The following is a 72089-nucleotide window of genomic DNA, read 5'->3' on the forward strand; positions in this document are numbered from 1 at the left end:
CTGAATATCCTAGAGAGATCAGGTTTGTTTTAGAGTACTCCAATTAACAGCCCCCATTATCCCAAAAAGGAATGGAGTCATTAGCACTGATGGCTTTTAAATGGCACCCAGAATTATGTTGCACGAAGCACAATTTCACATCATTCTGGGTCCATTTGTGTGAAAACAAGGTCCAATCAGGCTGAAACGTTACAAGAAGGTAGAATCTATTGAGTTGTAAGTGATCTAAACATTTCATGATGATAGCACTTTCCTAAGGGGGTCAAACCATGTTCCAAAGGTCACCGGATCTGGTGTCAATTTAAATAAGTAGTCCAGTTACACCTTTGTGGGCTTATAACTTGGCTTCTGAATGTCCTAGAGAGGTCAGGTTTGTTTTAGTGTACTCCAATCAACAGCCCCTACAACCACAAAAAGGAATGGAGTCATTAGCACTTATGGTTTCTAAATGGCACCCAGAATTATGTTGCACGAAGTACAATTTCACATCATTCTGGGTCCATTTGTGTGAAAACAAGGTCCAATCAGGCTGAAACATTACAAGGAGGTAGAATCTATTGAGTTGTAAGTGATCTGAATGTTTCATGATGATCGCACATTCCTAAGGGGGTCAAACCATGTCCCAAAGGTCACCGGGCCTGGTGTCAATTTAAAGAAGTAGTCCAGTTACACATTTGTGGGCTTACAACTTGATTTCTGAATGTCCTAGAGAGATCAGGTTTGTTTCAGAGTATTCCAATCAACAGCCCCTACAACCAAAAAAGGAATGGAGTCATTAGCACTTATGGTTTGTAAATGGCACCCAGAATTATGTTGCACGAAGCACAATTTCACATCATTCTGGGTCCATTTGTGTGAAAACAAGGTCCAGTCAGGCTGAAACGTTACAGGAAGGTAGAATCTATTGAGTTTTAAGTGATCTGAACGTTTCATGATGATAGCACTTTCCTAAGGGGGTCAAACCATGTTCCAAAGGTCACCGGATCTGGTGTCAATTTAAATAAGTAGTCCAGTTACACATTTGTGGGCTTATAACTTGGCTTCTGAATGTCCTAGAGAGATCAGGTTTGTTTTAGTGTACTCCAGTCAACAGCCCCTACAACCACAAAAAGGAATGGAGTCATTAGCACTTGTGGTTTTTAAATGGCACCCAGAATTATGTTGCACGAAGCACAATTTCACATCATTCTGGGTTCATTTGTGTGAAAACAAGGTCCAATCAGGCTGAAACGTTACAGGAAGGTAGAATCTATTGAGTTGTAAGTGATCTGAACGTTTCATGATGATCGCACATTCCTATAGGGGGTCAAACCATGTCCCAAAGGTCACCGGGCCTGGTGTCACTTTAAAGAAGTAGTCCAGTTACACCTTTGTGGGCTTATAACTTGGCTTGTGAATATCCTAGAGAGGTCAGGTTTGTTTTAGAGTACTCCAATTAACAGCCCCCATTATCCCAAAAAGGAATGGAGTCATTAGCACTGATGGCTTTTAAATGGCACCCAGAATTATGTTGCACGAAGCACAATTTCACATCATTGTGGGTCCATTTGTGTGAAAACAAGGTCCAATCAGGCTGAAACGTTACAGGAAGGTAGAATCTATTGAGTTGTAAGTGATCTGAACGTTTCATGATGATCGCACATTCCTATAGGGGGTCAAACAATGTCCCAAAGGTCACCGGGCCTGGTGTCACTTTAAAGAAGTAGTCCAGTTACACATTTGTGGGCTTATAACTTGGCTTCTGAATATCCAAGAGAGGTCAGGTTTGTTTTAGAGTACTCCAATTAACAGCCCCCATTACCTCAAAAAGGAATGGAGTCATTAGCACTTATGGTTTTTAAATGGCACCCTGAATTATGTTGCACGAAGCACAATTTCACATCATTCTGGGTCCGATTGTGTGAAAACAAGGTCCAATCAGGCTGAAACGTTACAGGAAGGTAGAATATATTAAGTTGTAAGTGATCTGATCGTTTCATGATGATTGCAAATTCCTATAGGGGGTCAAACCATGTCCCAAAGGTCACCGGGCCTGGTGTCACTTTAAAGAAGCAGTCCAGTTACACCTTTGTGGGCTTATAACTTGGCTTCTGAATGTCCTAGAGAGGTCAGGTTTGTTTTAGTGTACTCCAATCAACAGCCCCTACAACCACAAAAAGGAATGGAGTCATTAGCACTTATGGTTTGTAAATGGCACCCAGAATTATGTTGCACGAAGCACAATTTCACATCATTCTGGGTCCATGTGTGTGAAAACAAGGTCCAGTCAGGCTGAAACGTTACAGGAAGGTAGAATCTATTGAGTTTTAAGTGATCGAAACGTTTCATGATGATAGCACTTTCCTAAGGGGGTCAAACCATGTCCCAAAGGTCACCGGATCTGGTGTCAATTTAAAGTAGTCCAGTTACACATTTGTGGGCTTATAACTTGGCTTCTGAATTTCGTAGAGAGATCAGGTTTGTTTTAGTGTTCTCCAATCAACAGCCCCTACAACCACAAAAAGGAATGGAGTCATTAGCACTTATGGTTTTTAAATGGCACCCAGAATTATGTTGCACCAAGCACAATTTCACATCATTCTGGGTTCATTTGTGTGAAAGCAAGGTCCAATCAGGCTGAAACGTTACAGGAAGGTAGAATCTATTGAGTTGTAAGTGATCTGAACGTTTCATGATGATAGCACTTTCCTAAGGGGGTCAAACCATGTCCCAGAGGTCACCGGATCTGGTGTCAATTTAAAGAAGTAGTCCAGTTACACATTTGTGGGGTTATAACTTGGCTTCTGAATGTCCTAGAGAGATCAGGTTTGTTTTAGAGTACTCCAATTAACAGCCCCCATTACCCCAAAAAGGAATGGAGTCATTAGCACTTATGGTTTTTAAATGGCACCCAGAATTATGTTGCACGAAGCACAATTTCACATCATTCTGGGTCCATTTGTGTGAAAACAAGGTCCAATCATACCGGAAACATTACAAGAAGTTAGAATCTATTGAGTTGTAAGTGATCTGAACGTTTCATGATGATCGCACATTCCTATAGGGGGTCAAACCATGTCCCAAAGGTCACCGGGCCTGGTGTCAATTTAAAGAAGTAGTCCAGTTACACATTTGTGGGCTTACAACTTGATTTCTGAATGTCCTAGAGAGATCAGGTTTGTTTCAGAGTATTCCAATCAACAGCCCCTACAACCACAAAAAGGAATGGAGTCATTAGCACTTATGGTTTGTAAATGGCACCCAGAATTATGTTGCACGAAGCACAATTTCACATCATTCTGGGTCCATTTGTGTGAAAACAAGGTCCAGTCAGGCTGAAACGTTACAGGAAGGTAGAATCTATTGAGTTTTAAGTGATCTGAACGTTTCATGATGATAGCACTTTCCTAAGGGGGTCAAACCATGTTCCAAAGGTCACCGGATCTGGTGTCAATTTAAATAAGTAGTCCAGTTACACCTTTGTGGGCTTATAACTTGGCTTCTGAATGTCCTAGAGAGGTCAGGTTTGTTTTAGTGTACTCCAATCAACAGCCCCTACAACCACAAAAAGGAATGGAGTCATTAGCACTTATGGTTTCTAAATGGCACCCAGAATTATGTTGCACGAAGTACAATTTCACATCATTCTGGGTCCATTTGTGTGAAAACAAGGTCCAATCAGGCTGAAACATTACAAGGAGGTAGAATCTATTGAGTTGTAAGTGATCTGAACGTTTCATGATGATCGCACATTCCTAAGGGGGTCAAACCATGTTCCAAAGGTCACCGGATCTGGTGTAGTCCAGTTACACCTTTGTGGGCTTATAACTTGGCTTCTGAATGTCCTAGAGAGGTCAGGTTTGTTTTAGTGTACTCCAATCAACAGCCCCTACAACCACAAAAAGGAATGGAGTCATTAGCACTTATGGTTTCTAAATGGCACCCAGAATTATGTTGCACGAAGTACAATTTCACATCATTCTGGGTAGATTTGTGTGAAAACAAGGTCCAATCAGCCTGAAACATTACAAGAAGTTAGAATCTATTGAGTTGTAAGTGATCTGAACGTTTCATGATGATCGCACATTCCTATAGGGGGTCAAACCATGTCCCAAAGGTCACCGGGCCTGGTGTCAATTTAAAGAAGTAGTCCAGTTACACATTTGTGGGCTTACAACTTGATTTCTGAATGTCCTAGAGAGATCAGGTTTGTTTCAGAGTATTCCAATCAACAGCCCCTACAACCACAAAAAGGAATGGAGTCATTAGCACTTATGGTTTGTAAATGGCACCCAGAATTATGTTGCACGAAGCACAATTTCACATCATTCTGGGTCCATTTGTGTGAAAACAAGGTCCAGTCAGGCTGAAACGTTACAGGAAGGTAGAATCTATTGAGTTTTAAGTGATCTGAACGTTTCAGGATGATAGCACTTTCCTAAGGGGGTCAAACCATGTTCCAAAGGTCACCGGATCTGGTGTCAATTTAAATAAGTAGTCCAGTTACACATTTGTGGGCTTATAACTTGGCTTCTGAATGTCCTAGAGAGATCAGGTTTGTTTTAGTGTACTCCAGTCAACAGCCCCTACAACCACAAAAAGGAATGGAGTCATTAGCACTTATGGTTTTTAAATGGCACCCAGAATTATGTTGCACGAAGCACAATTTCACATCATTCTGGGTTCATTTGTGTGAAAACAAGGTCCAATCAGCCTGAAACATTACAAGAAGTTATAATCTATTGAGTTGTATGTGATCTGAACGTTTCATGATGATCGCACATTCCTATAGGGGGTCAAACCATGTCCCAAAGGTCACCGGGCCTGGTGTCAATTTAAAGAAGTAGTCCAGTTACACATTTGTGGGCTTACAACTTGATTTCTGAATGTCCTAGAGAGATCAGGTTTGTTTTAGTGTACTCCAGTCAACAGCCCCTACAACCACAAAAAGGAATGGAGTCATTAGCACTTATGGTTTTTAAATGGCACCCAGAATTATGTTGCACGAAGCACAATTTCACATCATTCTGGGTTCATTTGTGTGAAAACAAGGTCCAATCAGGCTGAAACGTTACAGGAAGGTAGAATCTATTGAGTTGTAAGTGATCTGAACGTTTCATGATGATCGCACATTCCTATAGGGGGTCAAACCATGTCCCAAAGGTCACCGGGCCTGGTGTCACTTTAAAGAAGTAGTCCAGTTACACCTTTGTGGGCTTATAACTTGGCTTCTGAATATCCTAGAGAGGTCAGGTTTGTTTTAGAGTACTCCAATTAACAGCCCCAATTATCCCAAAAAGGAATGGAGTCATTAGCACTGATGGCTTTTAAATGGCACCCCGAATTATGTTGCACGAAGCACAATTTCACATCATTCTGGGTCCATTTGTGTGAAAACAAGGTCCAATCAGGCTGAAACGTTACAGGAAGGTAGAATCTATTGAGTTGTAAGTGATCTGAACGTTTCATGATGATCGCACATTCCTATAGGGGGTCAAACCATGTCCCAAAGGTCACCGGGCCTGGTGTCACTTTAAAGAAGTAGTCCAGTTACACATTTGTGGGCTTATAACTTGGCTTCTGAATATCCAAGAGAGGTCAGGTTTGTTTTAGAGTACTCCAATTAACAGCCCCCATTACCTCAAAAAGGAATGGAGTCATTAGCACTTATGGTTTTTTTTTTAACTCTTTATTTATGTTTCTTTTTCTTACATCCAAACAAATTACAAAGAAAGCCCCCATAAAACAATTTCTGAACAGGTGGGGGTCAACACCTTACTGTAGGAGTGCTCATCATGTTTATCTTTCTCTTCCGTGTGAGCGTGTCTATGCTTCACCTATTAGTCCATCTTATACTCAGTCATTTGGCGAGACTTATACGCAGTCCATTTCTTCCAGCGGATTATAAACTTTCCCATTTGCAGTCTCATATAGTGGGTCATTTTCTCCATGATAAAGATTTCCTCCATCAGCTTCCACCAGTGCTCGAGCCTCGGGGGGTCACTCTTCAACCAGTTCCTTGTTATCACCTTCTTACATGCCACTGTCATCACTTTGAACAGGTATGAGTCCCCGTCATGAATACATCCCGCCGGCCATAGCCCCAGATACAGCAATCGTGCGTCTGTAATGATTTTATAATTCAAAATGTCCTCAAATATTTTTACCATGTTTTCCCAAAATGGTTGAACCTTTCCACATTGCCAGAAGATGTGAGAGTGATTGGCGTTCATGTGGCCGCAAAGCCTCCAACATTGTTGAGGCTGCCCCGTCCATTTACTTTTAAGTTGCGGTGTGATAAAGAATCTCACGAGGTTCTTCCATCCATATTCCCTCCACTGTCGTGAACTAGTTGAAGTATGTTGTACTCGGCACATCGAGTGCCACTCATCCTGAGATATCTCTATCTGCAGTTCTGATTCCCACTTTTTTTTTATGTATTGAGAGTCATTTCCATTGCATCTTTGCAAACATTTGTATATCTTTGTGACGACCTTCGTGGGTAACGTTTTATGAGCACCTGTAATCAATCTTATTAACTCATTCCCCTCCTGAGATAATGAATTTCTAATCTCTGAATTGTAGAAATGTCTCAATTGTAAATATCTGAAGAAATCCCCGTTATCCAGATCAAATTCCCTTTTCAGTTTGTTAAATGTTTTAAATTCTCCCCCCTCTGTTAGCACGTGCACTGCTGTGATTCCCCTATCTCTCCACTTCTCAAAGGTGTTATCCAACTTGCCAGCTCCAAAACTTGGGGAGTATGATGGCCAAATCAATTCCTTATTATCTCCCATAATTTTGTATTTGATAATCATATCCCACCAAATCTTTAATGTTGTGGATATTATGTGATTATGACTGCTAGAATTTGTGGAGGTCTTCTCTCCTAGTTTTGTTTGTGGGGGTTGTGTGTCGTAATTGAGCTCTATTTTCTTCCATTTGGCCTGGTATTCTGTGGAGCACCAACATATTACATATCTGAGCTGTGCTGCTAAATAATATTCCCTTAGATTTGGGACAGCCAGCCCTCCCTCATCTTTCCTTAGCTGGAGCATTTTCAATTGTATCCTAGGTTTCGACCCTTTCCAGATAAAATTGCTCATTTGTTTTTCCCACTTGGTAAATTGGACATTTGGGACGGTTACCGGGAGAGAGAGAAATAAATACATTACCCTTGGAAGGACATTCGATTTTAGCACTTCAATTCGCGAGCTGATGTCTAACCCCAGGGTCTTCCATTCTCTTAGGTCTTTAAGTATCCTGTTATTTAAGTCCTTATAATTGATCTCATATAGTGCGTTGAGGTCTCGTGTTAGGTAAATCCCTAGGTATTTCATTTTGTCTGCATCCCAGTTGAGTTTGAATTCCTGTCTGCATGATTGTGAGGGCCTGAAGTGCAAAGTCAGTATTTGGGTTTTTGTGATATTGAGTTTGTATCCCGATTTACCGCCAAATACTTTTAGGGCCGCCATAAGTTTTGTGAAAGTGGTGTCCGGGTTTTGAAGATATATTATCACATCATCCGCATAGAGTCCTATTTTATGTTCATTCTGTGCTATTGTCACCCCCTTCAGCTCCTCATTCTCTCTTATGTGTTGCGCCAGCGGTTCAATGAACAGTGCAAAAAGGTAAGGGCTCAGACAGCAACCCTGCCGCGTTCCCCTGAAGAGTTCGAATCTATCCGAGAGATTTCCATTTATTTTGATTCTGGCCTTTGGCCTGTTATATAATGCTTTTATGCAATTTATAAAAATGTCGTTAAAGCCCATTCTTTTCAGGACCGCAAACAGGAAAGCCCAGCTGACCCTGTCAAAAGCCTTCTCCGCGTCTAAACTTATTAGCGCTGTGGGAGTTTTATGTTTATTGACTTCGCTGATTACATGTAATGTGCGTCTTATATTGTCCTGAGTCTGTCGCCCTTTTATAAACCCCGTCTGGTCTTCGTCTATCAGATCCGGGAGGAAGAGTTCCAATCTTCTGGAGATTATGGATGTGAATAATTTGTAGTCCACATTTAAAATCGAAATGGGGCGATAAGAGTTGCAATATTCCTTATTTTTCCCTTCTTTTGGCAGGACCGTAATTATAGCCTCTTCCCACGACATAGGGCTTTTAGCATTCTTTAGCGTCCAATTGAATGAGTCTAATAGCTGTGGGGAAAGTTCCTCTTTAAAAATCTTGTACCATTCATTTGGATAGCCATCGCTTCCTGGGCTTTTGTTTGATTTCAGCCTTTTAATAGCTCTATCTAGTTCATCCTTAGTAATTGGTGCATTTAAGATTCCATTCTGAAATGTTCCAATGGAGGGGAGATCGAGTTTTTCCAAATATTCTTCTATTTCTTTGTTTTTGGTCGTTTCGGGCTTCGAATATAGTGTCTTGTAGTAATCTAGAAATATATTTAATATATCGTTTGGGTCGTAGCTTAAGTTTTTAGTCTTTGAGTTCCGAATTTTATTGATTGTGTTCCTCATTCGTTGTGTTCTCAAGCGTTGTGCTAATATCCTACTTGCTTTTGGGCCCGATTCGTAAAAGATTTGCTTAGTGAATCTCATTTTCTTTTCTATCTCTTCCCTTGATAATTCTAATAATTGTTTTTTAATGTCTACAATGCTTTTTCTTAAATCCTCACTCTTATCTCTGTGCTGTAATTTTTCTAATTCCCTAAGTTGCTGCTCCAATTTATTTTGTGTTAACTTCTTCTCTTTTTTCCACCAAGACATCCTTGATATTAAATTACCTCGCATCACTGCTTTGACTGTGTCCCATATAATTGTTGGCTCTATTATCCCATCTTTATTGTTTTTTATACAGTCCTGTATTTCTTTTTTAATGTCTTGTACTGCGGATGCCTTATTGAGAATGCTGACATTCAATTTCCATTGTGTGCGTTTATTTTGTTGTTCTAATTTTATTATCATGCTCACCGCATTATGATCAGAAATTTCTGCTGTCCCAATTTTACAGGCCTGCACCCGGTAAACATCATAATTATTTATCAGGAAATAATCGATTCTCGAGTGTACTTTGTGAGCTGCTGAGTAATGAGTAAAATCCTTCTCTAAAGGGTGCATCTTCCTCCACACATCACATAGCCCAAATTCTTTAATCATATTATCAAGTTTTCTAGATCTATTATTTCTACTTTTTTTTGTGCTTGTGGTGTCTCTAGCTTTGTTTAATATTGTATTCCAATCCCCCCCGCTAATCAAGATCCCCTCACTGAAGGATATAATTCTATCCATTAATGTTTGCAGAAATTTCGGGTCCGCCTCTGGGGGAACATATACATTCACCAGTGCTACCACCGTTCCGTCAATTCTCCCTTTAGCTAAAACATATCTGCCATCCTTGTCTCTCACTTCTTCCATCAACTCAAAATTAACCTTATTAGATATAAGTGTTATTACACCTCTTCTCCTGCTATTTTTGCCTGAGCTGAAGAATGAGTTCTTATACCCCAAATTCTTAAATTTTTCATGTTCGTTCTTTGTCATGTGCGTCTCTTGTAAAAAAGTCACCTGCACCTCCTCTCTCTTCAGCTTTGTTAAGACTCTACTCCTCTTAATGGGGTTACCCAAACCGTTCACATTTAAAGTCATTACTTTCAAATTAGCCCGCCCACTCATTCCCTATGTACCGCATATCTGTAGATCCCTCAGTAAAAGCAACAACCACAGTAAGTTTAAATAACAAAAATGCTAGGGTCAGCAACCTTATAACCCTCTGACCCAGCTGTGCAACTTTAAAACCAAAACCAACAGTATGAACAAAAATTAATCCTGGAACTCCCACCTTGTGGAAGGGATGCTTCTCCCTCCCTTTCCCCGTTGGAGGGTATAGGGCTAGTCCTCCCCTAATGGGCCCTAGGTTTGGCACTTGCCTTCATCCTATCTGTCCAACTCATCTTCTCCTCCCGGTGCCGCTCTCCCCTTCCTCTCACCTTATGAGGATTTCTCCCTTCCCATTAGAAGATAATGAATTTCCTGCCTTTTTCCCAATTATTTGTCCCCTGGTCTCTGGTATCCTCTCAGCCTGTCCTTCGCCCTTTGTGCTGCCGATGATTCGCGTTGCCGTTTGGGGGGGGCTCGGCGCCAGCTAACGATCTCCTGCAGGCGGGCTGCGATCTCCTCCTCTTCCGTCGATGCTGCCGGTGTCTCCGCGCTTAAGCCTCTTTTTTGCAGCTCCCGCCCCGCCTCGTATGCGTTGCCGTATACTCGGGCTCCATCCTCCCAGTGGATCCGAATGCTTGTGAATGGGGTCTGGAATCGAATCCCTCTTTCCTTCAGCGCTTTCTTGATCCCTTGGTACTCTCTGCGCTTTTGGGCCACCTCTGTTGCGTAATCATGATCAAAATAGATGTTCTTATCCTTTACTTGAATCGGGCCTTTTTTCCAGGCTTCTTTTAGAATCCGTTCTTTAGTCGTGAACTCCTGGAAGTTTACGATGATTGGCCTCGGTTGCGCGCTGCGGAGAGTGGATGCAAAGACTCTGTGAGCTCGCTGAATCCGGAGATCCAGCTCAGCGGGTAGGGCCAGCTTGCTTTTCAGAAAGTCTGTTATGTATTGGTGCATCGATGTCCCTTCCTCTCCTTCAGCCACTCCAAAAATCCTAATATTATTCCTCCTCGATCTGGACTCCAGATCAGTCAGCTTATTTTGGATATTCCTTTGCCTTTTACTCCATGTGACCATCGCCTCCGTTAGCTCCACTGTGGCGTCCTCTACCAGCCCCACTCGGCTCTCCACCTCATCCACTCTCGATGTCAGTCCCTGCATCTCCTCCGCGATGTTATCGAGTTTGCTAGTCAACTCCTGACGCAGGGAAGTGATGTCCTTCCGCAGATGTTCATTGTCTTCTCTCAGGTCTTTTTTAAGTCCCTCCAGGGCTTTCAATAAATCACTCGAGGTCGCGCTAGCTCCGTAGCCGGTGCTAGCTAGCTCCGCAGTGCTACTAGCTTTTGTTGCCGCGTTGTGTTTGTCCTGTGTTTTAGGCATTTTTACTTCTTGTCCTCCTCTTTTGCTTCTGTCCCCTTTCAATCGCGTGTTTTGCTCTGTTTAGTCTATCTAAATGCGAGTTTCTTGGGGTTTTATCCTTTTTATTTCGGAGAGCAGCCACCAGGCACGTCTACCCTACTCCATTTTCCCGGAAGCCTCTCAGCACTTATGGTTTTTAAATGGCACCCTGAATTTTGTTGCACGAAGCACAATTTCACATCATTCTGGGTCCGATTGTGTGAAAACAAGGTCCAATCAGGCTGAAACGTTACAGGAAGGTAGAATATATTAAGTTGTAAGTGATCTGATCGTTTCATGATGATTGCAAATTCCTATAGGGGGTCAAACCATGTCCCAAAGGTCACCGGGCCTGGTGTCACTTTAAAGAAGCAGTCCAGTTACACCTTTGTGGGCTTATAACTTGGCTTCTGAATGTCCTAGAGAGGTCAGGTTTGTTTTAGTGTACTCCAATCAACAGCCCCTACAACCACAAAAAGGAATGGAGGCATTAGCACTTATGGTTTGTAAATGGCACCCAGAATTATGTTGCACGAAGCACAATTTCACATCATTCTGGGTCCATGTGTGTGAAAACAAGGTCCAGTCAGGCTGAAACGTTACAGGAAGGTAGAATATATTGAGTTTTAAGTGATCGAAACGTTTCATGATGATAGCACTTTCCTAAGGGGGTCAAACCATGTCCCAAAGGTCACCGGATCTGGTGTCAATTTAAAGAAGTAGTCCAGTTACACATTTGTGGGCTTATAACTTGGCTTCTGAATTTCCTAGAGAGATCAGGTTTGTTTTAGTGTTCTCCAATCAACAGCCCCTACAACCACAAAAAGGAATGGAGTCATTAGCCTTATGGTTTTTAAATGGCACCCAGAATTATGTTGCACGAAGCACAATTTCACATCATTCTGGGTTCATTTGTGTGAAAGCAAGGTCCAATCAGGCTGAAACGTTACAGGAAGGTAGAATCTATTGAGTTGTAAGTGATCTGAACGTTTCATGATGATAGCACTTTCCTAAGGGGGTCAAACCATGTCCCAGAGGTCACCGGATCTGGTGTCAATTTAAAGAAGTAGTCCAGTTACACATTTGTGGGGTTATAACTTGGCTTCTGAATGTCCTAGAGAGATCAGGTTTGTTTTAGAGTACTCCAATTAACAGCCCCCATTACCCCAAAAAGGAATGGAGTCATTAGCACTTATGGTTTTGTAAATGGCACCCAGAATTATGTTGCACGAAGCACAATTTCACATCATTCTGGGTCCATTTGTGTGAAAACAAGGTCCAATCAGGCTGAAACGTTACAGGAAGGTAGAATCTATTAAGTTGTAAGTGATCTGATCGTTTCATGATGATTGCACATTCCTATAGGGGGTCAAACCATGTCCCAAAGGTCACCGGGCCTGGTGTCACTTTAAAGAAGCAGTCCAGTTACACCTTTGTGGGCTTATAACTTGGCTTCTGAATGTCCTAGAGAGGTCAGGTTTGTTTTAGTGTACTCCAATCAACAGCCCCTACAACCACAAAAAGGAATGGAGTCATTAGCACTTATGGTTTGTAAATGGCACCCAGAATTATGTTGCACGAAGCACAATTTCACATCATTCTGGGTCCATTTGTGTGAAAACAAGGTCCAGTCAGGCTGAAACGTTACAGGAAGGTAGAATCTATTGAGTTTTAAGTGATCTGAACGTTTCATGATGGTAGCACTTTCCTAAGGGGGTCAAACCATGTTCCAAAGGTCACCGGATCTGGTGTCACTTTAAAGAAGCAGTCCAGTTACACCTTTGTGGGCTTATAACTTGGCTTCTGAATGACCTAGAGAGGTCAGGTTTGTTTTAGAGTACTCCAATTAACAGCCCCCATTATCCCAACAAGGAATGGAGTCATTAGCACTGATGGCTTTTAAATGGCACCCAGAATTATGTTGCACGAAGCACAATTTCACATCATTCTGGGTCCATTTGTGTGAAAACAAGGTCCAATCAGGCTGAAACGTTACAAGAAGGTAGAATCTATTGAGTTGTAAGTGATCTGATTTTTTCATGATGATCGCACATTCCTATAGGGGGTCAAACCATGTCCCAAAGGTAACCGGGCCTGGTGTCACTTTAAAGAAGTAGTCCAGTTACACATTTGTGGGCTTATAACTTGGCTTCTGAATATCCAAGAGAGGTCAGGTTTGTTTTAGAGTACTCCAGTTAACAGCCCCCATTACCTCAAAAAGGAATGGAGTCATTAGCACTTATGGTTTTTAAATGGCACCCTGAATTATGTTGCACGAAGCACAATTTCACATCATTCTGGGTCCGATTGTGTGAAAACAAGGTCCAATCAGGCTGAAACGTTACAAGAAGGTAGAATCTATTGAGTTGTAAGTGATCTAAACGTTTCATGATGATAGCACTTTCCTAAGGGGGTCAAACCATGTTCCAAAGGTCACCGGATCTGGTGTAGTCCAGTTACACCTTTGTGGGCTTATAACTTGGCTTCTGAATGTCCTAGAGAGGTCAGGTTTGTTTTAGTGTACTCCAATCAACAGCCCCTACAACCACAAAAAGGAATGGAGTCATTAGCACTTATGGTTTCTAAATGGCACCCAGAATTATGTTGCACGAAGTACAATTTTACATCATTCTGGGTCCATTTGTGTGAAAACAAGGTCCAATCAGCCTGAAACATTACAAGAAGTTAGAATCTATTGAGTTGTAAGTGATCTGAACGTTTCATGATGATCGCACATTCCTATAGGGGGTCAAACCATGTCCCAAAGGTCACCGGGCCTGGTGTCAATTTAAAGAAGTAGTCCAGTTACACATTTGTGGGCTTACAACTTGATTTCTGAATGTCATAGAGAGATCAGGTTTGTTTCAGAGTATTCCAATCAACAGCCCCTACAACCACAAAAAGGAATGGAGTCATTAGCACTTATGGTTTGTAAATGGCACCCAGAATTATGTTGCACGAAGCACAATTTCACATCATTCTGGGTTCATTTGTGTGAAAACAAGGTCCAATCAGGCTGAAACGTTACAGGAAGGTAGAATCTATTGAGTTGTAAGTGATCTGAACATTTCATGATGATCGCATATTCCTATAGGGGGTCAAACCATGTCCCAAAGGTCACCGGGCCTGGTGTCACTTTAAAGAAGTAGTCCAGTTACACCTTTGTGGGCTTATAACTTGGCTTCTGAATATCCTAGAGAGGTCAGGTTTGTTTTAGAGTACTCCAATTAACAGCCCCCATTATCCCAAAAAGGAATGGAGTCATTAGCACTGATGGCTTTTAAATGGCACCCAGAATTATCTTGCACGAAGCACAAATTCACATCATTCTGGGTCCATTTGTGTGAAAACAAGGTCCAATCAGGCTGAAACGTTACAGGAAGGTAGAATCTATTGAGTTGTAAGTGATCTGAACGTTTCATGATGATCGCACATTCCTATAGGGGGTCAAACCATGTCCCAAAGGTCACCGGGCCTGGTGTCACTTTAAAGAAGTAGTCCAGTTACACATTTGTGGGATTATAACTTGGCTTCTGAATATCCAAGAGAGGTCAGGTTTGTTTTAGAGTACTCCAATTAACAGCCCCCATTACCTCAAAAAGGAATGGAGTCATTAGCACTTATGGTTTTTAAATGGCACCCTGAATTATGTTGCACGAAGCACAATTTCACATCATTCTGGGTCCGATTGTGTGAAAACAAGGTCCAATCAGGCTGAAACGTTACAGGAAGGTAGAATATATTAAGTTGTAAGTGATCTGATCGTTTCATGATGATTGCAAATTCCTATAGGGGGTCAAACCATGTCCCAAAGGTCACCGGGCCTGGTGTCACTTTAAAGAAGCAGTCCAGTTACACCTTTGTGGGCTTATAACTTGGCTTCTGAATGTCCTAGAGAGGTCAGATTTATTTTAGTGTACTCCAATCAACAGCCCCTACAACCACAAAAAGGAATGGAGTCATTAGCACTTATGGTTTGTAAATGGCACCCAGAATTATGTTGCACGAAGCACAATTTCACATCATTCTGGGTCCATGTGTGTGAAAACAAGGTCCAGTCAGGCTGAAACATTACAGGAAGGTAGAATCTATTGAGTTTTAAGTGATCGAAACGTTTCATGATGATAGCACTTTCCTAAGGGGGTCAAACCATGTCCCAAAGGTCACCGGATCTGGTGTCAATTTAAAGAAGTAGTCCAGTTACACATTTGTGGGCTTATAACTTGGCTTCTGAATTTCCTAGAGAGATCAGGTTTGTTTTAGTGTTCTCCAATCAACAGCCCCTACAACCACAAAAAGGAATGGAGTCATTAGCACTTATGGTTTTTAAATGGCACCCAGAATTATGTTGCACGAAGCACAATTTCACATCATTCTGGGTTCATTTGTGTGAAAGCAAGGTCCAATCAGGCTGAAACGTTACAGGAAGGTAGAATCTATTGAGTTGTAAGTGATCTGAACGTTTCATGATGATAGCACTTTCCTAAGGGGGTCAAACCATGTCCCAGAGGTCACCGGATCTGGTGTCAATTTAAAGAAGTTGTCCAGTTACACATTTGTGGGGTTATAACTTGGCTTCTGAATGTCCTAGAGAGATCAGGTTTGTTTTAGAGTACTCCAATTAACAGCCCCCATTACCCCAAAAAGGAATGGAGTCATTAGCACTTATGGTTTTTAAATGGCACCCAGAATTATGTTGCACGAAGCACAATTTCACATCATTCTGGGTCCATTTGTGTGAAAACAAGGTCCAATCAGGCTGAAACGTTACAGGAAGGTAGAATCTATTAAGTTGTAAGTGATCTGATCGTTTCATGATGATTGCACATTCCTATAGGGGGTCAAACCATGTCCCAAAGGTCACCGGGCCTGGTGTCACTTTAAAGAAGCAGTCCAGTTACACATTTGTGGGCTTATAACTTGGCTTCTGAATGTCCTAGAGAGGTCAGGTTTGTTTTAGTGTACTCCAATCAACAGCCCCTACAACCACAAAAAGGAATGGAGTCATTAGCACTTATGGTTTGTAAATGGCACCCAGAATTATGTTGCACGAAGCACAATTTCACATCATTCTGGGTCCATTTGTGTGAAAACAAGGTCCAGTCAGGCTGAAACGTTACAGGAAGGTAGAATCTATTGAGTTTTAAGTGATCTGAACGTTTCATGATGGTAGCACTTTCCTAAGGGGGTCAAACCATGTTCCAAAGGTCCCTGGATCTGGTGTCACTTTAAAGAAGCAGTCCAGTTACACCTTTGTGGGCTTATAACTTGGCTTCTGAATGTCCTAGAGAGGTCAGGTTTGTTTTAGAGTACTCCAATTAACAGCCCCCATTATCCCAAAAAGGAATGGAGTCATTAGCACTGATGGCTTTTAAATGGCACCCAGAATTATGTTGCACGAAGCACAATTTCACATCATTCTGGGTCCATTTGTGTGAAAACAAGGTCCAATCAGGCTGAAACGTTACAGGAAGGTAGAATCTATTGAGTTGTAAGTGATCTGATTTTTTCATGATGATCGCACATTCCTATAGGGGGTCAAACCATGTCCCAAAGGTCACCGGGCCTGGTGTCACTTTAAAGAAGCAGTCCAGTTACACCTTTGTGAGCTTATAACTTGGCTTCTGAATGTCCTAGAGAGGTCAGATTTGTTTTAGTGTACTCCAATCAACAGCCCCTACAACCACAAAAAGGAATGGAGTCATTAGCACTTATGGTTTGTAAATGGCACCCAGAATTATGTTGCACGAAGCACAATTTCACATCATTCTGGGTCCATGTGTGTGAAAACAAGGTCCAGTCAGGCTGAAACGTTACAAGAAGGTAGAATCTATTGAGTTTTAAGTGATCGAAACGTTTCATGATGATAGCACTTTCCTAAGGGGGTCAAACCATGTCCCAAAGGTCACCGGATCTGGTGTCAATTTAAAGAAGTAGTCCAGTTACACATTTGTGGGCTTATAACTTGGCTTCTGAATTTCCTAGAGAGATCAGGTTTGTTTTAGTGTTCTCCAATCAACAGCCCCTACAACCACAAAAAGTAATGGAGTCATTAGCACTTATGGTTTTTAAATGGCACCCAGAATTATGTTGCACGAAGCACAATTTCACATCATTCTGGGTTCATTTGTGTGAAAGCAAGGTCCAATCAGGCTGAAACGTTACAGGAAGGTAGAATCTATTGAGTTGTAAGTGATCTGAACGTTTCATGATGATAGCACTTTCCTAAGGGGGTCAAACCATGTCCCAGAGGTCACCGGATCTGGTGTCAATTTAAAGAAGTTGTCCAGTTACACATTTGTGGGGTTATAACTTGGCTTCTGAATGTCCTAGAGAGATCAGGTTTGTTTTAGAGTACTCCAATTAACAGCCCCCATTACCCCAAAAAGGAATGGAGTCATTAGCACTTATGGTTTTTAAATGGCACCCAGAATTATGTTGCACGAAGCACAATTTCACATCATTCTGGGTCCATTTGTGTGAAAACAAGGTCCAATCAGGCTGAAACGTTACAGGAAGGTAGAATCTATTAAGTTGTAAGTGATCTGATCGTTTCATGATGATTGCACATTCCTATAGGGGGTCAAACGATGTCCCAAAGGTCACCGGGCCTGGTGTCACTTTAAAGAAGCAGTCCAGTTACACCTTTGTGGGCTTATAACTTGGCTTCTGAATGTCCTAGAGAGGTCAGGTTTGTTTTAGTGTACTCCAATCAACAGCCCCTACAACCACAAAAAGGAATGGGGTCATTAGCACTTATGGTTTGTAAATGGCACCCAGAATTATGTTGCACGAAGCACAATTTCACATCATTCTGGGTCCATTTGTGTGAAAACAAGGTCCAGTCAGGCTGAAACGTTACAGGCAGGTAGAATCTATTGAGTTTTAAGTGATCTGAACGTTTCATGATGGTAGCACTTTCCTAAGGGGGTCAAACCATGTTCCAAAGGTCACCGGATCTGGTGTCACTTTAAAGAAGCAGTCCAGTTACACCTTTGTGGGCTTATAACTTGGCTTCTGAATGTCCTAGAGAGGTCAGGTTTTTTTTAGAGTACTCCAATTAACAGCCCCCATTATCCCAAAAAGGAATGGAGTCATTAGCACTGATGGCTTTTAAATGGCACCCAGAATTATGTTGCACGAAGCACAATTTCACATCATTCTGGGTCCATTTGTGTGAAAACAAGGTCCAATCAGGCTGAAACGTTACAGGAAGGTAGAATCTATTGAGTTGTAAGTGATCTGATTTTTTCATGATGATCGCACATTCCTATAGGGGGTCAAACCATGTCCCAAAGGTCACCGGGCCTGGTGTCACTTTAAAGAAGTAGTCCAGTTACACATTTGTGGGCTTATAACTTGGCTTCTGAATATCCAAGAGAGGTCAGGTTTGTTTTAGAGTACTCCAGTTAACAGCCCCCATTACCTCAAAAAGGAATGGAGTCATTAGCACATATGGTTTTTAAATGGCACCCTGAATTATGTTGCACGAAGCACAATTTCACATCATTCTGGGTCCGATTGTGTGAAAACACGGTCCAATTAGGCTGAAACGTTACAGGAAGGTAGAATCTATTGAGTTGTAAGTGATCTGAACGTTTCATGATGATCGCACATTCCTATAGGGGGTCAAACCATGTCCCAAAGGTCACCGGGCCTGGTGTCACTTTAAAGAAGTAGTCCAGTTACACCTTTGTGGGCTTATAACTTGGCTTCTGAATGTCCTAGAGAGGTCAGGTTTGTTTTAGTGTACTCCAATCAACAGCCCCTACAACCACAAAAAGGAATGGAGTCATTAGCACTTATGGTTTGTAAATGGCACCCAGAATTATGTTGCACGAAGCACAATTTCACATCATTCTGGGTCCATTTGTGTGAAAACAAGGTCCAGTCAGGCTGAAACGTTACAGGAAGGTAGAATCTATTGAGTTTTAAGTGATCTGAACGTTTCATGATGATAGCACTTTCCTAAGGGGGTCAAACCATGTCCCAAAGGTCACCGGATCTGGTGTCAATTTAAATAAGTAGTCCAGTTACACATTTGTGGGCTTATAACTTGGATTCTGAATTTCCTAGAGAGATCAGGTTTGTTTTAGTGTACTCCAATCAACAGCCCCTACAACCACAAAAAGGAATGGAGTCATTAGCACTTATGGTTTTTAAAGGGCACCCAGAATTATGTTGCACGAAGCACAATTTCACATCATTCTGGGTTCATTTGTGTGAAAGCAAGGTCCAATCAGGCTGAAACGTTACAGGAAGGTAGAATATATTGAGTTGTAAGTGATCTGAACGTTTCATGATGATAGCACTTTCCTAAGGGGGTCAAACCATGTCCCAGAGGTCACCGGATCTGGTGTCAATTTAAAGAAGTAGTCCAGTTACACATTTGTGGGGTTATAACTTGGCTTCTGAATGTCCTAGAGAGATCAGGTTTGTTTTAGAGTACTCCAATTAACAGCCCCCATTACCCCAAAAGGGAATGGAGTCATTAGCACTTATGGTTTTTAAATGGCACCCAGAATTATGTTGCACGAAGCACAATTTCACATCATTCTGGGTTCATTTGTGTGAAAACAAGGTCCAATAGGGCTGAAACGTTACAGGAAGGTAGAATCTATTAAGTTGTAAGTGATCTGATCATTTCATGATGATTGCACATTCCTATAGGGGGTCAAACCATGTCCCAAATGTCACCAGATCTGGTGTCAATTTAAATAAGTAGACCAGTTACACATTTGTGGGCTTATAACTTGGCTTCTGAATTATCCAAGAGAGATCAGGTTTGTTTTAGTGTACTCCAATCAACAGCCCCTACAACCACAAAAAGGAATGGAGTCATTAGCACTTATGGTTTTTAAATGGCACCCAGAATTATGTTTCACGAAGCACAATTTCACATCATTCTGGGTTCTTTTGTGTGAAAACAAGGTCCAATCAGGCTGAAACGTTACAGGAAGGTAGAATCTATTGAGTTGTAAGTGATCTGAACGTTTCATGATGATAGCACTTTCCTAAGGGGGTCAAACCATGTCCCAGAGGTCACCGGATCTGGTGTCAATTTAAAGAAGTAGTCCAGTTACACATTTGTGGGCTTATAACTTGGCTTCTGAATGTCCTAGAGAGATCAGGTTTGTTTTAGAGTACTCCAATTAACAGCCCCCATTGCCCAAAAAGGAATGGAGTCGTTAGCACTTATGGTTTTTAAATGGCACCCAGAATTATGTTGCACGAAGCACAATTTCACATCATTCTGGGTTCATTTGTGTGAAAACAAGGTCCAATCAGGCTGAAACGTTACAAGAAGGTAGAATCTATTGAGTTGTAAGTGATCTGAACGTTTCATGATGATCGCACATTCCTATAGGGGGTCAAACCATGTCCCAAAGGTCACCGGGCCTGGTGTCACTTTAAAGAAGTAGTCCATTTACACCTTTGTGGGCTCAAAACTTGGCTTCTGAATATCCTAGAGAGATCAGGTTTGTTTTAGAGTACTCCAATTAACAGCCCCCATTACCCCAAAAAGGAATGGAGTAATTAGCACTTATGGTTTTTAAATGGCACCCAGAATTATGTTGCACGTAGCACAATTTCACATCATTCTGGGTTCATTTGTGTGAAAACAAGGTCCAATCAGGCTGAAACGTTAGAAGAAGGTAGAATCTATTGAGTGGTAAGGGATCTGAACGTTTCATGATGATAGCACTTTCCTAAGGGTGTCAAACCATGTCCCAAAGGTCACCATATCTGGTGTCAATTTAAAGAAATAGTCCAGTTACACATTTGTGGGCTTATAACTTGGCTTCTGAATGTCCTAGAGAGATCAGGTTTGTTTAGTGTACTCCAATCAACAGCCCCTACAATGGAGTCATTAGCACTTATGGTTTGTAAATGGCACCCATAATTATGTTGCACGAAGCACAATTTCACATCATTCTGGGTCCATTTGTGTGAAAACAAGGTCCAATCAGGCTGAAACGTTACAGGAAGGTAGAATCTATTGAGTTGTAAGTGATCAGAAAGTTTCATGATGATCGCACATTCCTATGGGGGTCAAACCATGTCCCAATGGTCACCGGGCCTGGTGTCAATTTAAAGAAGTAGTCCAGTTACACATTTGAGGGCTTATAACTTGGCTTCTGAATATCCAAGAGAGGTCAGGTTTGTTTTAGAGTACTCCAATTAACAGCCCCCATTACCTCAAAAAGGAATGGAGTCATTAGCACTTATGGTTTTTAAATGGCACCCTGAATTATGTTGCACGAAGCACAATTTCACATCATTCTGGGTCCGATTGTGTGAAAACAAGGTCCAATCATGCTGAAACGTTACAGGAAGGTAGAATATATTAAGTTGTAAGTGATCTGATCGTTTCATGATGATTGCACATTCCTATAGGGGGTCAAACCATGTCCCAAAGGTCACCGGGCCTGGTGTCACTTTAAAGAAGCAGTCCAGTTACACCTTTGTGGGCTTATAACTTGGCTTCTGAATGTCCTAGAGAGGTCAGGTTTGTTTTAGTGTACTCCAATCAACAGCCCCTACAACCACAAAAAGGAATGGAGTCATTAGCACTTATGGTTTGTAAATGGCACCCAGAATTATGTTGCACGAAGCACAATTTCACATCATTCTGGGTCCATTTGTGTGAAAACAAGGTCCAATCAGGCTGAAACGTTACAAGAAGGTAGAATCTATTGAGTTGTAAGTGATCTAAACGTTTCATGATGATAGCACTTTCCTAAGGGGGTCAAACCATGTTCCAAAGGTCACCGGATCTGGTGTAGTCCAGTTACACCTTTGTGGGCTTATAACTTGGCTTCTGAATATCCTAGAGAGGTCAGGTTTGTTTTAGAGTACTCTAATTAACATCCCCCATTACCCCAAAAAGGAATGGAGTCATTAGCACTTATGGTTTTTAAATGGCACCCAGAATTATGTTGCACGAAGCACAATTTCACATCATTCTGGGTACATTTGTGTGAAAACAAGGTCCAATCAGGCTGAAACGTTACAGGAAGGTAGAATCTTTTGAGTTGTAAGTGATATGAACGTTTCATGATGATTGCACATTCCTATAGGGGGTCAAACCATGTCCCAAAGGTCACCGGGCCTGGTGTCACTTTAAAGAAGTAGTCCAGTTACACCTTTGTGGGCTTATAACTTGGCTTCTGAATATCCTAGAGAGGTCAGGTTTGTTTTAGAGTACTCCAATTAACAGCCCCCATTACCCCAAAAAGGAATGGAGTCATTAGCACGTATGGTTTTTAAATAGCATCCAGAATTATGTTGCACGAAGCACAATTTCACATCATTCTGGGTTCATTTGTGTGAAAGCAAGGTCCAATCAGGCTGAAACGTTACAGGAAGGTAGAATCTATTGAGTTGTAAGTGATCTGAACGTTTCATAATGATAGCACTTTCCTAAGGGGGTCAAACCATGTCCCAGAGGTCACCGGATCTGGTGTCATTTTAAAGAAGTTGTCCAGTTACACATTTGTGGGGTTATAACTTGGCTTCTGAATGTCCTAGAGAGATCAGGTTTGTTTTAGAGTACTCCAATTAACAGCCCCCATTACCCCAAAAAGGAATGGAGTCATTAGCACTTATGGTTTTTAAATGGCACCCAGAATTATGTTGCACGAAGCACAATTTCACATCATTCTGGGTCCATTTGTGTGAAAACAAGGTCCAATCAGGCTGAAACGTTACAGGAAGGTAGAATCTATTAAGTTGTAAGTGATCTGATCGTTTCATGATGATTGCACATTCCTATAGGGGGTCAAACCATGTCCCAAAGGTCACCGGGCCTGGTGTCACTTTAAAGAAGCAGTCCAGTTACACCTTTGTGGGCTTATAACTTGGCTTCTGAATGTCCTAGAGAGGTCAGGTTTGTTTTAGTGTACTCCAATCAACAGCCCCTACAACCACAAAAAGGAATGGAGTCATTAGCACTTATGGTTTGTAAATGGCACCCAGAATTATGTTGCACGAAGCACAATTTCACATCATTCTGGGTCCATTTGTGTGAAAACAAGGTCCAGTCAGGCTGAAACGTTACAGGAAGGTAGAATCTATTGAGTTGTAAGTGATCTGAACATTTCATGATGGTAGCACTTTCCTAAGGGGGTCAAACCATGTTCCAAAGGTCACCGGATCTGGTGTCACTTTAAAGAAGCAGTCCAGTTACACATTTGTGGGCTTATAACTTGGCTTCTGAATGTCCTAGAGAGGTCAGGTTTGTTTTAGAGTACTCCAATTAACAGCCCCCATTATCCCAAAAAGGAATGGAGTCATTAGCACTGATGGCTTTTAAATGGCACCCAGAATTATGTTGCACGAAGCACAATTTCACATCATTCTGGGTCCATTTGTGTGAAAACAAGGTCCAATCAGGCTGAAACGTTACAGGAAGGTAGAATCTATTGAGGTGTAAGTGATCTGATTTTTTCATGATGATCGCACATTCCTATAGGGGGTCAAACCATGTCCCAAAGGTCACCGGTCCTGGTGTCACTTTAAACAAGTAGTCCAGTTACACATTTGTGGGCTTATAACTTGGCTTCTGAATATCCAAGAGAGGTCAGGTTTGTTTTAGAGTACTCCAGTTAACAGCCCCCATTACCTCAAAAAGGAATGGAGTCATTAGCACTTATGGTTTTTAAATGGCACCCTGAATTATGTTGCACGAAGCACAATTTCACATCATTCTGGGTCCGATTGTGTGAAAACAAGGTCCAATTAGGCTGAAACGTTACAGGAAGGTAGAATCTATTGAGTTTTAAGTGATCTGAACGTTTCATGATGATAGCACTTTCCTAAGGGGGTCAAACCATGTCCCAAAGGTCACCGGATCTGGTGTCAATTTAAATAAGTAGTCCAGTTACACATTTGTGGGCTTATAACTTGGATTCTGAATTTCCTAGAGAGATCAGGTTTGTTTTAGTGTACTCCAATCAACAGCCCCTACAACCACAAAAAGGAATGGAGTCATTAGCACTTATGGTTTTTAAAGGGCACCCAGAATTATGTTGCACGAAGCACAATTTCACATCATTCTGGGTTCATTTGTGTGAAAGCAAGGTCCAATCAGGCTGAAACGTTACAGGAAGGTAGAATATATTGAGTTGTAAGTGATCTGAACGTTTCATGATGATAGCACTTTCCTAAGGGGGTCAAACCATGTCCCAGAGGTCACCGGATCTGGTGTCAATTTAAAGAAGTAGTCCAGTTACACATTTGTGGGGTTATAACTTGGCTTCTGAATGTCCTAGAGAGATCAGGTTTGTTTTAGAGTACTCCAATTAACAGCCCCCATTACCCCAAAAGGGAATGGAGTCATTAGCACTTATGGTTTTTAAATGGCACCCAGAATTATGTTGCACGAAGCACAATTTCACATCATTCTGGGTTCATTTGTGTGAAAACAAGGTCCAATAGGGCTGAAACGTTACAGGAAGGTAGAATCTATTAAGTTGTAAGTGATCTGATCATTTCATGATGATTGCACATTCCTATAGGGGGTCAAGCCATGTCCCAAATGTCACCAGATCTGGTGTCAATTTAAATAAGTAGTCCAGTTACACATTTGTGGGCTTATAACTTGGCTTCTGAATTATCCAAGAGAGATCAGGTTTGTTTTAGTGTACTCCAATCAACAGCCCCTACAACCACAAAAAGGAATGGAGTCATTAGCACTTATGGTTTTTAAATGGCACCCAGAATTATGTTGCACGAAGCACAATTTCACATCATTCTGGGTTCTTTTGTGTGAAAACAAGGTCCAATCAGGCTGAAACGTTACAGGAAGGTAGAATCTATTGAGTTGTAAGTGATCTGAACGTTTCATGATGATAGCACTTTCCTAAGGGGGTCAAACCATGTCCCAGAGGTCACCGGATCTGGTGTCAATTTAAAGAAGTAGTCCAGTTACACATTTGTGGGCTTATAACTTGGCTTCTGAATGTCCTAGAGAGATCAGGTTTGTTTTAGAGTACTCCAATTAACAGCCCCCATTACCCAAAAATGAATGGAGTCATTAGCACTTATGGTTTTTAAATGGCACCCAGAATTATGTTGCACGAAGCACAATTTCACATCATTCTGGGTTCATTTGTGTGAAAACAAGGTCCAATCAGGCTGAAACGTTACAAGAAGGTAGAATCTATTGAGTTGTAAGTGATCTGAACGTTTCATGATGATCGCACATTCCTATAGGGGGTCAAACCATGTCCCAAAGGTCACCGGGCCTGGTGTCACTTTAAAGAAGTAGTCCATTTACACCTTTGTGGGCTCAAAACTTGGCTTCTGAATATCCTAGAGAGATCAGGTTTGTTTTAGAGTACTCCAATTAACAGCCCCCATTACCCCAAAAAGGAATGGAGTAATTAGCACTTATGGTTTTTAAATGGCACCCAGAATTATGTTGCACGTAGCACAATTTCACATCATTCTGGGTTCATTTGTGTGAAAACAAGGTCCAATCAGGCTGAAACGTTAGAAGAAGGTAGAATCTATTGAGTGGTAAGGGATCTGAACGTTTCATGTTGATAGCACTTTCCTAAGGGTGTCAAACCATGTCCCAAAGGTCACCATATCTGGTGTCAATTTAAAGAAATAGTCCAGTTACACATTTGTGGGCTTATAACTTGGCTTCTGAATGTCCTAGAGAGATCAGGTTTGTTTAGTGTACTCCAATCAACAGCCCCTACAATGGAGTCATTAGCACTTATGGTTTGTAAATGGCACCCATAATTATGTTGCACGAAGCACAATTTCACATCATTCTGGGTCCATTTGTGTGAAAACAAGGTCCAATCAGGCTGAAACGTTACAGGAAGGTAGAATCTATTGAGTTGTAAGTGATCAGAAAGTTTCATGATGATCGCACATTCCTATGGGGGTCAAACCATGTCCCAATGGTCACCGGGCCTGGTGTCACTTTAAAGAAGTAGTCCAGTTACACATTTGAGGGCTTATAACTTGGCTTCTGAATATCCAAGAGAGGTCAGGTTTGTTTTAGAGTACTCCAATTAACAGCCCCCATTACCTCAAAAAGGAATGGAGTCATTAGCACTTATGGTTTTTAAATGGCACCCTGAATTATGTTGCACGAAGCACAATTTCACATCATTCTGGGTCCGATTGTGTGAAAACAAGGTCCAATCATGCTGAAACGTTACAGGAAGGTAGAATATATTAAGTTGTAAGTGATCTGATCGTTTCATGATGATTGCACATTCCTATAGGGGGTCAAACCATGTCCCAAAGGTCACCGGGCCTGGTGTCACTTTAAAGAAGCAGTCCAGTTACACCTTTGTGGGCTTATAACTTGGCTTCTGAATGTCCTAGAGAGGTCAGGTTTGTTTTAGTGTACTCCAATCAACAGCCCCTACAACCACAAAAAGGAATGGAGTCATTAGCACTTATGGTTTGTAAATGGCACCCAGAATTATGTTGCACGAAGCACAATTTCACATCATTCTGGGTCCATTTGTGTGAAAACAAGGTCCAATCAGACTGAAACATTACAAGAAGGTAGAATCTATTGAGTTGTAAGTGATCTAAACGTTTCATGATGATAGCACTTTCCTAAGGGGGTCAAACCATGTTCCAAAGGTCACCGGATCTGGTGTAGTCCAGTTACACCTTTGTGGGCTTATAACTTGGCTTCTGAATATCCTAGAGAGGTCAGGTTTGTTTTAGAGTACTCCAATTAACATCCCCCATTACCCCAAAAAGGAATGGAGTCATTAGCACTTATGGTTTTTAAATGGCACCCAGAATTATGTTGCACGAAGCACAATTTCACATCATTCTGGGTACATTTGTGTGAAAACAAGGTCCAATCAGGCTGAAACGTTACAGGAAGGTAGAATCTATTGAGTTGTAAGTGATATGAACGTTTCATGATGATTGCACATTCCTATAGGGGGTCAAACCATGTCCCAAAGGTCACCGGGCCTGGTGTCACTTTAAAGAAGTAGTCCAGTTACACCTTTGTGGGCTTATAACTTGGCTTCTGAATATCCTAGAGAGGTCAGGTTTGTTTTAGAGTACTCCAATTAACAGCCCCCATTACCCCAAAAAGGAATGGAGTCATTAGCACGTATGGTTTTTAAATAGCATCCAGAATTATGTTGCACGATGCACAATTTCACATCATTCTGTGTTCATTTGTGTGAAAACAAGGTCCAATCAGGCTGAAACGTTACAGGAAGGTAGAATCTATTGAGTTGTAAGTGATCTGAACGTTTCATGATGATAGCACTTTCCTAAGGGGGTCAAACCATGTCCGAAAGGTCACCGGATCTGGTGTCAATTTAAAGAAGTAGTCCAGTTACACATTTGTGGGCTTATAACTTGGCTTCTGAATGTCCTAGAGAGATCAGGTTTGTTTCAGAGTACTCCAATCAACAGCCCCTACAACCACAAAAAGGAATGGAGTCATTAGCACTTATGGTTTGTAAATGGCACCCACAATTATAATGCACGAGGCACAATTTCACATCATTCTGGGTCAATTTGTGTGAAAACAAGGTCCAATCAGGCTGAAACGTTACAAGAAGGTAGAATCTATTGAGTTGTAAGTGATCTGAACGTTTCATGATGATCGCACATTCCTATAGGGGGTCAAACCACGTCCCAAAGGTCACCGGGCCTGGTGTAACTTTAAAGAAGTAGTCCAGTTACACATTTGTGGGCTTATAACTTGGCTTCTGAATGTCCTAGAGAGGTCAGGTTTGTTTTAGTGTACTCCAATCAACAGCCCCTACAACCACAAAAAGGAATGGAGTCATTAGCACTTATGGTTTATAAATGGCACCCAGAATTATGTTGCACGAAGTACAATTTCACATCATTCTGGGTCCATTTGTGTGAAAACAAGGTCCAATCAGGCTGAAACGTTAGAAGAAGGTAGAATCTATTGAGTTGTAAGTGATCTGAACGTTTCATTATGATAGCACTTTCCTAAGGGGGTCAAACCATGTTCCAAAGGTCACCGGATCTGGTGTCAATTTAAATTAGTCCAGTTATACCTTTGTGGGCTTATAACTTGGCTTCTGAATATCCTAGAGAGGTCAGGTTTGTTTTAGAGTACTCCAATTAACAGCCCCCATTATCCCAAAAAGGAATGGAGTCATTAGCACTGATGGCTTTTAAATGGCACCCAGAATTATGTTGCACGAAGCACAATTTCACATCATTCTGGGTCCATTTGTGTGAAAACAAGGTCCAATCAGGCTGAAACGTTACAGGAAGGTAGAATGTATTGAGTTGTAAGTGATCTGAACGTTTCATGATGATCGCACATTCCTATAGGGGGTCAAACCATGTCCCAAAGGTCACCTGGCCTGGTGTCACTTTAAAGAAGTAGTCCAGTTACACATTTGTGGGCTTATAACTTGGCTTCTGAATATCCAAGAGAGGTCAGGTTTGTTTTAGAGTACTCCAATTAACAGCCCCCATTACCTCAAAAAGGAATGGAGTCATTAGCACTTATGGTTTTTAAATGGCACCCTGAATTATGTTGCACGAAGCACAATTTCACATCATTCTGGGTCCGATTGTGTGAAAACAAGGTCCAATTAGGCTGAAACGTTACAGTAAGGTAGAATATATTAAGTTGTAATTGATCTGATCGTTTCATGATGATTGCACATTCCTATAGGGGGTCAAACCATGTCCCAAAGGTCACCGGGCCTGGTGTCACTTTAAAGAAGCAGTCCAGTTACACCTTTGTGGGCTTATAACTTGGCTTCTGAATGTCCTAGAGAGGTCAGGTTTGTTTTAGTGTACTCCAATCAACAGCCCCTACAACCACAAAAAGGAATGGAGTCATTAGCACTTATGGTTTTTAAATGGCACCCAGAATTATGTTGCACGAAGCACAATTTCACATCATTCTGGGTCCATTTGTGTGAAAACAAGGTCCAGTCAGGCTGAAACGTTACAGGAAGGTAGAATCTATTGAGTTTTAAGTGATCTGAACGTTTCATGATGATAGCACTTTCCTAAGGGGGTCAAACCATGTCCCAAAGGTCACCGGATCTGGTGTCAATTTAAATAAGTAGTCCAGTTACACATTTGTGGGCTTATAACTTGGATTCTGAATTTCCTAGAGAGATCAGGTTTGTTTTAGTGTACTCCAATCAACAGCCCCTACAACCACAAAAAGGAATGGAGTCATTAGCACTTATGGTTTTTAAATGGCACCCAGAATTATGTTGCACGAAGCACAATTTCACATCATTCTGGGTTCATTTGTGTGAAAGCAAGGTCCAATCAGGCTGAAACGTTACAGGAAGGTAGAATCTATTGAGTTGTAAGTGATCTGAACGTTTCATGATGATAGCACTTTCCTAAGGGGGTCAAAACAAACCATGTCCCAGAGGTCACCGGATCTGGTGTCAATTTAAAGAAGTAGTCCAGTTACACATTTGTGGGGTTATAACTTGGCTTCTGAATGTCCTAGAGAGATCAGGTTTGTTTTAGAGTACTCCAATTAACAGCCCCCATTACCCCAAAAAGGAATGGAGTCATTAGCACTTATGGTTTTTAAATGGCACCCAGAATTATGTTGCACGAAGTACAATTTCACATCATTCTGGGTTCATTTGTGTTAAAACAAGGTCCAATAGGGCTGAAACGTTACAGGAAGGTAGAATCTATTAAGTTGTAAGTGATCTGATCGTTTCATGATGATTGCACATTCCTATAGGGGGTCAAACCATGTCCCAAAGGTCACCGGGCCTGGTGTCACTTTAAAGAAGCAGTCCAGTTACACCTTTGTGGGCTTATAACTTGGCTTCTGAATGTCCTAGAGAGGTCAGGTTTGTTTTAGTGTACTCCAATCAACAGCCCCTACAACCACAAAAAGGAATGGAGTCATTATCACTTATGGTTTGTAAATGGCACCCAGAATTATGTTGCACGAAGCACAATTTCACATCATTCTGGGTCCATTTGTGTGAAAACAAGGTCCAGTCAGGCTGAAACGTTACAGGAACGTAGAATATATTGAGTTTTAAGTGATCTGAACGTTTCATGATGATCGCACTTTCCTAAGGGGGTCAAACCATGTCCCAAAGGTCACCAGATCTGGTGTCAATTTAAATAAGTAGTCCAGATACACATTTGTGGGCTTATAACCTGGCTTCTGAATTATCCAAGAGAGATCAGGTTTGTTTTAGTGTACTCCAATCAACAGCCCCTACAACCACAAAAAGGAATGGAGTCATTAGCACTTATGGTTTTTAAATGGCACCCAGAATTATGTTGCACGAAGCACAATTTCACATCATTCTGGGTTCATTTGTGTGAAAACAAGGTCCAATCAGGCTGAAACGTTACAGGAAGGTAGAATCTATTGAGTTGTAAGTGATCTGAACGTTTCATGATGATAGCACTTTCCTAAGGGGGTCAAACCATGTCCCAGAGGTCACCGGATCTGGTGTCAATTTAAAGAAGTAGTCCAGTTACACATTTGTGGGCTTATAACTTGGCTCCTGAATGTCCTAGAGAGATCAGGTTTGTTTTAGAGTACTCCAATTAACAGCCCCCATTACCCAAAAAGGAATGGAGTCATTAGCACTTATGGTTTTTAAATGGCACCCAGAATTATGTTGCACGAAGCACAATTTCACATCATTCTGGGTTCATTTGTGTGAAAACAAGGTCCAATCAGGCTGAAACGTTACAAGAAGGTAGAATCTATTGAGTTTTAAGTGATCTGAACGTTTCATGATGATAGCACTTTCCTAAGGGGGTCAAACCATGTCCCAAAGGTCACCGGATCTGGTGTCAATTTAAATAAGTAATCCATTTACACATTTGTGGGCTTATAACTTGGATTCTGAATTTCCTAGAGAGATCAGGTTTGTTTTAGTGTACTCCAATCAACAGCCCCTACAACCACAAAAAGGAATGGAGTCATTAGCACTTATGGTTTTTAAATGGCACCCAGAATTATGTTGCACGAAGCACAATTTCACATCATTCTGGGTTCATTTGTGTGAAAGCAAGGTCCAATCAGGCTGAAACGTTACAGGAAGGTAGAATCTATTGAGTTGTAAGTGATCTGAACGTTTCATGATGATAGCACTTTCCTAAGGGGGTCAAAACAAACCATGTCCCAGAGGTCACCGGATCTGGTGTCAATTTAAAGAAGTAGTCCAGTTACACATTTGTGGGGTTATAACTTGGCTTCTGAATGTCCTAGAGAGATCAGGTTTGTTTTAGAGTACTCCAATTAACAGCCCCCATTACCCCAAAAAGGAATGGAGTCATTAGCACTTATGGTTTTTAAATGGCACCCAGAATTATGTTGCACGAAGTACAATTTCACATCATTCTGGGTTCATTTGTGTTAAAACAAGGTCCAATAGGGCTGAAACGTTACAGGAAGGTAGAATCTATTAAGTTGTAAGTGATCTGATCGTTTCATGATGATTGCACATTCCTATAGGGGGTCAAACCATGTCCCAAAGGTCACCGGGCCTGGTGTCACTTTAAAGAAGCAGTCCAGTTACACCTTTGTGGGCTTATAACTTGGCTTCTGAATGTCCTAGAGAGGTCAGGTTTGTTTTAGTGTACTCCAATCAACAGCCCCTACAACCACAAAAAGGAATGGAGTCATTAGCACTTATGGTTTGTAAATGGCACCCAGAATTATGTTGCACGAAGCACAATTTCACATCATTCTGGGTCCATTTGTGTGAAAACAAGGTCCAGTCAGGCTGAAACGTTACAGGAACGTAGAATATATTGAGTTTTAAGTGATCTGAACGTTTCATGATGATCGCACTTTCCTAAGGGGGTCAAACCATGTCCCAAAGGTCACCAGATCTGGTGTCAATTTAAATAAGTAGTCCAGATACACATTTGTGGGCTTATAACCTGGCTTCTGAATTATCCAAGAGAGATCAGGTTTGTTTTAGTGTACTCCAATCAACAGCCCCTACAACCACAAAAAGGAATGGAGTCATTAGCACTTATGGTTTTTAAATGGCACCCAGAATTATGTTGCACGAAGCACAATTTCACATCATTCTGGGTTCATTTGTGTGAAAACAAGGTCCAATCAGGCTGAAACGTTACAGGAAGGTAGAATCTATTGAGTTGTAAGTGATCTGAACGTTTCATGATGATAGCACTTTCCTAAGGGGGTCAAACCATGTCCCAGAGGTCACCGGATCTGGTGTCAATTTAAAGAAGTAGTCCAGTTACACATTTGTGGGCTTATAACTTGGCTTCTGAATGTCCTAGAGAGATCAGGTTTGTTTTAGAGTACTCCAATTAACAGCCCCCATTACCCAAAAAGGAATGGAGTCATTAGCACTTATGGTTTTTAAATGGCACCCAGAATTATGTTGCACGAAGCACAATTTCACATCATTCTGGGTTCATTTGTGTGAAAACAAGGTCCAATCAGGCTGAAACGTTACAAGAAGGTAGAATCTATTGAGTTTTAAGTGATCTGAACGTTTCATGATGATAGCACTTTCCTAAGGGGGTCAAACCATGTCCCAAAGGTCACCGGATCTGGTGTCAATTTAAATAAGTAGTCCATTTACACATTTGTGGGCTTATAACTTGGATTCTGAATTTCCTAGAGAGATCAGGTTTGTTTTAGTGTACTCCAATCAACAGCCCCTACAACCACAAAAAGGAATGGAGTCATTAGCACTTATGGTTTTTAAATGGCACCCAGAATTATGTTGCACGAAGCACAATTTCACATCATTCTGGGTTCATTTGTGTGAAAGCAAGGTCCAATCAGGCTGAAACGTTACAGGAAGGTAGAATCTATTGAGTTGTAAGTGATCTGAACGTTTCATGATGATAGCACTTTCCTAAGGGGGTCAAAACAAACCATGTCCCAGAGGTCACCGGATCTGGTGTCAATTTAAAGAAGTAGTCCAGTTACACATTTGTGGGGTTATAACTTGGCTTCTGAATGTCCTAGAGAGATCAGGTTTGTTTTAGAGTACTCCAATTAACAGCCCCCATTACCCCAAAAAGGAATGGAGTCATTAGCACTTATGGTTTTTAAATGGCACCCAGAATTATGTTGCACGAAGTACAATTTCACATCATTCTGGGTTCATTTGTGTTAAAACAAGGTCCAATAGGGCTGAAACGTTACAGGAAGGTAGAATCTATTAAGTTGTAAGTGATCTGATCGTTTCATGATGATTGCACATTCCTATAGGGGGTCAAACCATGTCCCAAAGGTCACCGGGCCTGGTGTCACTTTAAAGAAGCAGTCCAGTTACACCTTTGTGGGCTTATAACTTGGCTTCTGAATGTCCTAGAGAGGTCAGGTTTGTTTTAGTGTACTCCAATCAACAGCCCCTACAACCACAAAAAGGAATGGAGTCATTAGCACTTATGGTTTGTAAATGGCACCCAGAATTATGTTGCACGAAGCACAATTTCACATCATTCTGGGTCCATTTGTGTGAAAACAAGGTCCAGTCAGGCTGAAACGTTACAGGAACGTAGAATATATTGAGTTTTAAGTGATCTGAACGTTTCATGATGATCGCACTTTCCTAAGGGGGTCAAACCATGTCCCAAAGGTCACCAGATCTGGTGTCAATTTAAATAAGTAGTCCAGTTACACATTTGTGGGCTTATAACTTGGCTTCTGAATTATCCAAGAGAGATCAGGTTTGTTTTAGTGTACTCCAATCAACAGCCCCTACAACCACAAAAAGGAATGGAGTCATTAGCACTTATGGTTTTTAAATGGCACCCAGAATTATGTTGCACGAAGCACAATTTCACATCATTCTGGGTTCATTTGTGTGAAAACAAGGTCCAATCAGGCTGAAACGTTACAGGAAGGTAGAATCTATTGAGTTGTAAGTGATCTGAATGTTTCATGATGATAGCACTTTCCTAAGGGGGTCAAACCATGTCCCAGAGGTCACCGGATCTGGTGTCAATTTAAAGAAGTAGTCCAGTTACACATTTGTGGGCTTATAACTTGGCTTCTGAATGTCCTAGAGAGATCAGGTTTGTTTTAGAGTACTCCAATTAACAGCCCCCATTACCCAAAAAGGAATGGAGTCATTAGCACTTATGGTTTTTAAATGGCACCCAGAATTATGTTGCACGAAGCACAATTTCACATCATTCTGGGTTCATTTGTGTGAAAACAAGGTCCAATCAGGCTGAAACGTTACAAGAAGGTAGAATCTATTGAGTTGTAAGTGATCTAAACGTTTCATGATGATCGCACATTCCTATAGGGGGTCAAACCATGTCCCAAAGGTCACCGGGCCTGGTGACACTTTAAAGAAGTAGTCCAGTTACACATTTGTGGGCTTATAACTTGGCTTCTGAATGTCCTAGAGATATCAGGTTTGTTTTAGTGTACTCCAATCAACAGTCCCTACAACCACAAAAAGGAATGGAGTCATTAGCACTTATGGTTTTTAAATGGCACCCAGAATTATGTTGCACGAGGCACAATTTCACATCTTTCTGGGTTCATTTGTGTGAAAACAAGGACCAATCAGGCTGAAACGTTACAGGAAGGTAGAATCTTTTGAGTTGTAAGTGATCTGAACGTTTCATGATGATAGCACTTTCCTAAGGGGGTCAAACCATGTCCCAAAGGTCACCGGATCTGGTGTCAATTTAAAGAAGTAGTCCAGGTACACATTTGTGGGCTTATAACTTGGCTTCTGAATATCCTAGAGAGATCAGGTTTGTTTCAGAGTACTCCAATCAACAGCCCCTACAACCACAAAAAGGAATGGAGTCATTAGCACTTATGGCTTGTAAATGCCACCCACAATTATAATGCACGAAGCACAATTTCAAATCATTCTGGGTCCATTTGTGTGAAAACAAGGTCCAATCAGGCTGAAACGTTACAAGAAGATAGAATCTATTGAGTTGTAAGTGATCTGAACGTTTCATGATGATCGCACATTCCTATAGGGGGTCAAACCATGTCCCAAAGGTCACCGGGCCTGGTGTCACTTTAAAGAAGTAGTCCAGTTACACCTTTGTGGGCTTATAACTTGGCTTCTGAATGTCCTAGAGAGGTCAGGTTTGTTTTAGTGTACTCCAATCAACAGCCCCTACAACCACACAAAGGAATGGAGTCATTAGCACTTATGGTTTGTAAATGGCACCCAGAATTATGTTGCACGAAGCACAATTTCACATCATTCTGGGTCCATTTGTGTGAAAACAAGGTCCAATCAGGCTGAAACATTACAAGAAGGTAGAATCTATTGAGTTGTAAGTGATCTGAACGTTTCATGATGATCGCACATTCCTATAGGGGGTCAAACCATGTCCCAAAGGTCACCGGGCCTGGTGTCACTTTAAAGAAGTAGTCCAGTTACACCTTTGTGGGCTTATAACTTGGCTTCTGAATATCCTAGAGAGGTCAGGTTTGTTTTAGAGTACTCCAATTAACAGCCCCTACAACCACAAAAAGGAATGGAGTCATTAGCACTTATGGTTTGTAAATGGCACCCAGAATTATGTTGCACGAAGCACAATTTCACATCATTCTGGGTCCATTTGTGTGAAAACAAGGTCCAGTCAGGCTGAAACGTTACAGGAACGTAGAATATATTGAGTTTTAAGTGATCTGAACGTTTCATGATGATCGCACTTTCCTAAGGGGGTCAAACCATGTCCCAAAGGTCACCAGATCTGGTGTCAATTTAAATAAGTAGTCCAGTTACACATTTGTGGGCTTATAACTTGGCTTCTGAATTATCCAAGAGAGATCAGGTTTGTTTTAGTGTACTCCAATCAACAGCCCCTACAACCACAAAAAGGAATGGAGTCATTAGCACTTATGGTTTTTAAATGGCACCCAGAATTATGTTGCACGAAGCACAATTTCACATCATTCTGGGTTCATTTGTGTGAAAACAAGGTCCAATCAGGCTGAAACGTTACAGGAAGGTAGAATCTATTGAGTTGTAAGTGATCTGAATGTTTCATGATGATAGCACTTTCCTAAGGGGGTCAAACCATGTCCCAGAGGTCACCGGATCTGGTGTCAATTTAAAGAAGTAGTCCAGTTACACATTTGTGGGCTTATAACTTGGCTTCTGAATGTCCTAGAGAGATCAGGTTTGTTTTAGAGTACTCCAATTAACAGCCCCCATTACCCTAAAAGGAATGGAGTCATTAGCACTTATGGTTTTTAAATGGCACCCAGAATTATGTTGCACGAAGCACAATTTCACATCATTCTGGGTTCATTTGTGTGAAAACAAGGTCCAATCAGGCTGAAACGTTACAAGAAGGTAGAATCTATTGAGTTGTAAGTGATCTGAACGTTTCATGATGATCGCACATTCCTATAGGGGGTCAAACCATGTCCCAAAGGTCACCGGGCCTGGTGTCACTTTAAAGAAGTAGTCCAGTTACACATTTGTGGGCTTATAACTTGGCTTCTGAATGTCCTAGAGATATCAGGTTTGTTTTAGTGTACTCCAATCAACAGCCCCTACAACCACAAAAAGGAATGGAGTCATTAGCACTTATGGTTTTTAAATGGCACCCAGAATTATGTTGCACGAGGCACAATTTCACATCTTTCTGGGTTCATTTGTGTGAAAACAAGGACCAATCAGGCTGAAACGTTACAGGAAGGTAGAATCTTTTGAGTTGTATGTGATCTGAACGTTTCATGATGATAGCACTTTCCTAAGGGGGTCAAACCATGTCCCAAAGGTCACCGGATCTGGTGTCAATTTAAAGAAGTAGTCCAGGTACACATTTGTGGGCTTATAACTTGGCTTCTGAATGTCCTAGAGAGATCAGGTTTGTTTCAGAGTACTCCAGTCAACAGCCCCTACAACCACAAAAAGGAATGGAGTCATTAGCACTTATGGCTTGTAAATGGCACCCACAATTATAATGCACGAAGCACAATTTCAAATCATTCTGGGTCCATTTGTGTGAAAACAAGGTCCAATCAGGCTGAAACGTTACAAGAAGGTAGAATCTATTGAGTTGTAAGTGATCTGAACGTTTCATGATGATCGCACATTCCTATAGGGGGTCAAACCATGTCCCAAAGGTCACCGGGCCTGGTGTCACTTTAAAGAAGCAGTCCAGTTACACCTTTGTGGGCTTATAACTTGGCTTCTGAATGTCCTAGAGAGGTCAGGTTTGTTTTAGTGTACTCCAATCAACAGCCCCTACAACCACAAAAAGGAATGGAGTCATTAGCACTTATGGTTTGTAAATGGCACCCAGAATTATGTTGCACGAAGCACAATTTCACATCATTCTGGGTCCATTTGTGTGAAAACAAGGTCCAGTCAGGCTGAAACGTTACAGGAAGGTAGAATCTATTGAGTTTTATGTGATCTGAACGTTTCATGATGGTAGCACTTTCCTAAGGGGGTCAAACCATGTTCCAAAGGTCACCGGATCTGGTGTCACTTTAAAGAAGCAGTCCAGTTACACCTTTGTGGGCTTATAACTTGGCTTCTGAATGTCCTAGAGAGGTCAGGTTTGTTTTAGAGTACTCCAATTAACAGCCCCCATTATCCCAAAAAGGAATGGAGTCATTACCACTGATGGCTTTTAAATGGCACCCAGAATTATGTTGCACGAAGCACAATTTCACATCATTCTGGGTCCATTTGTGTGAAAACAAGGTCCAATCAGGCTGAAACGTTACAGGAAGGTAGAATCTATTGAGTTGTAAGTGATCTGATTTTTTCATGATGATCGCACATTCCTATAGGGGGTCAAACCATGTCCCAAAGGTCACCGGGCCTGGTGTCACTTTAAAGAAGTAGTCCAGTTACACATTTGTGGGCTTATAACTTGGCTTCTGAATATCCAAGAGAGGTCAGGTTTGTTTTAGAGTACTCCAGTTAACAGCCCCCATTACCTCAAAAAGGAATGGAGTCATTAGCACTTATGGTTTTTAAATGGCACCCTGAATTATGTTGCACGAAGCACAATTTCACATCATTCTGGGTCCGATTGTGTGAAAACAAGGTCCAATTAGGCTGAAACGTTACAGGAAGGTAGAATCTATTGAGTTGTAAGTGATCTGAACGTTTCATGATGATCGCACATTCCTATAGGGGGTCAAACCATGTCCCAAAGGTCACCGGGCCTGGTGTCACTTTAAAGAAGTAGTCCAGTTACACCTTTGTGGGCTTATAACTTGGCTTCTGAATGTCCTAGAGAGGTCAGGTTTGTTTTAGTGTACTCCAATCAACAGCCCCTACAACCACAAAAAGGAATGGAGTCATTAGCACTTATGGTTTGTAAATGGCACCCAGAATTATGTTGCACGGAGCACAATTTCACATCATTCTGGGTCCATTTGTGTGAAAACAAGGTCCAGTCAGGCTGAAACGTTACAGGAAGGTAGAATCTATTGAGTTTTAAGTGATCTGAACGTTTCATGATGATAGCACTTTCCTAAGGGGGTCAAACCATGTCCCAAAGGTCACCGGATCTGGTGTCAATTTAAATAAGTAGTCCAGTTACACATTTGTGGGCTTATAACTTGGATTCTGAATTTCCTAGAGAGATCAGGTTTGTTTTAGTGTACTCCAATCAACAGCCCCTACAACCACAAAAAGGAATGGAGTCATTAGCACTTATGGTTTTTAAAGGGCACCCAGAATTATGTTGCACGAAGCACAATTTCACATCATTCTGGGTTCATTTGTGTGAAAGCAAGGTCCAATCAGGCTGAAACGTTACAGGAAGGTAGAATATATTGAGTTGTAAGTGATCTGAACATTTCATGATGATAGCACTTTCCTAAGGGGGTCAAACCATGTCCCAGAGGTCACCGGATCTGGTGTCAATTTAAAGAAGTAGTCCAGTTACACATTTGTGGGGTTATAACTTGGCTTCTGAATGTCCTAGAGAGATCAGGTTTGCTTTAGAGTACTCCAATTAACAGCCCCCATTTCCCAAAAGGGAATGGAGTCATTAGCACTTATGGTTTTTAAATGGCACCCAGAATTATGTTGCACGAAGCACAATTTCACATCATTCTGGGTTCATTTGTGTGAAAACAAGGTCCAATAGGGCTGAAACGTTACAGGAAGGTAGAATCTATTAAGTTGTAAGTGATCTGATCGTTTCATGATGATTGCACATTCCTATAGGGGGTCAAACCATGTCCCAAATGTCACCAGATCTGGTGTCAATTTAAATAAGTAGTCCAGTTACACATTTGTGGGCTTATAACTTGGCTTCTGAATTATCCAAGAGAGATCAGGTTTGTTTTAGTGTACTCCAATCAACAGCCGCTACAACCACAAAAAGGAATGGAGTCATTAGCACTTATGGTTTTTAAATGGCACCCAGAATTATGTTGCAGGAAGCACAATTTCACATCATTCTGGGTTCTTTTGTGTGAAAACAAGGTCCAATCAGGCTGAAACGTTACAGGAAGGTAGAATCTATTGAGTTGTAAGTGATCTGAACGTTTCATTATGATAGCACTTTCCTAAGGGGGTCAAACCATGTCCCAGAGGTCACCGGATCTGGTGTCAATTTAAAGAAGTAGTCCAGTTACACATTTGTGGGCTTATAACTTGGCTTCTGAATGTCCTAGAGAGATCAGGTTTGTTTTAGAGTACTCCAATTAACAGCCCCCATTACCCAAAAAGGAATGGAGTCATTAGCACTTATGGTTTTTAAATGGCACCCAGAATTATGTTGCACGAAGCACAATTTCACATCATTCTGGGTTCATTTGTGTGAAAACAAGGTCCAATCAGGCTGAAACGTTACAAGAAGGTAGAATCTATTGAGTTGTAAGTGATCTGAACGTTTCATGATGATCGCACATTCCTATAGGGGGTCAAACCATGTCCCAAAGGTCACCGGGCCTGGTGTCACTTTAAAGAAGTAGTCCATTTACACCTTTGTGGGCTCAAAACTTGGCTTCTGAATATCCTAGAGAGATCAGGTTTGTTTTAGAGTACTCCAATTAACAGCCCCCATTACCCCAAAAAGGAATGGAGTAATTAGCACTTATGGTTTTTAAATGGCACCCAGAATTATGTTGCACGTAGCACAATTTCACATCATTCTGGGTTCATTTGTGTGAAAACAAGGGCCAATCAGGCTGAAACGTTAGAAGAAGGTAGAATCTATTGAGTGGTAAGGGATCTGAACGTTTCATGATGATAGCACTTTCCTAAGGGTGTCAAACCATGTCCCAAAGGTCACCATATCTGGTGTCAATTTAAAGAAATAGTCCAGTTACACATTTGTGGGCTTATAACTTGGCTTCTGAATGTCCTAGAGAGATCAGGTTTGTTTAGTGTACTCCAATCAACAGCCCCTACAATGGAGTCATTAGCACTTATGGTTTGTAAATGGCACCCATAATTATGTTGCACGAAGCACAATTTCACATCATTCTGGGTCCATTTGTGTGAAAACAAGGTCCAATCAGGCTGAAACGTTACAGGAAGGTAGAATCTATTGAGTTGTAAGTGATCAGAAAGTTTCATGATGATCGCACATTCCTATGGGGGTCAAACCATGTCCCAATGGTCACCGGGCCTGGTGTCACTTTAAAGAAGTAGTCCAGTTACACATTTGAGGGCTTATAACTTGGCTTCTGAATATCCAAGAGAGGTCAGGTTTGTTTTAGAGTACTCCAATTAACAGCCCCCATTACCTCAAAAAGGAATGGAGTCATTAGCACTTATGGTTTTTAAATGGCACCCTGAATTATGTTGCACGAACCACAATTTCACATCATTCTGGGTCCGATTGTGTGAAAACAAGGTCCAATCATGCTGAAACGTTACAGGAAGGTAGAATATATTAAGTTGTAAGTGATCTGATCGTTTCATGATGATTGCACATTCCTATAGGGGGTCAAACCATGTCCCAAAGGTCACCGGGCCTGGTGTCACTTTAAAGAAGCAGTCCAGTTACACCTTTGTGGGCTTATAACTTGGCTTCTGAATGTCCTAGAGAGGTCAGGTTTGTTTGAGTGTACTCCAATCAACAGCCCCTACAACCACAAAAAGGAATGGAGTCATTAGCACTTATGGTTTGTAAATGGCACCCAGAATTATGTTGCACGAAGCACAATTTCACATCATTCTGGGTCCATTTGTGTGAAAACAAGGTCCAATCAGGCTGAAACGTTACAAGAAGGTAGAATCTATTGAGTTGTAAGTGATCTAAACGTTTCATGATGATAGCACTTTCCTAAGGGGGTCAAACCATGTTCCAAAGGTCACCGGATCTGGTGTAGTCCAGTTACACCTTTGTGGGCTTATAACTTGGCTTCTGAATATCCTAGAGAGGTCAGGTTTGTTTTAGAGTACTCCAATTAACATCCCCCATTACCCCAAAAAGGAATGGAGTCATTAGCACTTATGGTTTTTAATGGCACCCAGAATTATGTTGCACGAAGCACAATTTCACATCATTCTGGGTACATTTGTGTGAAAACAAGGTCCAATCAGGCTGAAACGTTACAGGAAGGTAGAATCTATTGAGTTGTAAGTGATATGAACGTTTCATGATGATTGCACATTCCTATAGGGGGTCAAACCATGTCCCAAAGGTCACCGGGCCTGGTGTCACTTTAAAGAAGTAGTCCAGTTACACCTTTGTGGGCTTATAACTTGGCTTCTGAATATCCTAGAGAGGTCAGGTTTGTTTTAGAGTACTCCAATTAACAGCCCCCATTACCCCAAAAAGGAATGGAGTCATTAGCACGTATGGTTTTTAAATAGCATCCAGAATTATGTTGCACGATGCACAATTTCACATCATTCTGGGTTCATTTGTGTGAAAACAAGGTCCAATAAGGCTGAAACGTTACAGGAAGGTAGAATCTATTGAGTTGTAAGTGATCTGAACGTTTCATGATGATAGCACTTTCCTAAGGGGGTCAAACCATGTCCGAAAGGTCACCGGATCTGGTGTCAATTTAAAGAAGTAGTCCAGTTACACATTTGTGGGCTTATAACTTGGCTTCTGAATGTCCTAGAGAGATCAGGTTTGTTTCAGAGTACTCCAATCAACAGCCCCTACAACCACAAAAAGGAATGGAGTCATTAGCACTTATGGTTTGTAAATGGCACCCACAATTATAATGCACGAAGCACAATTTCACATCATTCTGGGTCAATTTGTGTGAAAACAAGGTCCAATCAGGCTGAAACGTTACAAGAAGGTAGAATCTATTGAGTTGTAAGTGATCTGAACGTTTCATGATGATCGCACATTCCTATAGGGGGTCAAACCACGTCCCAAAGGTCACCGGGCCTGGTGTCACTTTAAAGAAGTAGTCCAGTTACACCTTTGTGGGCTTATAACTTGGCTTCTGAATGTCCTAGAGAGGTCAGGTTTGTTTTAGTGTACTCCAATCAACAGCCCCTACAACCACAAAAAGGAATGGAGTCATTAGCACTTATGGTTTATAAATGGCACCCAGAATTATGTTGCACGAAGTACAATTTCACATCATTCTGGGTCCATTTGTGTGAAAACAAGGTCCAATCAGGCTGAAACATTACAAGAAGGTAGAATCTATTGAGTTGTAAGTGATCTGAACGTTTCATGATGATCGCACATTCCTATAGGGGGTCAAACCATGTCCCAAAGGTCACCGGGCCTGGTGTCAATTTAAAGAAGTAGTCCAGTTACACATTTGTGGGCTTACAACTTGATTTCTGAATGTCCTAGAGAGATCAGGTTTGTTTCAGAGTATTCCAATCAACAGCCCCTACAACCACAAAAAGGAATGGAGTCATTAGCACTTATGGTTTGTAAATGGCACCCAGAATTATGTTGCACGAAGCACAATTTCACATCATTCTGGGTCCATTTGTGTGAAAACAAGGTCCAGTCAGGCTGAAACGTTACAGGAAGGTAGAATCTATTGAGTTTTAAGTGATCTGAACGTTTCATTATGATAGCACTTTCCTAAGGGGGTCAAACCATGTTCCAAAGGTCACCGGATCTGGTGTCAATTTAAATGAGTAGTCCAGTTACACCTTTGTGGGCTTATAACTTGGCTTCTGAATATCCTAGAGAGGTCAGGTTTGTTTTAGAGTACTCCAATTAACAGCCCCCATTATCCCAAAAAGGAATGGAGTCGTTAGCACTGATGGCTTTTAAATGGCACCCAGAATTATGTTGCACAAAGCACAATTTCACATCATTCTGGGTCCATTTGTGTGAAAACAAGGTCCAATCAGGCTGAAACGTTACAGGAAGGTAGAATCTATTGAGTTGTAAGTGATCTGAACGTTTCATGATGATCGCACATTCCTATAGGGGGTCAAACCATGTCCCAAAGGTCACCGGGCCTGGTGTCACTTTAAAGAAGTAGTCCAGTTACACATTTGTGGGCTTATAACTTGGCTTCTGAATATCCAAGAGAGGTCAGGTTTGTTTTAAAGTACTCCAATTAACAGCCCCCATTACCTCAAAAAGGAATGGAGTCATTAGCACTTATGGTTTTTAAATGGCACCCTGAATTATGTTGCACGAAGCACAATTTCACATCATTCTGGGTCCGATTGTGTGAAAACAAGGTCCAAATAGGCTGAAACGTTACAGGAAGGTAGAATATATTAAGTTGTAAGTGATCTGATCGTTTCATGATGATTGCACATTCCTATAGGGGGTCAAACCATGTCCCAAAGGTCACCGGGCCTGGTGTCACTTTAAAGAAGCAGTCCAGTTACACCTTTGTGGGCTTATAACTTGGCTTCTGAATGTCCTAGAGAGGTCAGGTTTGTTTTAGTGTACTCCAATCAACAGCCCCTACAACCACAAAAAGGAATGGAGTCATTAGCACTTATGGTTTTTAAATGGCACCCAGAATTATGTTGCACGAAGCACAATTTCACATCATTCTGGGTCCATTTGTGTGAAAACAAGGTCCAGTCAGGCTGAAACGTTACAGGAAGGTAGAATCTATTGAGTTTTAAGTGATCTGAACGTTTCATGATGATAGCACTTTCCTAAGGGGGTCAAACCATGTCCCAAAGGTCACCGGATCTGGTGTCAATTTAAATAAGTAGTCCAGTTACACATTTGTGGGCTTATAACTTGGATTCTGAATTTCCTAGAGAGATCAGGTTTGTTTTAGTGTACTCCAATCAACAGCCCCTACAACCACAAAAAGGAATGGAGTCATTAGCACTTATGGTTTTTAAATGGCACCCAGAATTATGTTGCACGAAGCACAATTTCACATCATTCTGGGTTCATTTGTGTGAAAGCAAGGTCCAATCAGGCTGAAACGTTACAGGAAGGTAGAATCTATTGAGTTGTAATTGATCTGAACGTTTCATGATGATAGCACTTTCCTAAGGGGGTCAAAACAAACCATGTCCCAGAGGTCACCGGATCTGGTGTCAATTTAAAGAAGTAGTCCAGTTACACATTTGTGGGCTTATAACTTGGCTTCTGAATATCCTAGAGAGGTCAGGTTTGTTTTAGAGTACTCCAATTAACAGCCCCCATTATCCCAAAAAGGAATGGAGTCATTAGCACTGATGGCTTTTAAATGGCACCCAGAATTATGTTGCACGAAGCATAATTTCACATCATTCTGGGTCCATTTGTGTGAAAACAAGGTTCAATCAGGCTGAAACGTTACAGGAAGGTAGAATCTATTGAGTTGTAAGTGATCTGAACGTTTCATGATGATCGCACATTCCTATAGGGGGTCAAACCATGTCCCAAAGGTCACCGGGCCTGGTGTCACTTTAAAGAAGTAGTCCAGTTACACATTTGTGGGCTTATAACTTGGCTTCTGAATATCCAAGAGAGGTCAGGTTTGTTTTAGAGTACTCCAATTAACAGCCCCCATTACCTCAAAAAGGAATGGAGTCATTAGCACTTATGGTTTTTAAATGGCACCCTGAATTATGTTGCACGAAGCACAATTTCACATCATTCTGGGTCCGATTGTGTGAAAACAAGGTCCAATCAGGCTGAAACGTTACAGGAAGGTAGAATATATTAAGTTGTAAGTGATCTGATCGTTTCATGATGATTGCACATTCCTATAGGGGATCAAACCATGTCCCAAAGGTCACCGGGCCTGGTGTCACTTTAAAGAAGCAGTCCAGTTACACCTTTGTGGGCTTATAACTTGGCTTCTGAATGTCCTAGAGAGGTCAGGTTTGTTTTAGTGTACTCCAATCAACAGCCCCTACAACCACAAAAAGGAATGGAGTCATTAGCACTAATGGTTTGTAAATGGCACCCAGAATTATGTTGCACGAACCACAATTTCACATCATTTTGGGTCCATTTGTGTGAAAACAAGGTCCAGTCAGGCTGAAACGTTACAGGAAGGTAGAATCTACTGAGTTTTAAGTGATCTGAACGTTTCAAGATGATAGCACTTTCCTAAGGGGGTCAAACCATGTCCCAAAGGTCACCGGATCTGGTGTCAATTTAAATAAGTAGTCCAGTTACACATTTGTGGGCTTATAACTTGGCTTCTGAATTTCCTAGAGAGATCAGGTTTGTTTTAGTGTACTCCAATCAACAGCCCCTACAACCACAAAAAGGAATGGAGTCATTAGCACTTATGGTTTTTAAATGGCACCCAGAATTATGTTGCACGAAGCACAATTTCACATCATTCTGGGTCCATTTGTGTGAAAACAAGGTCCAGTCAGGCTGAAACGTTACAGGAAGGTAGAATCTACTGAGTTTTAAGTGATCTGAACGTTTCAAGATGATAGCACTTTCCTAAGGGGGTCAAACCATGTCCCAAAGGTCACCGGATCTGGTGTCAATTTAAATAAGTAGTCCAGTTACACATTTGTGGGCTTATAACTTGGCTTCTGAATTTCCTAGAGAGATCAGGTTTGTTTTAGTGTACTCCAATCAACAGCCCCTACAACCACAAAAAGGAATGGAGTCATTAGCACTTATGGTTTTTAAATGGCACCCAGAATTATGTTGCACGAAGCACAATTTCACATCATTCTGGGTCCATTTGTGTGAAAACAAGGTCCAGTCAGGCTGAAACGTTACAGGAAGGTAGAATCTATTGAGTTTTAAGTGATCTGAACGTTTCATGATGATAGCACTTTCCTAAGGGGGTCAAACCATGTCCCAAAGGTCACCGGATCTGGTGTCAATTTAAATAAGTAGTCCAGTTACACATTTGTGGGCTTATAACTTGGATTCTGAATTTCCTAGAGAGATCAGGTTTGTTTTAGTGTACTCCAATCAACAGCCCCTACAACCACAAAAAGGAATGGAGTCATTAGCACTTATGGTTTTTAAATGGCACCCAGAATTATGTTGCACGAAGCACAATTTCACATCATTCTGGGTTCATTTGTGTGAAAGCAAGGTCCAATCAGGCTGAAACGTTACAGGAAGGTAGAATCTATTGAGTTGTAAGTGATCTGAACGTTTCATGATGATAGCACTTTCCTAAGGGGGTCAAAACAAACCATGTCCCAGAGGTCACCGGATCTGGTGTCAATTTAAAGAAGTAGTCCAGTTACACATTTGTGGGGTTATAACTTGGCTTCTGAATGTCCTAGAGAGATCAGGTTTGTTTTAGAGTACTCCAATTAACAGCCCCCATTACCCCAAAAAGGAATGGAGTCATTAGCACTTATGGTTTTTAAATGGCACCCAGAATTATGTTGCACGAAGTACAATTTCACATCATTCTGGGTTCATTTGTGTTAAAACAAGGTCCAATAGGGCTGAAACGTTACAGGAAGGTAGAATCTATTAAGTTGTAAGTGATCTGATCGTTTCATGATGATTGCACATTCCTATAGGGGGTCAAACCATGTCCCAAAGGTCACCGGGCCTGGTGTCACTTTAAAGAAGCAGTCCAGTTACACCTTTGTGGGCTTATAACTTGGCTTCTGAATGTCCTAGAGAGGTCAGGTTTGTTTTAGTGTACTCCAATCAACAGCCCCTACAACCACAAAAAGGAATGGAGTCATTATCACTTATGGTTTGTAAATGGCACCCAGAATTATGTTGCACGAAGCACAATTTCACATCATTCTGGGTCCATTTGTGTGAAAACAAGGTCCAGTCAGGCTGAAACGTTACAGGAACGTAGAATATATTGAGTTTTAAGTGATCTGAACGTTTCATGATGATCGCACTTTCCTAAGGGGGTCAAACCATGTCCCAAAGGTCACCAGATCTGGTGTCAATTTAAATAAGTAGTCCAGATACACATTTGTGGGCTTATAACCTGGCTTCTGAATTATCCAAGAGAGATCAGGTTTGTTTTAGTGTACTCCAATCAACAGCCCCTACAACCACAAAAAGGAATGGAGTCATTAGCACTTATGGTTTTTAAATGGCACCCAGAATTATGTTGCACGAAGCACAATTTCACATCATTCTGGGTTCATTTGTGTGAAAACAAGGTCCAATCAGGCTGAAACGTTACAGGAAGGTAGAATCTATTGAGTTGTAAGTGATCTGAACGTTTCATGATGATAGCACTTTCCTAAGGGGGTCAAACCATGTCCCAGAGGTCACCGGATCTGGTGTCAATTTAAAGAAGTAGTCCAGTTACACATTTGTGGGCTTATAACTTGGCTCCTGAATGTCCTAGAGAGATCAGGTTTGTTTTAGAGTACTCCAATTAACAGCCCCCATTACCCAAAAAGGAATGGAGTCATTAGCACTTATGGTTTTTAAATGGCACCCAGAATTATGTTGCACGAAGCACAATTTCACATCATTCTGGGTTCATTTGTGTGAAAACAAGGTCCAATCAGGCTGAAACGTTACAAGAAGGTAGAATCTATTGAGTTTTAAGTGATCTGAACGTTTCATGATGATAGCACTTTCCTAAGGGGGTCAAACCATGTCCCAAAGGTCACCGGATCTGGTGTCAATTTAAATAAGTAATCCATTTACACATTTGTGGGCTTATAACTTGGATTCTGAATTTCCTAGAGAGATCAGGTTTGTTTTAGTGTACTCCAATCAACAGCCCCTACAACCACAAAAAGGAATGGAGTCATTAGCACTTATGGTTTTTAAATGGCACCCAGAATTATGTTGCACGAAGCACAATTTCACATCATTCTGGGTTCATTTGTGTGAAAGCAAGGTCCAATCAGGCTGAAACGTTACAGGAAGGTAGAATCTATTGAGTTGTAAGTGATCTGAACGTTTCATGATGATAGCACTTTCCTAAGGGGGTCAAAACAAACCATGTCCCAGAGGTCACCGGATCTGGTGTCAATTTAAAGAAGTAGTCCAGTTACACATTTGTGGGGTTATAACTTGGCTTCTGAATGTCCTAGAGAGATCAGGTTTGTTTTAGAGTACTCCAATTAACAGCCCCCATTACCCCAAAAAGGAATGGAGTCATTAGCACTTATGGTTTTTAAATGGCACCCAGAATTATGTTGCACGAAGTACAATTTCACATCATTCTGGGTTCATTTGTGTTAAAACAAGGTCCAATAGGGCTGAAACGTTACAGGAAGGTAGAATCTATTAAGTTGTAAGTGATCTGATCGTTTCATGATGATTGCACATTCCTATAGGGGGTCAAACCATGTCCCAAAGGTCACCGGGCCTGGTGTCACTTTAAAGAAGCAGTCCAGTTACACCTTTGTGGGCTTATAACTTGGCTTCTGAATGTCCTAGAGAGGTCAGGTTTGTTTTAGTGTACTCCAATCAACAGCCCCTACAACCACAAAAAGGAATGGAGTCATTAGCACTTATGGTTTGTAAATGGCACCCAGAATTATGTTGCACGAAGCACAATTTCACATCATTCTGGGTCCATTTCTGTGAAAACAAGGTCCAGTCAGGCTGAAACGTTACAGGAACGTAGAATATATTGAGTTTTAAGTGATCTGAACGTTTCATGATGATCGCACTTTCCTAAGGGGGTCAAACCATGTCCCAAAGGTCACCAGATCTGGTGTCAATTTAAATAAGTAGTCCAGATACACATTTGTGGGCTTATAACCTGGCTTCTGAATTATCCAAGAGAGATCAGGTTTGTTTTAGTGTACTCCAATCAACAGCCCCTACAACCACAAAAAGGAATGGAGTCATTAGCACTTATGGTTTTTAAATGGCACCCAGAATTATGTTGCACGAAGCACAATTTCACATCATTCTGGGTTCATTTGTGTGAAAACAAGGTCCAATCAGGCTGAAACGTTACAGGAAGGTAGAATCTATTGAGTTGTAAGTGATCTGAACGTTTCATGATGATAGCACTTTCCTAAGGGGGTCAAACCATGTCCCAGAGGTCACCGGATCTGGTGTCAATTTAAAGAAGTAGTCCAGTTACACATTTGTGGGCTTATAACTTGGCTTCTGAATGTCCTAGAGAGATCAGGTTTGTTTTAGAGTACTCCAATTAACAGCCCCCATTACCCAAAAAGGAATGGAGTCATTAGCACTTATGGTTTTTAAATGGCACCCAGAATTATGTTGCACGAAGCACAATTTCACATCATTCTGGGTTCATTTGTGTGAAAACAAGGTCCAATCAGGCTGAAACGTTACAAGAAGGTAGAATCTATTGAGTTTTAAGTGATCTGAACGTTTCATGATGATAGCACTTTCCTAAGGGGGTCAAACCATGTCCCAAAGGTCACCGGATCTGGTGTCAATTTAAATAAGTAGTCCATTTACACATTTGTGGGCTTATAACTTGGATTCTGAATTTCCTAGAGAGATCAGGTTTGTTTTAGTGTACTCCAATCAACAGCCCCTACAACCACAAAAAGGAATGGAGTCATTAGCACTTATGGTTTTTAAATGGCACCCAGAATTATGTTGCACGAAGCACAATTTCACATCATTCTGGGTTCATTTGTGTGAAAGCAAGGTCCAATCAGGCTGAAACGTTACAGGAAGGTAGAATCTATTGAGTTGTAAGTGATCTGAACGTTTCATGATGATAGCACTTTCCTAAGGGGGTCAAAACAAACCATGTCCCAGAGGTCACCGGATCTGGTGTCAATTTAAAGAAGTAGTCCAGTTACACATTTGTGGGGTTATAACTTGGCTTCTGAATGTCCTAGAGAGATCAGGTTTGTTTTAGAGTACTCCAATTAACAGCCCCCATTACCCCAAAAAGGAATGGAGTCATTAGCACTTATGGTTTTTAAATGGCACCCAGAATTATGTTGCACGAAGTACAATTTCACATCATTCTGGGTTCATTTGTGTTAAAACAAGGTCCAATAGGGCTGAAACGTTACAGGAAGGTAGAATCTATTAAGTTGTAAGTGATCTGATCGTTTCATGATGATTGCACATTCCTATAGGGGGTCAAACCATGTCCCAAAGGTCACCGGGCCTGGTGTCACTTTAAAGAAGCAGTCCAGTTACACCTTTGTGGGCTTATAACTTGGCTTCTGAATGTCCTAGAGAGGTCAGGTTTGTTTTAGTGTACTCCAATCAACAGCCCCTACAACCACAAAAAGGAATGGAGTCATTAGCACTTATGGTTTGTAAATGGCACCCAGAATTATGTTGCACGAAGCACAATTTCACATCATTCTGGGTCCATTTGTGTGAAAACAAGGTCCAGTCAGGCTGAAACGTTACAGGAACGTAGAATATATTGAGTTTTAAGTGATCTGAACGTTTCATGATGATCGCACTTTCCTAAGGGGGTCAAACCATGTCCCAAAGGTCACCAGATCTGGTGTCAATTTAAATAAGTAGTCCAGTTACACATTTGTGGGCTTATAACTTGGCTTCTGAATTATCCAAGAGAGATCAGGTTTGTTTTAGTGTACTCCAATCAACAGCCCCTACAACCACAAAAAGGAATGGAGTCATTAGCACTTATGGTTTTTAAATGGCACCCAGAATTATGTTGCACGAAGCACAATTTCACATCATTCTGGGTTCATTTGTGTGAAAACAAGGTCCAATCAGGCTGAAACGTTACAGGAAGGTAGAATCTATTGAGTTGTAAGTGATCTGAATGTTTCATGATGATAGCACTTTCCTAAGGGGGTCAAACCATGTCCCAGAGGTCACCGGATCTGGTGTCAATTTAAAGAAGTAGTCCAGTTACACATTTGTGGGCTTATAACTTGGCTTCTGAATGTCCTAGAGAGATCAGGTTTGTTTTAGAGTACTCCAATTAACAGCCCCCATTACCCAAAAAGGAATGGAGTCATTAGCACTTATGGTTTTTAAATGGCACCCAGAATTATGTTGCACGAAGCACAATTTCACATCATTCTGGGTTCATTTGTGTGAAAACAAGGTCCAATCAGGCTGAAACGTTACAAGAAGGTAGAATCTATTGAGTTGTAAGTGATCTAAACGTTTCATGATGATCGCACATTCCTATAGGGGGTCAAACCATGTCCCAAAGGTCACCGGGCCTGGTGACACTTTAAAGAAGTAGTCCAGTTACACATTTGTGGGCTTATAACTTGGCTTCTGAATGTCCTAGAGATATCAGGTTTGTTTTAGTGTACTCCAATCAACAGTCCCTACAACCACAAAAAGGAATGGAGTCATTAGCACTTATGGTTTTTAAATGGCACCCAGAATTATGTTGCACGAGGCACAATTTCACATCTTTCTGGGTTCATTTGTGTGAAAACAAGGACCAATCAGGCTGAAACGTTACAGGAAGGTAGAATCTTTTGAGTTGTAAGTGATCTGAACGTTTCATGATGATAGCACTTTCCTAAGGGGGTCAAACCATGTCCCAAAGGTCACCGGATCTGGTGTCAATTTAAAGAAGTAGTCCAGGTACACATTTGTGGGCTTATAACTTGGCTTCTGAATATCCTAGAGAGATCAGGTTTGTTTCAGAGTACTCCAATCAACAGCCCCTACAACCACAAAAAGGAATGGAGTCATTAGCACTTATGGCTTGTAAATGCCACCCACAATTATAATGCACGAAGCACAATTTCAAATCATTCTGGGTCCATTTGTGTGAAAACAAGGTCCAATCAGGCTGAAACGTTACAAGAAGATAGAATCTATTGAGTTGTAAGTGATCTGAACGTTTCATGATGATCGCACATTCCTATAGGGGGTCAAACCATGTCCCAAAGGTCACCGGGCCTGGTGTCACTTTAAAGAAGTAGTACAGTTACACCTTTGTGGGCTTATAACTTGGCTTCTGAATGTCCTAGAGAGGTCAGGTTTGTTTTAGTGTACTCCAATCAACAGCCCCTACAACCACACAAAGGAATGGAGTCATTAGCACTTATGGTTTGTAAATGGCACCCAGAATTATGTTGCACGAAGCACAATTTCACATCATTCTGGGTCCATTTGTGTGAAAACAAGGTCCAATCAGGCTGAAACATTACAAGAAGGTAGAATCTATTGAGTTGTAAGTGATCTGAACGTTTCATGATGATCGCACATTCCTATAGGGGGTCAAACCATGTCCCAAAGGTCACCGGGCCTGGTGTCACTTTAAAGAAGTAGTCCAGTTACACCTTTGTGGGCTTATAACTTGGCTTCTGAATATCCTAGAGAGGTCAGGTTTGTTTTAGAGTACTCCAATTAACAGCCCCTACAACCACAAAAAGGAATGGAGTCATTAGCACTTATGGTTTGTAAATGGCACCCAGAATTATGTTGCACGAAGCACAATTTCACATCATTCTGGGTCCATTTGTGTGAAAACAAGGTCCAGTCAGGCTGAAACGTTACAGGAACGTAGAATATATTGAGTTTTAAGTGATCTGAACGTTTCATGATGATCGCACTTTCCTAAGGGGGTCAAACCATGTCCCAAAGGTCACCAGATCTGGTGTCAATTTAAATAAGTAGTCCAGTTACACATTTGTGGGCTTATAACTTGGCTTCTGAATTATCCAAGAGAGATCAGGTTTGTTTTAGTGTACTCCAATCAACAGCCCCTACAACCACAAAAAGGAATGGAGTCATTAGCACTTATGGTTTTTAAATGGCACCCAGAATTATGTTGCACGAAGCACAATTTCACATCATTCTGGGTTCATTTGTGTGAAAACAAGGTCCAATCAGGCTGAAACGTTACAGGAAGGTAGAATCTATTGAGTTGTAAGTGATCTGAATGTTTCATGATGATAGCACTTTCCTAAGGGGGTCAAACCATGTCCCAGAGGTCACCGGATCTGGTGTCAATTTAAAGAAGTAGTCCAGTTACACATTTGTGGGCTTATAACTTGGCTTCTGAATGTCCTAGAGAGATCAGGTTTGTTTTAGAGTACTCCAATTAACAGCCCCCATTACCCTAAAAGGAATGGAGTCATTAGCACTTATGGTTTTTAAATGGCACCCAGAATTATGTTGCACGAAGCACAATTTCACATCATTCTGGGTTCATTTGTGTGAAAACAAGGTCCAATCAGGCTGAAACGTTACAAGAAGGTAGAATCTATTGAGTTGTAAGTGATCTGAACGTTTCATGATGATCGCACATTCCTATAGGGGGTCAAACCATGTCCCAAAGGTCACCGGGCCTGGTGTCACTTTAAAGAAGTAGTCCAGTTACACATTTGTGGGCTTATAACTTGGCTTCTGAATGTCCTAGAGATATCAGGTTTGTTTTAGTGTACTCCAATCAACAGCCCCTACAACCACAAAAAGGAATGGAGTCATTAGCACTTATGGTTTTTAAATGGCACCCAGAATTATGTTGCACGAGGCACAATTTCACATCTTTCTGGGTTCATTTGTGTGAAAACAAGGACCAATCAGGCTGAAACGTTACAGGAAGGTAGAATCTTTTGAGTTGTATGTGATCTGAACGTTTCATGATGATAGCACTTTCCTAAGGGGGTCAAACCATGTCCCAAAGGTCACCGGATCTGGTGTCAATTTAAAGAAGTAGTCCAGGTACACATTTGTGGGCTTATAACTTGGCTTCTGAATGTCCTAGAGAGATCAGGTTTGTTTCAGAGTACTCCAGTCAACAGCCCCTACAACCACAAAAAGGAATGGAGTCATTAGCACTTATGGCTTGTAAATGGCACCCACAATTATAATGCACGAAGCACAATTTCAAATCATTCTGGGTCCATTTGTGTGAAAACAAGGTCCAATCAGGCTGAAACGTTACAAGAAGGTAGAATCTATTGAGTTGTAAGTGATCTGAACGTTTCATGATGATCGCACATTCCTATAGGGGGTCAAACCATGTCCCAAAGGTCACCGGGCCTGGTGTCACTTTAAAGAAGCAGTCCAGTTACACCTTTGTGGGCTTATAACTTGGCTTCTGAATGTCCTAGAGAGGTCAGGTTTGTTTTAGTGTACTCCAATCAACAGCCCCTACAACCACAAAAAGGAATGGAGTCATTAGCACTTATGGTTTGTAAATGGCACCCAGAATTATGTTGCACGAAGCACAATTTCACATCATTCTGGGTCCATTTGTGTGAAAACAAGGTCCAGTCAGGCTGAAACGTTACAGGAAGGTAGAATCTATTGAGTTTTATGTGATCTGAACGTTTCATGATGGTAGCACTTTCCTAAGGGGGTCAAACCATGTTCCAAAGGTCACCGGATCTGGTGTCACTTTAAAGAAGCAGTCCAGTTACACCTTTGTGGGCTTATAACTTGGCTTCTGAATGTCCTAGAGAGGTCAGGTTTGTTTTAGAGTACTCCAATTAACAGCCCCCATTATCCCAAAAAGGAATGGAGTCATTACCACTGATGGCTTTTAAATGGCACCCAGAATTATGTTGCACGAAGCACAATTTCACATCATTCTGGGTCCATTTGTGTGAAAACAAGGTCCAATCAGGCTGAAACGTTACAGGAAGGTAGAATCTATTGAGTTGTAAGTGATCTGATTTTTTCATGATGATCGCACATTCCTATAGGGGGTCAAACCATGTCCCAAAGGTCACCGGGCCTGGTGTCACTTTAAAGAAGTAGTCCAGTTACACATTTGTGGGCTTATAACTTGGCTTCTGAATATCCAAGAGAGGTCAGGTTTGTTTTAGAGTACTCCAGTTAACAGCCCCCATTACCTCAAAAAGGAATGGAGTCATTAGCACTTATGGTTTTTAAATGGCACCCTGAATTATGTTGCACGAAGCACAATTTCACATCATTCTGGGTCCGATTGTGTGAAAACAAGGTCCAATTAGGCTGAAACGTTACAGGAAGGTAGAATCTATTGAGTTGTAAGTGATCTGAACGTTTCATGATGATCGCACATTCCTATAGGGGGTCAAACCATGTCCCAAAGGTCACCGGGCCTGGTGTCACTTTAAAGAAGTAGTCCAGTTACACCTTTGTGGGCTTATAACTTGGCTTCTGAATGTCCTAGAGAGGTCAGGTTTGTTTTAGTGTACTCCAATCAACAGCCCCTACAACCACAAAAAGGAATGGAGTCATTAGCACTTATGGTTTGTAAATGGCACCCAGAATTATGTTGCACGGAGCACAATTTCACATCATTCTGGGTCCATTTGTGTGAAAACAAGGTCCAGTCAGGCTGAAACGTTACAGGAAGGTAGAATCTATTGAGTTTTAAGTGATCTGAACGTTTCATGATGATAGCACTTTCCTAAGGGGGTCAAACCATGTCCCAAAGGTCACCGGATCTGGTGTCAATTTAAATAAGTAGTCCAGTTACACATTTGTGGGCTTATAACTTGGATTCTGAATTTCCTAGAGAGATCAGGTTTGTTTTAGTGTACTCCAATCAACAGCCCCTACAACCACAAAAAGGAATGGAGTCATTAGCACTTATGGTTTTTAAAGGGCACCCAGAATTATGTTGCACGAAGCACAATTTCACATCATTCTGGGTTCATTTGTGTGAAAGCAAGGTCCAATCAGGCTGAAACGTTACAGGAAGGTAGAATATATTGAGTTGTAAGTGATCTGAACATTTCATGATGATAGCACTTTCCTAAGGGGGTCAAACCATGTCCCAGAGGTCACCGGATCTGGTGTCAATTTAAAGAAGTAGTCCAGTTACACATTTGTGGGGTTATAACTTGGCTTCTGAATGTCCTAGAGAGATCAGGTTTGCTTTAGAGTACTCCAATTAACAGCCCCCATTTCCCAAAAGGGAATGGAGTCATTAGCACTTATGGTTTTTAAATGGCACCCAGAATTATGTTGCACGAAGCACAATTTCACATCATTCTGGGTTCATTTGTGTGAAAACAAGGTCCAATAGGGCTGAAACGTTACAGGAAGGTAGAATCTATTAAGTTGTAAGTGATCTGATCGTTTCATGATGATTGCACATTCCTATAGGGGGTCAAACCATGTCCCAAATGTCACCAGATCTGGTGTCAATTTAAATAAGTAGTCCAGTTACACATTTGTGGGCTTATAACTTGGCTTCTGAATTATCCAAGAGAGATCAGGTTTGTTTTAGTGTACTCCAATCAACAGCCGCTACAACCACAAAAAGGAATGGAGTCATTAGCACTTATGGTTTTTAAATGGCACCCAGAATTATGTTGCAGGAAGCACAATTTCACATCATTCTGGGTTCTTTTGTGTGAAAACAAGGTCCAATCAGGCTGAAACGTTACAGGAAGGTAGAATCTATTGAGTTGTAAGTGATCTGAACGTTTCATGATGATAGCACTTTCCTAAGGGGGTCAAACCATGTCCCAGAGGTCACCGGATCTGGTGTCAATTTAAAGAAGTAGTCCAGTTACACATTTGTGGGCTTATAACTTGGCTTCTGAATGTCCTAGAGAGATCAGGTTTGTTTTAGAGTACTCCAATTAACAGCCCCCATTACCCAAAAAGGAATGGAGTCATTAGCACTTATGGTTTTTAAATGGCACCCAGAATTATGTTGCACGAAGCACAATTTCACATCATTCTGGGTTCATTTGTGTGAAAACAAGGTCCAATCAGGCTGAAACGTTACAAGAAGGTAGAATCTATTGAGTTGTAAGTGATCTGAACGTTTCATGATGATCGCACATTCCTATAGGGGGTCAAACCATGTCCCAAAGGTCACCGGGCCTGGTGTCACTTTAAAGAAGTAGTCCATTTACACCTTTGTGGGCTCAAAACTTGGCTTCTGAATATCCTAGAGAGATCAGGTTTGTTTTAGAGTACTCCAATTAACAGCCCCCATTACCCCAAAAAGGAATGGAGTAATTAGCACTTATGGTTTTTAAATGGCACCCAGAATTATGTTGCACGTAGCACAATTTCACATCATTCTGGGTTCATTTGTGTGAAAACAAGGGCCAATCAGGCTGAAACGTTAGAAGAAGGTAGAATCTATTGAGTGGTAAGGGATCTGAACGTTTCATGATGATAGCACTTTCCTAAGGGTGTCAAACCATGTCCCAAAGGTCACCATATCTGGTGTCAATTTAAAGAAATAGTCCAGTTACACATTTGTGGGCTTATAACTTGGCTTCTGAATGTCCTAGAGAGATCAGGTTTGTTTAGTGTACTCCAATCAACAGCCCCTACAATGGAGTCATTAGCACTTATGGTTTGTAAATGGCACCCATAATTATGTTGCACGAAGCACAATTTCACATCATTCTGGGTCCATTTGTGTGAAAACAAGGTCCAATCAGGCTGAAACGTTACAGGAAGGTAGAATCTATTGAGTTGTAAGTGATCAGAAAGTTTCATGATGATCGCACATTCCTATGGGGGTCAAACCATGTCCCAATGGTCACCGGGCCTGGTGTCACTTTAAAGAAGTAGTCCAGTTACACATTTGAGGGCTTATAACTTGGCTTCTGAATATCCAAGAGAGGTCAGGTTTGTTTTAGAGTACTCCAATTAACAGCCCCCATTACCTCAAAAAGGAATGGAGTCATTAGCACTTATGGTTTTTAAATGGCACCCTGAATTATGTTGCACGAACCACAATTTCACATCATTCTGGGTCCGATTGTGTGAAAACAAGGTCCAATCATGCTGAAACGTTACAGGAAGGTAGAATATATTAAGTTGTAAGTGATCTGATCGTTTCATGATGATTGCACATTCCTATAGGGGGTCAAACCATGTCCCAAAGGTCACCGGGCCTGGTGTCACTTTAAAGAAGCAGTCCAGTTACACCTTTGTGGGCTTATAACTTGGCTTCTGAATGTCCTAGAGAGGTCAGGTTTGTTTGAGTGTACTCCAATCAACAGCCCCTACAACCACAAAAAGGAATGGAGTCATTAGCACTTATGGTTTGTAAATGGCACCCAGAATTATGTTGCACGAAGCACAATTTCACATCATTCTGGGTCCATTTGTGTGAAAACAAGGTCCAATCAGGCTGAAACGTTACAAGAAGGTAGAATCTATTGAGTTGTAAGTGATCTAAACGTTTCATGATGATAGCACTTTCCTAAGGGGGTCAAACCATGTTCCAAAGGTCACCGGATCTGGTGTAGTCCAGTTACACCTTTGTGGGCTTATAACTTGGCTTCTGAATATCCTAGAGAGGTCAGGTTTGTTTTAGAGTACTCCAATTAACATCCCCCATTACCCCAAAAAGGAATGGAGTCATTAGCACTTATGGTTTTTAATGGCACCCAGAATTATGTTGCACGAAGCACAATTTCACATCATTCTGGGTACATTTGTGTGAAAACAAGGTCCAATCAGGCTGAAACGTTACAGGAAGGTAGAATCTATTGAGTTGTAAGTGATATGAACGTTTCATGATGATTGCACATTCCTATAGGGGGTCAAACCATGTCCCAAAGGTCACCGGGCCTGGTGTCACTTTAAAGAAGTAGTCCAGTTACACCTTTGTGGGCTTATAACTTGGCTTCTGAATATCCTAGAGAGGTCAGGTTTGTTTTAGAGTACTCCAATTAACAGCCCCCATTACCCCAAAAAGGAATGGAGTCATTAGCACGTATGGTTTTTAAATAGCATCCAGAATTATGTTGCACGATGCACAATTTCACATCATTCTGGGTTCATTTGTGTGAAAACAAGGTCCAATAAGGCTGAAACGTTACAGGAAGGTAGAATCTATTGAGTTGTAAGTGATCTGAACGTTTCATGATGATAGCACTTTCCTAAGGGGGTCAAACCATGTCCGAAAGGTCACCGGATCTGGTGTCAATTTAAAGAAGTAGTCCAGTTACACATTTGTGGGCTTATAACTTGGCTTCTGAATGTCCTAGAGAGATCAGGTTTGTTTCAGAGTACTCCAATCAACAGCCCCTACAACCACAAAAAGGAATGGAGTCATTAGCACTTATGGTTTGTAAATGGCACCCACAATTATAATGCACGAAGCACAATTTCACATCATTCTGGGTCAATTTGTGTGAAAACAAGGTCCAATCAGGCTGAAACGTTACAAGAAGGTAGAATCTATTGAGTTGTAAGTGATCTGAACGTTTCATGATGATCGCACATTCCTATAGGGGGTCAAACCACGTCCCAAAGGTCACCGGGCCTGGTGTCACTTTAAAGAAGTAGTCCAGTTACACCTTTGTGGGCTTATAACTTGGCTTCTGAATGTCCTAGAGAGGTCAGGTTTGTTTTAGTGTACTCCAATCAACAGCCCCTACAACCACAAAAAGGAATGGAGTCATTAGCACTTATGGTTTATAAATGGCACCCAGAATTATGTTGCACGAAGTACAATTTCACATCATTCTGGGTCCATTTGTGTGAAAACAAGGTCCAATCAGGCTGAAACATTACAAGAAGGTAGAATCTATTGAGTTGTAAGTGATCTGAACGTTTCATGATGATCGCACATTCCTATAGGGGGTCAAACCATGTCCCAAAGGTCACCGGGCCTGGTGTCAATTTAAAGAAGTAGTCCAGTTACACATTTGTGGGCTTACAACTTGATTTCTGAATGTCCTAGAGAGATCAGGTTTGTTTCAGAGTATTCCAATCAACAGCCCCTACAACCACAAAAAGGAATGGAGTCATTAGCACTTATGGTTTGTAAATGGCACCCAGAATTATGTTGCACGAAGCACAATTTCACATCATTCTGGGTCCATTTGTGTGAAAACAAGGTCCAGTCAGGCTGAAACGTTACAGGAAGGTAGAATCTATTGAGTTTTAAGTGATCTGAACGTTTCATTATGATAGCACTTTCCTAAGGGGGTCAAACCATGTTCCAAAGGTCACCGGATCTGGTGTCAATTTAAATGAGTAGTCCAGTTACACCTTTGTGGGCTTATAACTTGGCTTCTGAATATCCTAGAGAGGTCAGGTTTGTTTTAGAGTACTCCAATTAACAGCCCCCATTATCCCAAAAAGGAATGGAGTCGTTAGCACTGATGGCTTTTAAATGGCACCCAGAATTATGTTGCACAAAGCACAATTTCACATCATTCTGGGTCCATTTGTGTGAAAACAAGGTCCAATCAGGCTGAAACGTTACAGGAAGGTAGAATCTATTGAGTTGTAAGTGATCTGAACGTTTCATGATGATCGCACATTCCTATAGGGGGTCAAACCATGTCCCAAAGGTCACCGGGCCTGGTGTCACTTTAAAGAAGTAGTCCAGTTACACATTTGTGGGCTTATAACTTGGCTTCTGAATATCCAAGAGAGGTCAGGTTTGTTTTAAAGTACTCCAATTAACAGCCCCCATTACCTCAAAAAGGAATGGAGTAATTAGCACTTATGGTTTTTAAATGGCACCCTGAATTATGTTGCACGAAGCACAATTTCACATCATTCTGGGTCCGATTGTGTGAAAACAAGGTCCAAATAGGCTGAAACGTTACAGGAAGGTAGAATATATTAAGTTGTAAGTGATCTGATCGTTTCATGATGATTGCACATTCCTATAGGGGGTCAAACCATGTCCCAAAGGTCACCGGGCCTGGTGTCACTTTAAAGAAGCAGTCCAGTTACACCTTTGTGGGCTTATAACTTGGCTTCTGAATGTCCTAGAGAGGTCAGGTTTGTTTTAGTGTACTCCAATCAACAGCCCCTACAACCACAAAAAGGAATGGAGTCATTAGCACTTATGGTTTTTAAATGGCACCCAGAATTATGTTGCACGAAGCACAATTTCACATCATTCTGGGTCCATTTGTGTGAAAACAAGGTCCAGTCAGGCTGAAACGTTACAGGAAGGTAGAATCTATTGAGTTTTAAGTGATCTGAACGTTTCATGATGATAGCACTTTCCTAAGGGGGTCAAACCATGTCCCAAAGGTCACCGGATCTGGTGTCAATTTAAATAAGTAGTCCAGTTACACATTTGTGGGCTTATAACTTGGATTCTGAATTTCCTAGAGAGATCAGGTTTGTTTTAGTGTACTCCAATCAACAGCCCCTACAACCACAAAAAGGAATGGAGTCATTAGCACTTATGGTTTTTAAATGGCACCCAGAATTATGTTGCACGAAGCACAATTTCACATCATTCTGGGTTCATTTGTGTGAAAGCAAGGTCCAATCAGGCTGAAACGTTACAGGAAGGTAGAATCTATTGAGTTGTAATTGATCTGAACGTTTCATGATGATAGCACTTTCCTAAGGGGGTCAAAACAAACCATGTCCCAGAGGTCACCGGATCTGGTGTCAATTTAAAGAAGTAGTCCAGTTACACATTTGTGGGCTTATAACTTGGCTTCTGAATATCCTAGAGAGGTCAGGTTTGTTTTAGAGTACTCCAATTAACAGCCCCCATTATCCCAAAAAGGAATGGAGTCATTAGCACTGATGGCTTTTAAATGGCACCCAGAATTATGTTGCACGAAGCATAATTTCACATCATTCTGGGTCCATTTGTGTGAAAACAAGGTTCAATCAGGCTGAAACGTTACAGGAAGGTAGAATCTATTGAGTTGTAAGTGATCTGAACGTTTCATGATGATCGCACATTCCTATAGGGGGTCAAACCATGTCCCAAAGGTCACCGGGCCTGGTGTCACTTTAAAGAAGTAGTCCAGTTACACATTTGTGGGCTTATAACTTGGCTTCTGAATATCCAAGAGAGGTCAGGTTTGTTTTAGAGTACTCCAATTAACAGCCCCCATTACCTCAAAAAGGAATGGAGTCATTAGCACTTATGGTTTTTAAATGGCACCCTGAATTATGTTGCACGAAGCACAATTTCACATCATTCTGGGTCCGATTGTGTGAAAACAAGGTCCAATCAGGCTGAAACGTTACAGGAAGGTAGAATATATTAAGTTGTAAGTGATCTGATCGTTTCATGATGATTGCACATTCCTATAGGGGATCAAACCATGTCCCAAAGGTCACCGGGCCTGGTGTCACTTTAAAGAAGCAGTCCAGTTACACCTTTGTGGGCTTATAACTTGGCTTCTGAATGTCCTAGAGAGGTCAGGTTTGTTTTAGTGTACTCCAATCAACAGCCCCTACAACCACAAAAAGGAATGGAGTCATTAGCACTAATGGTTTGTAAATGGCACCCAGAATTATGTTGCACGAACCACAATTTCACATCATTTTGGGTCCATTTGTGTGAAAACAAGGTCCAGTCAGGCTGAAACGTTACAGGAAGGTAGAATCTACTGAGTTTTAAGTGATCTGAACGTTTCAAGATGATAGCACTTTCCTAAGGGGGTCAAACCATGTCCCAAAGGTCACCGGATCTGGTGTCAATTTAAATAAGTAGTCCAGTTACACATTTGTGGGCTTATAACTTGGCTTCTGAATTTCCTAGAGAGATCAGGTTTGTTTTAGTGTACTCCAATCAACAGCCCCTACAACCACAAAAAGGAATGGAGTCATTAGCACTTATGGTTTTTAAATGGCACCCAGAATTATGTTGCACGAAGCACAATTTCACATAATTCTGGGTTCATTTGTGTGAAAGCAAGGTCCAATCAGGCTGAAACGTTACAGGAAGGTAGAATCTATTGAGTTGTAAGTGATCTGAACGTTTCATGATGATAGCACTTTCCTAAGGGGGTCAAACCATGTCCCAAAGGTCACCGGATCTGGTGTCAATTTAAAGAAGTAGTCCAGTTACACATTTGTGGGCTCATAACTTGGCTTCTGAATGTCCAAGAGAGATCAGGTTTGTTTTAGAGTACTCCAATTAACAGCCCCCATTACCCAAAAAGGAATGGAGTCATTAGCACTTATGGTTTTTAAATGGCACCCAGAATTATGTTGCACGAAGCACAATTTCACATCATTCTGGGTTCATTTGTGTGAAAACAAGGTCCAATCAGGCTGAAACGTTACAAGACGGTAGAATCTATTGAGTTGTAAGTGATCTGAACGTTTCATGATGATCGCACATTCCTATAGGGGGTCAAACCATGTCCCAAAGGTCACCGGATCTGGTGTCAATTTAAAGAAGTAGTCCAGTTACACATTTGTGGGCTTATAACTTGGCTTCTTAATGTCCTAGAGAGATCAGGTTTGTTTTAGTGTACTCCAATCAACAGCCCCTACAACCACAAAAAGGAATGGAGTCATTAGCACTTATGGTTTTTAAATGTCACCCAGAATTATGTTGCACGAAGCACAATTTCACATCATTCTGGGTTCATTTGTGTGAAAACAAGGTCCAATCAGGCTGAAACGTTACAGGAAGGTAGAATCTATTGAGTTGTAAGTGATCTGAACGTTTCATGATGATAGCACTTTCCTAAGGGGGTCAAACCATGTCCCAAAGGTCACCGGATCTGGTGTCAATTTAAAGACGTAGTCCAGTTACACATTTGTGGGCTTATAGCTTTTCTTCTGAATGTCCTAGAGAGATCAGGTTTGTTTCAGAGTACTCCAATCAACAGCCCCTACAATTACAAAAAGGAATGGAGTCATTAGCACTTATGGTTTGTAACTGGCACCCAGAATTATGTTGCACGAAGCACAATTTCACATCATTCTGGGTCCATTTGTGTGAAAACAAGGTCCAATCAGGCTGAAACGTTACAAGAAGGTAGAATCTATTGAGTTGTAAGTGATCTGAACGTTTCATGATGATCGCACATTCCTATAGGGGGTCAAACCATGTCCCAAAGGTCACCGGGCCTGGTGTCACTTTAAAGAAGTAGTCCAGTTACACGTTTGTGGGCTTATAACTTCGCTTCTGAATGTCCTAGAGAGGTCAGGTTTGTTTTAGTGTACTCCAATCAACAGCCCCTACAACCACAAAAAGGAATGGAGTCATTAGCACTTATGGTTTTTAAATGGCACCCAGAATTATGTTGCACGAAGCACAATTTCACATCATTCTGGGTTCATTTGTGTGAAAGCAAGGTCCAATCAGGCTGAAACGTTACAGGAAGGTAGAATCTATTGAGTTGTAAGTGATCTGAACGTTTCATGATGATAGCACTTTCCTAAGGGGGTCAAAACAAACCATGTCCCAGAGGTCACCGGATCTGGTGTCAATTTAAAGAAGTAGTCCAGTTACACATTTGTGGGCTTATAACTTGGCTTCTGAATATCCTAGAGAGGTCAGGTTTGTTTTAGAGTACTCCAATTAACAGCCCCCATTATCCCAAAAAGGAATGGAGTCATTAGCACTGATGGCTTTTAAATGGCACCCAGAATTATGTTGCACGAAGCATAATTTCACATCATTCTGGGTCCATTTGTGTGAAAACAAGGTCCAATAAGGCTGAAACGTTACAGGAAGGTAGAATCTATTGAGTTGTAAGTGATCTGAACGTTTCATGATGATCGCACATTCCTATAGGGGGTCAAACCATGTCCCAAAGGTCACCGGGCCTGGTGTCACTTTAAAGAAGTAGTCCAGTTACACATTTGTGGGCTTATAACTTGGCTTCTGAATATCCAAGAGAGGTCAGGTTTGTTTTAGAGTACTCCAATTAACAGCCCCCATTACCTCAAAAAGGAATGGAGTCATTAGCACTTATGGTTTTTAAATGGCACCCTGAATTATGTTGCACGAAGCACAATTTCACATCATTCTGGGTCCATTTGTGTGAAAACAAGGTCCAATCAGGCTGAAACGTTACAGGAAGGTAGAATATATTAAGTTGTAAGTGATCTGAACGTTTCATGATGATCGCACATTCCTATAGGGGGTCAAACCATGTCCCAAAGGTCACCGGGCCTGGTGTCACTTTAAAGAAGTAGTCCAGTTACACATTTGTGGGCTTATAACTTGGCTTCTGAATATCCAAGAGAGGTCAGGTTTGTTTTAGAGTACTCCAATTAACAGCCCCCATTACCTCAAAAAGGAATGGAGTCATTAGCACTTATGGTTTTTAAATGGCACCCTGAGTTATGTTGCACGAAGCACAATTTCACATCATTCTGGGTCCGATTGTGTGAAAACAAGGTCCAATCAGGCTGAAACGTTACAGGAAGGTAGAATATATTAAGTTGTAAGTGATCTAATCGTTTCATGATGATTGCACATTCCTATAGGGGGTCAAACCATGTCCCAAAGGTCACCGGGCCTGGTGTCACTTTAAAGAAGCAGTCCAGTTACACCTTTGTGGGCTTATAACTTGGCTTCTGAATGTCCTAGAGAGGTCAGGTTTGTTTTAGTGTACTCCAATCAACAGCCCCTACAACCACAAAAAGGAATGGAGTCATTAGCACTTATGGTTTGTAAATGGCACCCAGAATTATGTTGCACGAACCACAATTTCACATCATTTTGGGTCCATTTGTGTGAAAACAAGGTCCAGTCAGGCTGAAACGTTACAGGAAGGTAGAATCTACTGAGTTTTAAGTGATCTGAACGTTTCAAGATGATAGCACTTTCCTAAGGGGGTCAAACCATGTCCCAAAGGTCACCGGATCTGGTGTCAATTTAAATAAGTAGTCCAGTTACACATTTGTGGGCTTATAACTTGGCTTCTGAATTTCCTAGAGAGATCAGGTTTGTTTTAGTGTACTCCAATCAACAGCCCCTACAACCACAAAAAGGAATGGAGTCATTAGCACTTATGGTTTTTAAATGGCACCCAGAATTATGTTGCACGAAGCACAATTTCACATCATTCTGGGTTCATTTGTGTGAAAGCAAGGTCCAATCAGGCTGAAACGTTACAGGAAGGTAGAATCTATTGAGTTGTAAGTGATCTGAACGTTTCATGATGATAGCACTTTCCTAAGGGGGTCAAACCATGTCCCAGAGGTCACCGGATCTGGTGTCAATTTAAAGAAGTAGTCCAGTTACACATTTGTGGGGTTATAACTTGGCTTCTGAATGTCCTAGAGAGATCAGGTTTGTTTTAGAGTACTCCAATTAACAGCCCCCATTACCCCAAAAAGGAATGGAGTCATTAGCACTTATGGTTTTTAAATGGCACCCAGAATTATGTTGCACGAAGCACAATTTCACATCATTCTGGGTCCATTTGTGTGAAAACAAGGTCCAATCAGGCTGAAACGTTACAGGAAGGTAGATTCTATTAAGTTGTAAGTGATCTGATCGTTTCATGATGATTGCACATTCCTATAGGGGGTCAAACCATGTCCCAAAGGTCACCGGGCCTGGTGTCACTTTAAAGAAGCAGTCCAGTTACACCTTTGTGGGCTTACAACTTGGCTTCTGAATGTCATAGAGAGGTCAGGTTTGTTTTAGTGTACTCCAATCAACAGCCCCTACAACCACAAAAAGGAATGGAGTCATTAGCACTTATGGTTTGTAAATGGGACCCAGAATTATGTTGCACGCAGCACAATTTCACATCATTCTGGGTCCATTTGTGTGAAAACAAGGTCCAGTCAGGCTGAAACGTTACAGAAACGTAGAATATATTGAGTTTTAAGTGATCTGAATGTTTCATGATGATCGCACATTCCTATAGGGGGTCAAACCATGTCCCAAAGGTCACCGGATCTGGTGTCAATTTAAAGAAGTAGTCCAGTTACACATTTGTGGGCTCATAACTTGGCTTCTGAATGTCCAAGAGAGATCAGGTTTGTTTTAGAGTACTCCAATTAACAGCCCCCATTACCCAAAAAGGAATGGAGTCATTAGCACTTATGGTTTTTAAATGGCACCCAGAATTATGTTGCACGAAGCACAATTTCACATCATTCTGGGTTCATTTGTGTGAAAACAAGGTCCAATCAGGCTGAAACGTTACAAGAAGGTAGAATCTATTGAGTTGTAAGTGATCTGAACGTTTCATGATGATCGCACATTCCTATAGGGGGTCAAACCATGTCCCAAAGGTCACCGGATCTGGTGTCAATTTAAATAAGTAGTCCAGTTACACATTTGTGGGCTTATAACTTGGCTTCTTAATGTCCTAGAGAGATCAGGTTTGTTTTAGTGTACTCCAATCAACAGCCCCTACAACCACAAAAAGGAATGGAGTCATTAGCACTTATGGTTTTTAAATGTCACCCAGAATTATGTTGCACGAAGCACAATTTCACATCATTCTGGGTTCATTTGTGTGAAAACAAGGTCCAATCAGGCTGAAACGTTACAGGAAGGTAGAATCTATTGAGTTGTAAGTGATCTGAACGTTTCATGATGATAGCACTTTCCTAAGGGGGTCAAACCATGTCCCAAAGGTCACCGGATCTGGTGTCAATTTAAAGACGTAGTCCAGTTACACATTTGTGGGCTTATAGCTTTTCTTCTGAATGTCCTAGAGAGATCAGGTTTGTTTCAGAGTACTCCAATCAACAGCCCCTACAATTACAAAAAGGAATGGAGTCATTAGCACTTATGGTTTGTAACTGGCACCCAGAATTATGTTGCACGAAGCACAATTTCACATCATTCTGGGTCCATTTGTGTGAAAACAAGGTCCAATCAGGCTGAAACGTTACAAGAAGGTAGAATCTATTGAGTTGTAAGTGATCTGAACGTTTCATGATGATCGCACATTCCTATAGGTGGTCAAACCATGTCCCAAAGGTCACCGGGCCTGGTGTCACTTTAAAGAAGTAGTCCAGTTACACGTTTGTGGGCTTATAACTTCGCTTCTGAATGTCCTAGAGAGGTCAGGTTTGTTTTAGTGTACTCCAATCAACAGCCCCTACAACCACAAGAAATAATGGAGTCATTAGCACTTATGGTTTGTAATTGGCACCCAAAATTATGTTGCACGAATCACAATTTCACATCATTATGGGTCCATTTGTGTGAAAACAAGGTCCAATCAGGCTGAAACGTTACAAGAAGGTAGAATCTATTGAGTTGTAAGTGATCTGAACGTTTCATGATGATCGCACATTCCTATAGGGGGTCAAACCATGTCCCAAAGGTCACCGGGGCTGGTGTCACTTTAAATAAGTAGTCCAGTTACACATTTGTGGGCTTATAACTTGGCTTCTGAATGTCCTAGAGATATCAGGTTTGTTTTAGTGTACTCCAATCAACAGCCCCTACAACCACAAAAAGGAATGGAGTCATTAGCACTTATGGTTTTTAAATGGCACCCAAAATTATGTTGCACGAAGCACAATTTCACATCATTCTGGGTCCATTTGTGTGAAAACAAGGTCCAATCAGGCTGAAACGTTACAAGAAGGTTGAATCTATTGAGTTGTAAGTGATCTGAACGTTTCATGATGATCGCACATTCCTATAGGGGGTCAAATCATGTCCCAAAGGTCACCGGGCCTTGTGTCACTTTAAAGAAGTTGTCCAGTTACACATTTGTGGGCTTATAACTTGGCTTCTGAATGTCCTAGAGATATCAGGTTTGTTTTAGTGTACTCCAATCAACAGCCCCTACAACCACAAAAAGGAATGGAGTCATTAGCACTTATGGTTTTTAAATGGCACCCAGAATTATGTTGCACGAGGCACAATTTCACATCATTCTGGGTTCATTTGTGTGAAAACAAGGTCCAATCAGGCTGAAGTGTTACAGGAAGGTAGAATCTATTGAGTTGTAAGTGATCTAAACGTTTCATGATGATAGCACTTTCCTAAGGGGGTCAAACCATGTCCCGAATGTCACCGGATCTGGTGTCAATTCAAAGAAGTAGTCCAGTTACACATTTGTGGGCTTATAACTTGGCTTCTGAATGTCCTAGAGAGATCAAGTTTGTTTCAGAGTACTCCAATCAACAGCCCCTACAACCACAAAAAGGAATGGAGTCATTAGCACTTATGGTTTGTAAATGGCATCCACAATTATAATGCACGAAGCACAATTTCACATCATTCTGGGTCCATTTGTGTGAAAACAAGGTCCAATCAGGCTGAAACGTTACAAGAAGGTAGAATCTATTGAGTTGTAAGTGATCTGAACGTTTCATGATGATCGCACATTCCTATAGGGGGTCAAACCATGTCCCAAAGGTCACCGGGCCTGGTGTCACTTTAAAGAAGTAGTCCAGTTACACCTTTGTGGGCTCATAACTTGGCTTCTGAATATCCTAGAGACGGCAGGTTTGTTTTAGAGTACTCCAATTAACAGCCACCATTACCCCAAAAAGGAATGGAGTCATTAGCACTTATGGTTTTTAAATGGCACCAAGAATTATGTTGCACGAAGCACAATTTCACATCATTCTGGGTTCATTTGTGTGAAAACAAGGTCCAATCAGGCTGAAACGTTAGAAGAAGGTAGAATCTATTTGAGTTGTAAGTGATCTGAACGTTTCATGATGATAGGACTTTCCTAAGGGGGTCAAACCATGTCCCAAAGGTCACCGGATCTGGTGTCAATTTAAAGAAGTAGTCCAGTTACACATTTGTGGGCTTATAACTTGGCTTCTGAATGTCCTAGAGAGATCAGGTTTGTTTTAGTGTACTCCAATCAACATCCCCTACAACCACAAAAAGGAATGGAGTCATTAGCACTTATGGTTTGTAAATGGCACCCAGAATTATGTTGCACGAATCACAATTTCACATCATTCTGGGTCCATTTGTGTGAAAACAAGGTCCAATCAGGCTGAAACGTTACAAGAAGGTAGAATCTATTGAGTTGTAAGTGATCTAAATGTTTCATGATGATAGCACTTTCCTAAGGGGGTCAAACCATGTTCCAAAGGTCACCGGATCTGGTGTCAATTTAAAGAAGTAGTCCAGTTACACATTTGTGGGCTTACAACTTGGCTTCTGAATGTCCTAGAGAGATCAGGTTTGTTTCAGAGTATTCCAATCAACAGCCCCTACAACCACAAAAAGGAATGGAGTCATTAGCTCTTATGGTTTGTAAATGGCATCCAGAATTATGTTGCACGAAGCACAATTTCACATCATTCTGGGTCCATTTGTGTGAAAACAAGGTCCAATCAGGCTGAAACGTTACAGGAAGTTAGAATCTATTGAGTTGTAAGTGATCTGAACGCTTCATGATGATAGCACTTTCCTAAGGGGGTCAAACCATGTCCCAAAGGTCACCGGATCTGGTGTCAATTTATATAAGTAGTCCAGTTACACATTTGTGGGCTTATAACTTGGCTTCTGAATGTTCTAGAGAGATCAGGTTTGTTTTAGTGTACTCCAATCAACAGCCCCTACAACCACAAAAAGGAATGGAGTCATTAGCACTTATGGTTTTTAAATGTCACCCAGAATTATGTTGCACGAAGCACAATTTCACATCATTCTGGGTTCATTTGTGTGAAAACAAGGTCCAATCAGGCTGAAACGTTAGAAGAAGGTAGAATCTATTGTGTTGTAAGTGATCTGAACGTTTCATGATGATAGGACTTTCCTAAGGGGGTCAAACCATGTCCCAAAGGTCACCGGATCTGGTGTCAATTTAAAGAAGTAGTCCAGTTACACATTTGTGGGCTTATAACTTGGCTTCTGAATGTCCTAGAGAGATCAGGTTTGTTTTAGTGTACTCCAATCAACAGCCCCTATACCCACAAAAAGGAATGGAGTCATTAGCACTTATGGTTTGTAAATGGCACCCAGATTTATGTTGCACAAATCACAATTTCACATCATTCTGGGTCCATTTGTGTGAAAACAAGGTCCAATCAGGCTGAAACGTTAGAAGAAGGTAGAATCTATTGAGTTGTAAGTGATCTGAACGTTTCATGATGATAGGACTTTCCTAAGGGGGTCAAACCATGTCCCAAAGGTCACCGGATCTGGTGTCAATTTAAAGAAGTAGTCCAGTTACACATTTGTGGGCTTATAACTTGGCTTCTGAATGTCCTAGAGAGATCAGGTTTGTTTTAGTGTACTCCAATCAACAGCCCCTACAACCACAAAAAGGAATCGAGTCATTAGCTCTTATGGTTTGTAAATGGCATCCAGAATTATGTTGCACGAAGCACAATTTCACATCATTCTGGGTCCATTTGTGTGAAAACAAGGTCCAATCAGGCTGAAACGTTACAGGAAGTTAGAATCTATTGAGTTGTAAGTGATCTGAACGCTTCATGATGATAGCACTTTCCTAAGGGGGTCAAACCATGTCCCAAAGGTCACCGGATCTGGTGTCAATTTAAATAAGTAGTCCAGTTACACATTTGTGGGCTTATAACTTGGCTTCTGAATGTCCTAGAGAGATCAGGTTTGTTTTAGTGTACTCCAATCAACAGCCCCTACAACCACAAAAAGGAATGGAGTCATTAGCACTTATGGTTTTTAAATGTCACCCAGAATTATGTTGCACGAAGCACAATTTCACATCATTCTGTTTTCATTTGTGTGAAAACAAGGTCCAATCAGGCTGAAACGTTACAAGAAGGTAGAATCTATTGAGTTGTAAGTGATCTGAACAATTCATGATGATAGCACTTTCCTAAGGGGGTCAAACCATGTCCCAAACGTCACCGGACCTGGTGTCAATTTAAAGAAGTAGTCCAGTTACAGATTTGTGGGCTTATAACTTGGCTTCTGAATGTCCTAGAGAGATCAGGCTTGTTTTAGAGTACTCCAATTAACAGCCCCCATTACCCCAAACAGGAATGGAGTCATTAGCACTTAAGGTTTTTAAATGGCACCCAGAATTATGTTGCACGAAGCATAATTTCACATCATTCTGGGTTCATTTTTGTGAAAACAAGGTCCATTCAGGCTGAAACATTACAGGGAGGTAGAATCTATTCAGTTGTAAGTGATCTGAACGTTTCATGATGATAGCACTTTCCTAAGGGGGTCAAACCATGTCCCAAAGGTCATCGGATCTGGTGTCACTTTAAAGACGTAGTCCAGTTACACATTTGTGGGCTTATAGCTTTTCTTCTGAATGTCCTAGAGAGATCAGGTTTGTTTCAGAGTACTCCAATCAACATTCCCTACAATCACAAAAAGGAATGGAGTCATTAGCACGTATGGTTTGTAAATGGCACCCAGAATTATGTTGCACGAAGCACAATTTCACATCA

The sequence above is a fragment of the Nothobranchius furzeri genome, chromosome 7, assembly GCF_043380555.1.
Source record: "Nothobranchius furzeri strain GRZ-AD chromosome 7, NfurGRZ-RIMD1, whole genome shotgun sequence".
Taxonomy (NCBI): Eukaryota; Metazoa; Chordata; class Actinopteri; order Cyprinodontiformes; family Nothobranchiidae; genus Nothobranchius; species Nothobranchius furzeri.